This window comes from Bidens hawaiensis, unplaced genomic scaffold, assembly GCF_021521415.1.
Source record: "Bidens hawaiensis isolate Kalapana, Puna unplaced genomic scaffold, B.hawaiensis_p1.1 tig00015203_1, whole genome shotgun sequence".
In the NCBI taxonomy this organism is placed as follows: Eukaryota; Viridiplantae; Streptophyta; class Magnoliopsida; order Asterales; family Asteraceae; genus Bidens; species Bidens hawaiensis.
This window is the reverse complement of record NW_027492351.1, coordinates 10,979-83,067: the sequence shown is the minus strand read 5'-3', so window position 1 is coordinate 83,067 and position 72,089 is coordinate 10,979. Positions and strand designations below refer to the sequence as shown.

At 36.7% G+C, this 72,089-nt stretch overlaps 3 protein-coding genes and 4 pseudogenes across 4 annotated transcripts; 3 read left to right on the top strand and 4 right to left on the bottom strand.

Annotated features, from left to right (window-relative positions):
* Positions 1-109, bottom strand: part of LOC143548607 (seipin-2-like) — a 2,153-nt pseudogene extending 2,044 nt beyond the window's left edge.
* Positions 110-12,869: 12,760 nt separating this feature from the next.
* Positions 12,870-14,984, top strand: LOC143548612 (aquaporin NIP1-1-like). Its single transcript, XM_077039724.1, has 5 exons — positions 12,870-13,046; positions 13,138-13,362; positions 14,212-14,409; positions 14,506-14,567; positions 14,657-14,984. Exons 1-5 carry the CDS (start codon positions 12,870-12,872, stop codon positions 14,820-14,822), a joined length of 828 nt encoding a protein of 275 aa, XP_076895839.1. The 3' UTR covers positions 14,823-14,984.
* A 1,407-nt stretch (positions 14,985-16,391) lies between these two features.
* Positions 16,392-18,544, bottom strand: LOC143548601 (seipin-2-like; annotated as a pseudogene).
* A 12,861-nt stretch (positions 18,545-31,405) lies between these two features.
* LOC143548611 (aquaporin NIP1-1-like) lies at positions 31,406-33,521 on the top strand. Its single transcript, XM_077039723.1, has 5 exons — positions 31,406-31,582; positions 31,674-31,898; positions 32,749-32,946; positions 33,043-33,104; positions 33,194-33,521. Exons 1-5 carry the CDS (start codon positions 31,406-31,408, stop codon positions 33,357-33,359), a joined length of 828 nt encoding a protein of 275 aa, XP_076895838.1. The 3' UTR covers positions 33,360-33,521.
* A 1,416-nt stretch (positions 33,522-34,937) lies between these two features.
* LOC143548600 (seipin-2-like) lies at positions 34,938-37,083 on the bottom strand (annotated as a pseudogene). The gene is made up of 2 exons (XR_013137987.1): positions 35,869-37,083; positions 34,938-35,425 (listed from the first exon to the last, which is right to left on the bottom strand). The product of XR_013137987.1 is annotated as a seipin-2-like (transcript).
* A 12,844-nt stretch (positions 37,084-49,927) lies between these two features.
* LOC143548609 (aquaporin NIP1-1-like) lies at positions 49,928-50,462 on the top strand. Its single transcript, XM_077039722.1, has 2 exons — positions 49,928-50,104; positions 50,196-50,462. The coding sequence occupies exons 1-2, from the start codon at positions 49,928-49,930 to the stop codon at positions 50,460-50,462; spliced, it is 444 nt and encodes a 147-aa protein (XP_076895837.1).
* A 1,444-nt stretch (positions 50,463-51,906) lies between these two features.
* LOC143548598 (seipin-2-like) lies at positions 51,907-54,032 on the bottom strand (annotated as a pseudogene).
* Positions 54,033-72,089: the final 18,057 nt, after the last annotated feature.

Below are 72,089 nucleotides of genomic sequence, written 5' to 3'. Positions count from 1 at the left end.
GTTGATGTTATGGGAGGTTGATTGGAGTTCCATTGAAGTGGAGCTGGAATATAATAATAATAATCATCTAGGGTTTAGGGTTTGCTGATTGATTTGGTGAAGAAGAAGAAGAAGATTTGAAAAGAGGATTGATGAAATATCTCTAAGTTATATCGAGTAAGGTTCTGCTCAAGCAAGGTATGTACTCCCGAGTACGCCTTATCAATAAGTTATTCAACTGAAAATGAGCCGAACAGGATCATAGAAGAACAAGGTTGCTCGTAAGGATTTGTCGAACAAAGTTTGATAAGTCCAAGAAGATTGAAGTCTACTCGGTGAATATTTTACTTAGTAAAATATTCTCTAAGTAAAGTCTACCCGGAAACTGATTCCGAGTACACTTCTATGTTTACCAAGTCTGAAGGAAGGCCGAGTACACTGCATACTCGGAGACTGAAGTTTAATGAAAAGCCTACCCGGAAGACTTGTTTTACACTTAGTATAATTTTTGAATATGTAAATTGAATATGTACTATCGGATAGGGTTTCTAGAAGGAATGACAGCTGTCCTAGGTTGGCAGGCCTATAAATAGAATAATTAGGGCACGCCACCAGGGAGGAGACACGAGATACAGAGAGGATAAGACCGACACATTAATTAAGAGAATATTTTGTGTGTGACGGCTGTCCTAGGATTCCTCCTAAACCCTAATCGATTATCCTTTTGTATGATTAACGTTATATAAATGGAAATCTTTTGAGTGAATCCTTCGTGTGTCTTCGTATTTTGAATATTCACTGCAACCGTATGTTTATTATTGATTCCGCCTTTAACAAACGGTCATCTTTCTAAACATAGTAACCCGTCATTAACTCGCTTGTCAACACGATTAATTTTGTGTGAGTTATGACATGATTGATTAAGATCCGATCCGAAATGACCTGACAGACGATTTTTGGTAAATTAATTGATGTGTTATGATATGTTGAATTGAGTAATCTTTCCAAGTAGAATTCTGTCTTGATAAAACTAGCTGCTGAACTATGTGAAAATACATGAAACGTGTTGGTTGATCGATATTTGATATGTTTTTGACTAAATTGCCCTTGTGGGGAATAATTACTAGTAATGTACAATGTTAGTACTTGATACTTATGTAGTTGTTTACACATGTAACGTGTCACCAATGTGTTTGTCGAGTCACACACAATTCACAAACGAAACACGAAACGTATCTCATGCATATGTATTATGTACCGAGTCTAGAGACTCAATAATTGTTCCAACACTTAGAAAATCTCATTCTTATTTTAGAGCGCTAGTGAGGATTTCCTGTGACGCGCATCTCTCGGTTGACTTGTTTTTGAATTGTTCGCAAACAGTGAGTTTCACGTTTCCCTTTTACTTTTTTAAACGCTTTTTACTTGGGGGAGATAACATACTCCAAAACGCTTTAGATTTTGTTATTAGTTATATATCACTTGTAAGGCTAAGTGGCAAACGAACCAACTAAAGTCCTTCATAACATCGAACCGTTTAGTATTGTATAATAGCGAGTCACTGTTGAGTAGTACTACTGGGTTTGACAAACCCCACCCAACTCTAAACTCGACGGCAGGTCGAGTGGGTGTAATCTTGGCTAACACATTTTCCATGGTCGTGGTAGACATGGTGGCAAGGCAATTGTTAAACAGTCAGCTTCGGTGTCGAACACTTAGTAAATACTTGTCTTATAGGCTAGCTACCTATTGATATATAATTGATTTAACACTATCTGGTAACGCAAACGCAAACGCAAAACGCAAACACTTAAACGCAAACATTTTTTTCTTTATTTATATATGTGAACTCACCAATCCTGTGTTAACACTTTTAGTATGCTATTCTCAGGTAGCCGAGGCGGGCGCGTGGTATAGGAACATGCATTTCATTGAACACTATCGTTTTTGCAAACTTGTTTTTAAACTGTCATTAATTGGGTTTTAAGTCGTCCTGCGTGACGCAACACTTGGTTTATGAATTTACGCTTCCGCACTTATTTAAACTTAATGTTTCGTGGTTTGAAAACTTTATTTATGGGGTTTGATTATAACTAATGATTCCGATCCTGTTAGTTCACACCCTCTGACGGTAAAACTCTATTAGTGGATTTTGAGGGTGTGACACGAACTTATTTAAAAGAAAGCTTGAGAAAAACAGCTCAACGTAGGGCTTTCACTTTTACCCGAAACCCAACCCGAGAAAACATATACCCGAACCCAACTAACCCGACCCGAAAAACACGAACCCAAGAAAAGATTAACCCGAACCCGAACCGAAGTAATTCGGGTTGGTTCTCGGGTTTGATTTATAAGTTTCGGGTCAACCTGAATAACCCGAACAAACTTTTAGTTCTGAAATTAAATATATTTTTAGGTATACTAGGCTTAGTATTATCGTCCTAATCAATTGTTGTCATTACAACTATTATAGATCGATTGTTTATTGTTAATTTATGTTTTCCGTCTGTTACTAATAGCAACCGTAACGAACAAACAAATCACGGTTGAAGACGATTATTGTTCGAGTTAGTTTTACTCTTCTTTTATAGTGTTTTATCAAGTTATGTTGGTTTATTATTTGATTATTTGATTACGAGCAAAGTATAATATGTTGTTTTAATTTTAGCATTGTAGTTTCTTAAATTTTTTTGTTTTTTGTTTTGTTTTCTAGGATACTTGAAACCCGATTAACCCAAACCAAAAAAACCAAAACCCGAATTACTCGAACCCGAAAAACTCGTGAGAGATTCGGTTTGGGTTTCGGGTCAAGATTTAAAACTTTGAAACCCGAAGAACCCGACTCGAAAAACCCGAAAACGAACCCGAAGAACACCCCTAGCTCAACGAGTTAACGAGCGAATCTTAGATTGAAAAGTCCTTAAGTTAGTAGGATGTCTTGAGAAACTTGAAGTAAAATAAAAATGACAAATAAAATAAGTAAACAAAGTTTTGGGGTTTAAAGTGTAAGAAAACTTAAGTAATTAAAGTGACTGTTTGAAAAGTAAGTTATCCTGAAATCGAGTCTATGTTCTTTATCTATAAGTTTTACTTAACCTTTGTTAAGTAAGGTTAAGTAAATATGCGGGGATTGGTTTAATGCAATAGTTCACGACCCCTTGTTAGATAAATACCAAAACGGGATTTTAACGAGTGTTCGGCTTAGTTGGTTCGGGTCTCGATAAGTTGTCAAGTACGAAACCGATATTCCAACGTGACAAATATTATGAGATAACTCATTAAAAACATCAACTGAACTAAGTTAGAAGTTCTATTAGGAAGAAACTCTAAACGTTAATGTTAAGCGGGTGTTCGGTCTTATCGGTCCAAGCTTATTAAAAGATCAAGTTGGATCCGACATACCAGGTATTTTCAGAAAATATTTATAAATCAGTTTATAATAAGATCTTAAAAGAAAATATGAGATTTTGTGACCCAAAACACAACTAGTGTGTTTTAAGAGAGTGAACTCGGTTTAGTTCGGTTTGTTCAAGACTTGATATACGACCAAGTTTGGATCCAACAAATTCATATCATGAAAACAAATACAAAAAGTAAATAAAAGAACCTAAAAACTTAAATCTTACATGCAACTTGTATTAAATCAATTAAATAAAGAGTTTAAATGGGAGTTCAGTTTCGGTTCGGTCCGTGACTCGGTATGAGACCGAGGTTGGTTACCACATACCCAATACCATAGAAATGATATAAAAAAAATAGAAACTCATAACTTAAACGAAAAAGTAAGCTTAAACGAATAAAAATGCTAAAATGGATTAAAATAGCCCTTTCATGTAAACAACTAAGTTGAAAGTGGCATCATAGAAATGAAAAGACTTACCAAGTTGTTATGGTAAACTTGCGTCAAGGGTCGAGATTAAAGACATTGAATCAAGTTCATACTCATTCAAAACATAGAATCTGATCAAAGTTAGTTTACACAAAACCTAGCCTACAGTGAATCCAATGGTTTTAGCCTGACATTGGCATCACGAAGAATTCGCTTATCTGATGAAAGGATGGAATCATGCGATTAACTGAGGAACCGGAGGCTTCGGGATGGTGGAAAATCGTCCTAGGGCTTCTCTTTGATTGCTGGAATGAAGGATAGGTCGAAATAGGGGCTCAAAACTGATTACATCAAGTTAGGGTTCTTTTGTAACATCCCGAAATTTGTAAAGTAATATTTAATATATTATTTTGTCGGGTGAAATAAACGAGTTAGTGGAACGATAATAATAATAATAGTAAAATACGAAAGATTAAGTAGGATAATTAGATGGGATTAGTTATGGACCAAAATGGAAATATGGGCCTTAGGTCCATGGGCTTAAGGGAGTATAAATACCCCCTTAAACCCTAATCCTTTCCATTCCACCCATCTTATCCATCCTAATCTCTACACACTCAAAAACACACACATACTTCCTACACCATATACGACCGCGAGCTAAGGAGCAATCCGAGACCAAACCGAGCCTATAACTTAATAGATCTTGAGCGTGCAAGCAAGATACAAGATTGTAGTTCATCACCAAGCTAACCGTAACCTTAAAAACACGTAAAGGTATGTCCTTTATCCTTAAAGTTTCCGTTTTTATGAATGGTTATCCGTGAAACTCGAACCTAGCAAAGATAGGGTATAAACGAGTATTAAAGTAGCAAACTTGATCTTAGAACGAACCTAATGAGTCCATAAACGCGTACGGTTCGTTCAACGAAAACCTTAGATCTAGTATTGAACGTTTTTGAGTTTAAAGGTCCAAACTTTGTGCGTTTTCGGGCCGAATCTTATCAAAAAAATGATCATGGGAATGTTCACGGGATTGATTAACATCATATAGAAGGGTTACGGGTGGGACAGATATGTTTATGGGGATAAAATCAGAACCCGTCGCTGCTGTAGATAAGTTCGCTAACCTATATGTTCGCGTGCATGATAAGTTCGCTTAATGTTAAGTTCGCTTAGTTCGCCCTATACAAGTTCGCCTGGTGATAAGTTCGCTTAATGTTAAGTTCGCTTAATGATTAAGTTCGCTTAATGATTAAGTTCGCTTAATGTTAAGTCTGCTTAATGTTAAGTTCGCTTAATTTTAAGTTCGCTTAAAACGCTAAGTAAAAGTAATCCAGTACTAGACCACGAATCGGGCTAACGAGTGTGTAGGTGAATAGAATAATAACTTAAAATCTTAATGGAAAATGTGTTAAGACAGTTAATGAATAATAACTTTAACCCCAGCCAGGGGCTCTGCCCCTTGGACCCCGCTAGGGGCTGCCGCCCCTAGAACCCTCTGGCAGGGGCGCTGCCCCCGGACCCCCGTTCTTTGTGGGTTATATTAAGATAGAAATACGATACAAGTAGTAATAGTTAATTGATACGTGTAATTGTTATACAGTTAGTCGTGCACAGCTCAAGAAAGAAATAACTATAAACGGTGAACGTAATCGCATTCAGGTGAGTTTTTAGCCCCATTTTCCTTGTTGTGTTTTTCGGGGCTGTGTCCATATTCGATGTGAAGTGTGAATACACTTACCTTAAGTGGTAAGTGTATGTTATAGATGATATACGAGGAAGCTAATATATAATTCTTTTTGGTGCGTGAACGATCTTCGGATATTGCACGTATCGCCAAGGATAGTGATTGCCAAGTGGTTATTAGTGTGTTTGAATGCTATTATATGACTTGCTTATTATGTAAATAATGTACTGATAGGAAGTGGGTTATAGACAAGTAGAAGTAGAGTGTGATAGAAGTGGATAGGGGTCTAGTAAGGGTGTTAGTGGCATGACGATAGTACGTGGTAGGGTAAGCCTATGCGTGACTTCGTTATTAAAGTGGAAAAGTGGCATAACGTTATTCGTTATTAAAGTGGCAAAGTGGCATAACGTCATTCGTTATTAAAGTGGCAAAGCGGTAGGGGTAAATAAGAGGTTAAGTTGTAAGGTGAGTAGGTCAGATAGTGTGCTACGTGTCTTCGGATACGTATACGATGCATGTAGTGGTTGTATGATAAGTTGCTTGATTAACTAGAACTCACTCAGCGTAGCTGACTTTTAGTATGCACGCAGGTGATCAGACTGAAGAGTTATCATAAGGATGGCACATGGCATGGATTGAACGGCTGGCATGTGAATATAGAAGAAAAGATGTTTTAAATATAATGTTTTGGGTTTTGGTATCAAAGAAAAGATTTAATGTTTTGTAAAAAATGATTGATGTTTTATATTCCGCGAAAAGTTTTAATAAACTCTGATTTGTAGAACTGTGTTTATGAGTAAATCCGACGCTAAATTAGGGCTACCGGGAACGGGCCTTACATCTTTTCCCCATTTTTAAGCCCCTTCGTGTAGCGCGAAGGGTTTTTGACCCTCGCTTCGCGTCGCGCGAAGTACGTTGGCCTCATATTCAGATTTGCCTCGTTGAGAAACCTGAAATTCATGTATATGAGTTTCGTAAATCATTTTCTAGCTAGGCCGAGATATGCCCGTTTTACTAAAAGACACTTTTCCGGTAATCCGTCTTGTTCAGTTTTCGCTTCGGGTTTCTCATCTAAACCATACCCGAATCCTTCTTAACCATCCATATATGTTTCCCTATGCTTCCGTCTTCTAGAAGCTTGCTTAATCTTCAGCTGGATGGCTCTGATTTAGCTCGTTTAAGCTCCAAACACCTACAATCATACAAGAACTCAAAGTAATCGTGTTCGCTATATATAAACAATTAAAATACATGAAATAACACATATATACACATAATTTATACCCGACCATCATATATTCAGGGGCGGACCTATGCTTAGGCTATGGGGGTCGGCCGACCCCTGTGAAATAAAAGGTTTAGTGTTATATATACAATAAAATTCTAACTGGCCTATGTAAAATTTCGACCCCGACCCTGTTAAATAATGAAAATAGAAGGAAGAAAGATGATGAAAAGATTGTTCACAACCCACATTTAAAATTTTCCAATCAAAGAGTTTGTTTTAGAAAAGATGATAAGCTTTGCAATTTTTAGTTTTTTTTAGACTAGGGATACTTTTGTAATAAAAACAACTATTAAAAAGTCTTGTTCCAAAGCATTAAAATTTGGAAAAATCCTCATATTATCCTTTTTACTCTTGCATATCGAGGTTTTGTCCGTGAGTTTAAAAAATTCCCAAAATATCTACAGTAAATAATGTCGGTCCCAACCTTTTTTATATGACAACCTAACTTTTATTAAACCAGTGAGCATGCCCCATTTGTCCTTGTTAGACACTCAAACCTCCATTTTATTCCTCCCTTTTTGTTATTATTATTATTATTATTATTATTCAAGTATGCAACACATCTGAACACCGTTAACTTTCCGACCACCCAGCCATGGAAGGAGCACACCCCACCTTAAACCCAACGACAAAGAATTCCGACCAACAGATTTCTTCTTTACCCCCACCACACATCTACTATTCAAGTATCCTCACAACTTCAACACTCCTCGACCACCATCACCGTGGCGGTTCAATGTGTAGGTACCAATAAATAAGGCCGCCAGTATACATGGTAGATCTGACTTTATTGCCGGATTTAGAATACATGCGGGTAATTGGGAATAAGAGTGGCCGTCGGAAAAAATGGTAGATTCAATTTTATTCAAAAACCGCCGGAATACATACAGTTCCGGTGGCAGACCGTCGGAATACATGCAGTCACCATTGCCGCACAAGCTTTGTTGAAAAACAAGAAAAAAAATAGAAAAAAGTCGGTTCCGACGGTGACTTGGTGGCAGACCGACGAGAACACCCTGAAGACCATAGCGTCGCCGACGTACTTTTATTCAAATATGTCGTCGGATCCGCTTTTAAATTGGCCAGATGGTGGTTGATCATTGATTGATAAAAAGGTTCGCCTGATCTGAAATAAGTGAGGAATCTAACTTATTGAGATAGACATTTTGGGAACTTTGTTGAGCCATAGACATTTCTTTGACATTTTGTTTTTCACTGATTTTTTGTTAGGTTAGGTTATCGAATGGATAATGAGAAGTGAAACAATTGTTTTATTTGTTTGGTTGAGAAAAACTTGCTTAGAAATAGAAATTAGATGTTATGGTTAATATTTACAAAATAAAAACCCGTATTAAACAACTTTATATATAAATATATTCGGTTTTACTTATGTCTTTTTAAATGAAGTTACACGTACCTTTTATTATATGATATTTTGTTTGATTATATTTTTTGTATGGCCCGACTAGAACGAACGAATTGGATAAGAAAAATTTAGTATTGATTTGACCCGACCGACCCAAGCCGAAAAAAATTATATATTGATTGATAACTGAGCACCAACCCAAAAAAATAAAATTGACCCTTATAAGAAAGTTTCCTGGGTCCGTCACTATGTATGTTATGGTAAAGTGTTTATAAATTGATAACAATCATGTTGTAGATGTTACTAGTTGTTTACTATTATGACCCATGAATTTGATATGTACCGGGTCGGGAAACGGGTCAGCATGCATGGGTGTTGGGTCGTTAACTGCCAAGTTATTGTTTGTTTTGTTATTTGAATTAAGTGTGAGATAATAATGGGTGTAGTGGGGGATGCTCCCTACCCCACGTTTGTTAAATTTGCTTTCCATGTTATCGTAGAGTTAGTTTTATTTGTTGCATGTATTTGCCTATTTAATGGGCTTTCTTCCATTATTAATGCAAGCAGAAATATTAAGTTGTGTACTTGTTCTATTCGTTCCTCCTAAATTTCTTGGTCATTTGTAATCCAATCGACCCACATCAGAAATGCCAAAGAGTTGCCTAGCTATATAACATATGATCATATTTGTTGATTTTTGACCCGTTTGTTTATAATAAAAATTGTTTGAATAAGTGTGTAGGATCATATGTTAGTAGTTGAGTATGTAGTTTCTATCATGTTGGTACATGTTTTATATGTACGTATTAGAGAGGGTGGTTATTGTAGAAAACATAATTTATGTGAAATACGTGAGAATAAATCATGACCTTTCATTTTCAAGATTTAAGGTTAAGATTTAGTTTCTAATTAATTTGGGAAGAGATTATGTTTTTTGATATAAGGAAGGGCATTAGAGTCTTCATTTATTTGTCTTCTTCTGGAATTCTCATTTTGTTTGAATATCTTAACAAGGCACACTAATAGCACACTCGAAAACAACACATTTGGTAACAATACATTCGTTAACAGCACACTCCTTAAACAACTAAAAGATTAAAATGGGTTTTAACAAGCCAACACATTCGTTAACAACACATTTGGTAATAGTACGCTTGTTAACATCACACTCGCTCATCAATTAAAAGAATAGTCACTCAGACAAGATGGTGAAAATAGAGAATTAAAGCAACACAAGATGGATTTTATCAAACCAACACACTCATTAACAACACTATTAATAAGAGCAACACCTTAAATATTGAACGATAATAAAGATATTCATGCTTTTAGTTTGATTTTTTATATTGATTGTTTAATTCATGCATGAAAATAGGAAACAAGAACCAGGAATTCAATTGAATAGAAACTGCGCGCCGAATAAAGTTTTCATGTAAATAGGATCTTGATTTATGATTACCATAATACCATTTTTAATTAATTTATTATCCGAATTTTAATTGGTTTCTTACCCTTCTCATAACAAACATGTTTTCTATTTGATCTTATGTCTCCGTATTAGAATACTGTTAGAAGTATTAATGGCATTTTGGCATCAAGATAACATGCTATCAAGAGAAAGTGGACCGATACTTGAATTGACATAAAAGCAAATGAGTTAGAAAATCTTCTAACTTAACTACAAAGCGCAAAGCTCTCGCCACGTTTAAAGTTACGGTCTTATCACTAATATTGTATGTAAATGTATTAATGAGCTCATAGACGGTTTGACCTATGTGCTAGACCTGAATTCCATTGTATGGAGCTCCAATTTCAAACTCTTGAAGGTTTTCCCCAATTTTATTAATTAAGTATACATTGCTTACTTTTTACTTTGATTTAAGTAATTTACATGTTTACGTAACCATTCACAGACGTGAACACATGCATGTAAAAGACCACTTTAAGTAGCATGGCCGGATGGCTAAATTTTTCATTAAAGGTTCAGCAATGAGGAGTTATAAAGAACTTACATGGAAGAAGGTACTAATATTTGGGGTGGTATGAAAAAAGTGAGTGATAGTGTCAGTACAAATTGGGTCTAGTAGTCTTGTGTTGGCGATGTGGCCATGCGGGTGCTACTCGAGAAGATGTTTGTTGGTCATGAAAATAGATAAGAGATTCTCTGTGCATACTCATCAAAGACATACAGATTCCTGATCACCAAGAGTCCAAGGTCCTGCTGCTGATGATTAACTGTGGTTTTGTCGTTGATCAAGGTAACAGTAATTTCAATTTAACTTGACAGTTTTAATACTAGTAAAGTGTTTACTAAGAGCTTATATTTTAGTTATAAAATCAAAATATTCCTAAAAAGTAAATGACCTTCGCGTTATTAGCACAACGCTCTAACCAACTGAGCTAATAGGCCTTGATGTTTACGAGCTATTTTAAAATATATTAATTCAAAGAATTAATGTTGATGTATGTATTTTTTTCAACATTATCGAGCAACATGAGGCCAAGAAAGTCAAAGATACAGGTCTAAACCCGTGGTCGGCCGGCAGGTCGGTTTTGGTAAACTAAAAGTCATGTGAGTTTAGCGACTTCTATATAACAAATAAAAAATATATATAAAATAAAAGATAATACAAGTTTTATTACTTTTAGTTTTTACCATATGTAAGTCTATTCTAACTAAAGATACAGCTCTATTAACAATATAAAAAACGTAATGATAATACATTATATATATGATAATAATGGACGTCTTTAAAGAATCCAATAATTCACTTGTAAGTGATGATAAGTTAAAATGTGAGAGAGAAAGAGAGTATGTATATTGTTACATAGCTATATAACCGATTTATGTATAATAATAGGTTCGTAACTTTATATGATTTTTAGCTTTATTAATCATGAAATAAACGGTAGTGTAAATAATAAACATTAATGTCTACTAATTTGAAACCGATACAAGTTTATTTGGCCCTGTGAGGTTTTTTGGGACTATTATGCTCTATCATCATGTTTTACGTTATAGTACTGTTTGCAGTAAACCCTTTCAAGTTTCAGCACAGTTTTCTTTTAACTTTGACTTTATTTTCAAAAATTTTGAAGTTTATTCTTGCATGTGAAAATACTAATATAAATTACATTTTTAGTAATTCTAGTAAATATTGGTGGACTTATAAAGACCATTATGGTGTATATCAACACCAATAAGAAAAAAAAATATTTATATACAATACTAGTTAATTCAGCTTACTCATAAATTGGATGTGGCTCAATGGTAGAGCACTCATTTTACATGTAAGAGGTAGGGGGTTCAAACCTCACTATCACCAATTTATATGGGAGATATGAGGGATGACCCTGGCAAACCAGGGTTCGAGTCCTGATCTCACCCGGTTTTACCTGTTCCTCGCTGTCGTGCCATTTGGCGGGCTTGGGGGTCGGCTTTTATCCGGTGAATCCCTCAATAGGTGGACCGCTAGGGGCTTCGTCCGTCCGGACTAGTGGCCGACTCGGGCTACCTTTAGCCAATGGGGGCCGCGTACGTAGTATCTGGCGTTACTTAGTTGGTCGTTCAAAAAGAAAATCCAGCTTACTCAAGTTATATTCAAATCTCCTATTTAGAGATTTATGAACTTATTTAAACTCACTTTTTTTTTTTGTAAAAAAGATGGAATTAGTTTATTTTTTTGTTACATACTCAATATTTTTTTTATTATTTAATTTATTGAGTTTATAACTGATAATTGTTTTTAATATTATTTATCTATGATTTTGTAAATTCAATTTTTTATAATGTAAAAAAAACTATATTTTTCATATTTATTAAAAGAAACTTCATATAAATACGAAGGTAAACAAAGAATTGGTCCACACAAAATTATGATACTACAAATTAAACTCACTTCCAGAGTTGAAATCATGGAACCATTTGTTAGAAGTTTTAATTTGAATAATACTGCTAGGTTTCAAGTTTCTAAAATAACCTTTCCCAGACCTAATCGAAAGTTATATAATCAATACAATATATATCCGAACAGCGAAGGCCAGATATTAGTTATGCCTATTGACAAAACTTCTAAATCCCTCATATACATTTTGTAAATAAATTTATAAACTAATTACATATCAAATTCTTACATTTCTCATTTCTCTGTATTATTACTAGAAATAAAAATACAAAAATACCGTCCCCGTTTATTATTGATTGGTTAGCATCTCCTATCCCAACACGGTGTGAAATAATACATGTTTGTTGTTAGAAAAAATACATGGATAAAATTATATTTAGTAGAATATGATTTGCGATTCAAAATGGGAGAGCGGCACAGCTTGTTGTTCGCTTACCCGTTATCCAGACGTAGCTCGTTTATAATAAATAAATTGATTATACCATATAATATTAATAGAATATAGTAATGGCTCAACCATGTTCAATATGTTTCAAAACTTACTCGGATCCACCTGTCAGTCGGCACCTCCTCTCATTTTACCTCTAACTTTCATCCTCATATTTTTTTTATTTCTATTTTTAGTAGCACAACTAATTCATACATCATTCAGGTAGAACCACTATTACATACATATATATAATTTTTTCTTTACTGTTCATTGACACTCCTATAAACTCCTATAAATACACTGTTTTTTTCTTGCCCAAAATCCATCTCTATTTTCAGCTCCTCTCTCTCTCTCTCACACACAGAATAACTTCTGAGGTGCAATGGCCATGGTGGAGAGTGATGGAGCTGCCATTAATATTATTAATGAGCATCATGTAGTAGGCATACCAAAAGATGACACTAAAGATATCACACCACCTTCTTTTTATTTGATTAGGCTTCACAATACGCTGACATTATATTCTATAATATTCTCTAATATTCACTTCTCCCAGAAGGTAACCTTCTTTCTTTTATCCGTAATACAATCTTTAAATCATTGTAAAAATTGTACTGACACGGCCATTTCATGATTGATTTTTTGGGCAGTTGCTAGCAGAGTTGTTCGCTACATTCTTCTTGGTATTTGCAGGATGTGGGGCGATCATGGTGAACATTGACACCAACAATGTGGTGGGTCACCCTGGAATCGCGGTAGTATGGGGGGCGGCAGTGATGGTGATGGTGTATGCCGTTGGGCATGTCTCGGGTGCACATATGAACCCTGCTGTCACCATTGCTTTGGCCACTTTCGGAAGGTTCCCTTGGAATGAGGTGATTACTTATGATCATCAATTTGATGTTCATTTATTTTAGATATATGTATTTAACTATGACATAATAATAGTATAATACATTAATTAATTACAACACGGCAGAAAACCCTAATCGGCTATAAAATAAGAGCATCCATAATGCCAAACCTATATACCGCTACATAAGATTCAAATCTTTTCTTAAAAAACCAATCACTTTCTTCCACAACACTAGACCTCTACAAACCCTAACAAAATATATTAAATTTGTATATATATAACAAATATGTATGTGTATGTGAGGGTTATGAGACACCACGCCTCACCACTCCAGTCGTCTGCTTGTTTAAAGTCACAAACCCACCATCACAAACGAAAGGCCACAATGCAGGCTCGTTTACCCCCCTCTGTTTGTTGCATACCACATCACAAACGAGCATCCACAAATGCAGCGTTGTGGATGCTCTAATGACAAAACTAAAACCCTTGGTGACGACTGATGAGTCACCCTTTTACGAACAAGTTGTGTTAGAAATACCACCAAAAGTTAGTACAAAGCGATTACAATAAAGTGGCAGGTAAACGGGCAACAAGCTGCGCCGCAACCCTCTTTTGGTCTTTAAGTCCAAAGAAAATGGGATGTGTTGGAAATGAGTCGGTACTTTCGACGGTTCTTATTTGTCAGAGCCTTTTTCGAAAAGAGTTTCATGGGGTACGGTTCTTCCAAGTTCCCACAAAAAGTACATATGTTTTTAAAAAGTCGCTAACGACTCTTTCCTATGCATTTCTGGCAAATTCAGCTGTCGAAAACGACTTGGTTATCTAATAGCGTATCTTGATCTTTAATGCTTTATTACTGTTTGTTTAGGTACCCGGATACATGATAGCTCAAATCCTTGCATCAATAGTAGCGAGTGGAACCCTACGCTTAATATTTGACGATACCAACAACCTTTTTATTGGAAATATCCCTCCCGGGTCGAGTTTTCAATCATTGGTGATGGAAATTATTATCACATTCTACCTCATGTTTGTCATTAGCGCAGTCGCCACGGATGATCGAGCCGTGAGTACAATTTTTTCAAAATTTCTTACTATTTATGATAATTTAGTTACAAGCATTACTAATGAATGTAATGATACATCATGGTCTTTGATCTAGACGGGACAATTAGCAGGGGTCGCCATTGGATCAACTATTCTACTTAACTCCATATTTGCAGGGTACAATATTCTACATGTTGATATACATTATTATGTACATAACTAGTAACCATTACAGTTATGTATTGAGACACATATTTTAATGACAGGCCAGTATCAGGTGCGTCAATGAACCCGGCAAGAAGCATAGGACCAGCGCTCGTGTGGAATGAGTACAAGGGGCTATGGGTCTATATTTTGGGACCAACTGTTGGCGCTATAGGTGGTGCATGGGCGTATAATACTATAAGGTTCACGGATAAACCTTCTAGCTAGTGGGATGTAAGATATGTATACATAACGTCTATAGTTACACCACTTTTTTTGTTTTTATAAAAAGTGGATTTGCATATTTTAAGATTGCCATTCTTTTGGATGTTCTTATTATTATTGATATGTGATTTATTATTGTTTTGTTTATGTGAAGTATATGTTGTCTATTCATAAATAACTTTCATTCAAGCTGATTTTAACAAGTACTCCAACATGCAAGCTCTATTCTTAGCTCTTAACTACATGTGAACTAACACATTCGATACGTACCACTATGTCACATGCCCTTTGGTGTTTTGTTACCGAATAAAGTGATAAACTAGGCCGGTCTGACTTTATTATGTATTGATCATATATCCCATTCCAAACAGTTTAATATGGCTTTGTCCCTCAAACATCTGATCACATCTACTGAACATTAAGGAATATATACATAGGTTTCGCGATGATGGTCGAGATTGATGTTGGGGAAGAGACACCTGACATCAAATTAAAGATGCAGCATCAGTTTCTTCACAACATATCACTCTTCCTTTTTCCCAGAAGGTACTGTTTAATTATTTCATCTTAAAATCATATGCGTACATATATAGTTTTCACCGGCCATGAGTGGTGTTTCTATATATTTATGAACATGCATGTAGGTTTATATTCAAGATAGATTAGACACCATGCATAAACCCTGTCAAATGATATATATAAACGAACAAAAGATTAATATACTGTTTATATATATATTAATATGTATATAACTCTATTCGTGTTGTCATTTTCGTTTTGCCATTGGATCAACCATTTTACTTATTGTCATGTCATGTTTGCAGGGTATAAGATATCATTGAACTGTAGTTACATTTCTCCTTTTTATTACACATTTAAATGATCTTGGTGAAGCCCAATCTTAGGAGCATCAATGAACCCAGCCCGGAACCCTAGGCCCGGCTATCGTGTCTAACCAATACCCAGGCTTATAGGTCTACATACTCGTACTCGTACCGATACTAGGAGCCATAGCAGGGCTTGGGAGTATGGTACCATAAGATACACCAACAAGCCCGTACGTGAGATCGTCAAGAGTTCGTCTTTCCTCCATAAATTGGATGCCCAGATTTGCCCTTCTCCATTCGGATTTAGCACAAATGCACAAAGCTAACATGAAGCGTTGTCTCCTTTAACACGATTATAGTTTAATTTTTTTTTGAAATTACAATATCATATAAAAAGTTAGGAGATTTGTTCTAAAATACTTGGCGCTTTTTACTTTCTTACACTTTGATGATCTCAACCATTGATTTCTTTAATCGATGATCCACAGTCGGTTTTAAGGAATACCACTTTGTAGTGGAACCTACCTCGGCCTACTATATATACATGTACAAAAATTATATACATATACTGGAAACCATTATATTACAAGATGAATCTGTTACATTGATATATACATAAACTAATTGAGTAATTTACAAATCAATTTACATAAACCAAAATTAAAACTTTGCCTATATATGCATAACAAATATGGAAACAAATACAAAAACCACATGAAATGTTTAACCTTGACAATGTTTACTAGCTTCAACCATTTTTATTCAGGAGGCTTGTTATGACTGTGAGATGCGATATTAACTGAACCACCCGCACGCCGTACCCATGGACATATAACAGGCGTACAACATAACACTGTGAATAACAACTCCACTGTAAACATCATCATACTAATCCACATATATATCAACCACTTCCAATACCACAACATCCTCTTCAAGAACGAAAACCGGGACTCCAGTTTTATAACTGCCGAGTATATTTCAGGAACACCGCCCCCTTTTGCAAATTCGGCTCGTTGTTCAACGACAACACGTAAGCATGACAAAGGAGTATCTTTTTCAGTATACCCGTTGATATTTATGTCCAAAGTTTGCGTTTCTGATGGATAGCCGGTGAGAAGAGAAGGTAATTTGAGAAAAGTTGAAAGAAGCCGAATCGGGCCGCTTTTGAATTGCAACATGGATGGCTTTCTTGTAGTTGTAAGGAGTGTATTATCACTTGAAAGAAAGTCAACCCTTACCTTCAATAACAAGTTGATTAACAATGAGTTCAAGACTTCAAAGTAAATGAATTATGCGTAACCGAACTGAACAAAAACCAACGCTTTGTTTTCCGTTTTCTTTTTAAATGATTTCTCGGTTCAGTTTCGGTTTTGCCATAACCAGAAAAACCAAACCAAACCGAGCTGAATTAACCGAACCATAACCGAAAAACTCAATCTATATTTTGTGCCATTTTTTTCAGCTCAAAACTTTCAAGCCCAAATGGTAACAACAAAAAAAATCAAAACCAAACCGATTATAAAAACCTAACTGTTCAAAAACTTATTTTGGTTCGCTCTAAGGAAAAACCGACCAATGCATAAGACAACCACATCACGCATAAGATCGCATCATGTGATGCGCGCATTATGCATTCCTAATACGTGCATTTTAAAGCCAGGCTCGTAACATTATTACATACCTGAAAAATCCCAAGCTTTCTATTATAATCGGATCCGGCAACACCAAAGAGACAGTCGCCTTCAATTCATGACCAACCGGTACAACTCTCGTTCCAATCTTACTATTTTCCTTACGCACCAACAAAGCCGACTCTGCACAAGAAACCACAGGCGCAAAAGCCACGGGAGCATCTTCCGTATAATCAAAAACCAACTGCTCAGTTATCTGCACCGGTTCCTCAACGACCCGTTTAACAATCACGCCACTAATAACCAAAGCCGAAACTAACAAAAATACTAAAATAAACCCACAGTAAGCTACCCACAACAACCCATATCCGATTCGAACACATAACTTAAATGCAGACTCATTGTTTTGAAACCCGAGATAGTTAATTAACTTAACACCTGTGTTATTACAAATTCCCCAAATTCCAGATCTTCCAAGTCTTATAATATTATACGGGTTGTTGAATAACATATATGAAGAATAAATTACCCGAACCGAGAAGTTAACGATGCTTAATAATAGCTTTGTTTGAAAACTGATAACATTAATTACCAGATGGGTTATGATAAAAACAAGATTTGGAGTAGGATTTGGCGAGTCAACGGTAACAGACTCGTCGTCACTAATACTCGTAATTGAACTCCGATTAACCGTCGTGGAGTTCAAATTCTCATCCAATTCGTGATTATTCTTCAAACCCACATCGAGTTTCTCATTATTCTTCAAACCCACCTCCAAATTCTCAATATTCTGCAAACCCACATCCAAATTCTCAATATTCTGCAAACCCACATCCAATTTCTCATTATTCTTAAAACCCACATCCAGTTTCTCATTATTCTGCAAACCCATATCCAATTTCTCAATATTCTGCAAACCCACATCTAATTTCTCATGATTCTTCAAACTCTCTATCAAGGGCTTGCTGGGATTTGGCGGGAAAACTTGCGGAGGGCGGAGGAAGAAGATGATGAGGTGGAGTCCGGCGAGTGATTAGGTATGATGGTAACTGTGGATTTATCTTCGTTGGAAGTAGAAATGGATTCATCGAAGGAATTTGAGGCGTCGACGAACGGGAAGTGGTCGAGTGCGTCGTGGAATTCGATTTCGTTGGTGTTGATGTTATGGGAGGTTGATTGGAGTTCCATTGAAGTGGAGCTGGAATATAATAATAATAATCATCTAGGGTTTAGGGTTTGCTGATTGATTTGGTGAAGAAGAAGAAGAAGATTTGAAAAGAGGATTGATGAAATATCTCTAAGTTATATCGAGTAAGGTTCTGCTCAAGCAAGGTATGTACTCCCGAGTACGCCTTATCAATAAGTTATTCAACTGAAAATGAGCCGAACAGGATCATAGAAGAACAAGGTTGCTCGTAAGGATTTGTCGAGCAAAGTTTGATAAGTCCAAGAAGATTGAAGTCTACTCGGTGAATATTTTACTTAGTAAAATATTCTCTAAGTAAAGTCTACCCGGAAACTGATTCCGAGTACACTTCTATGTTTACCAAGTCTGAAGGAAGGCCGAGTACACTGCATACTCGGAGACTGAAGTTTAATGAAAAGCCTACCCGGAAGACTTGTTTTACACTTAGTATAATTTTTGAATATGTAAATTGAATATGTACTATCGGATAGGGTTTCTAGAAGGAATGACAGCTGTCCTAGGTTGGCAGGCCTATAAATAGAATAATTAGGGCACGCCACCAGGGAGGAGACACGAGATACAGAGAGGATAAGACCGACACATTAATTAAGAGAATATTTTGTGTGTGACGGCTGTCCTAGGATTCCTCCTAAACCCTAATCGATTATCCTTTTGTATGATTAACGTTATATAAATGAAAATCTTTTGAGTGAATCCTTCGTGTGTCTTCGTATTTTGAATATTCACTGCAACCGTATGTTTATTATTGATTCCGCCTTTAACAAACGGTCATCTTTCTAAACATAGTAACCCGTCATTAACTCGCTTGTCAACACGATTAATTTTGTGTGAGTTATGACATGATTGATTAAGATCCGATCCGAAATGACCTGACAGACGATTTTTGGTAAATTAATTGATGTGTTATGATATGTTGAATTGAGTAATCTTTCCAAGTAGAATTCTGTCTTGATAAAACTAGCTGCTGAACTATGTGAAAATACATGAAACGTGTTGGTTGATCGATATTTGATATGTTTTTGACTAAATTGCCCTTGTGGGGAATAATTACTAGTAATGTACAATGTTAGTACTTGATACTTATGTAGTTGTTTACACATGTAACGTGTCACCAATGTGTTTGTCGAGTCACACACAATTCACAAACGAAACACGAAACGTATCTCATGCATATGTATTATGTACCGAGTCTAGAGACTCAATAATTGTTCCAACACTTAGAAAATCTCATTCTTATTTTAGAGCGCTAGTGAGGATTTCCTGTGACGCGCATCTCTCGGTTGACTTGTTTTTGAATTGTTCGCAAACAGTGAGTTTCACGTTTCCCTTTTACTTTTTTAAACGCTTTTTACTTGGGGGAGATAACATACTCCAAAACGCTTTAGATTTTGTTATTAGTTATATATCACTTGTAAGGCTAAGTGGCAAACGAACCAACTAAAGTCCTTCATAACATCGAACCGTTTAGTATTGTATAATAGCGAGTCACTGTTGAGTAGTACTACTGGGTTTGACAAACCCCACCCAACTCTAAACTCGACGGCAGGTCGAGTGGGTGTAATCTTGGCTAACACATTTTCCATGGTCGTGGTAGACATGGTGGCAAGGCAATTGTTAAACAGTCAGCTTCGGTGTCGAACACTTAGTAAATACTTGTCTTATAGGCTAGCTACCTATTGATATATAATTGATTTAACACTATCTGGTAACGCAAACGCAAACGCAAAACGCAAACACTTAAACGCAAACATTTTTTTCTTTATTTATATATGTGAACTCACCAATCCTGTGTTAACACTTTTAGTATGCTATTCTCAGGTAGCCGAGGCGGGCGCGTGGTATAGGAACATGCATTTCATTGAACACTATCGTTTTTGCAAACTTGTTTTTAAACTGTCATTAATTGGGTTTTAAGTCGTCCTGCGTGACGCAACACTTGGTTTATGAATTTACGCTTCCGCACTTATTTAAACTTAATGTTTCGTGGTTTGAAAACTTTATTTATGGGGTTTGATTATAACTAATGATTCCGATCCTGTTAGTTCACACCCTCTGACGGTAAAACTCTATTAGTGGATTTTGAGGGTGTGACACGAACTTATTTAAAAGAAAGCTTGAGAAAAACAGCTCAACGTAGGGCTTTCACTTTTACCCGAAACCCAACCCGAGAAAACATATACCCGAACCCAACTAACCCGACCCGAAAAACACGAACCCAAGAAAAGATTAACCCGAACCCGAACCGAAGTAATTCGGGTTGGTTCTCGGGTTTGATTTATAAGTTTCGGGTCAACCTGAATAACCCGAACAAACTTTTAGTTCTGAAATTAAATATATTTTTAGGTATACTAGGCTTAGTATTATCGTCCTAATCAATTGTTGTCATTACAACTATTATAGATCGATTGTTTATTGTTAATTTATGTTTTCCGTCTGTTACTAATAGCAACCGTAACGAACAAACAAATCACGGTTGAAGACGATTATTGTTCGAGTTAGTTTTACTCTTCTTTTATAGTGTTTTATCAAGTTATGTTGGTTTATTATTTGATTATTTGATTACGAGCAAAGTATAATATGTTGTTTTAATTTTAGCATTGTAGTTTCTTAAATTTTTTTGTTTTTTGTTTTGTTTTCTAGGATACTTGAAACCCGATTAACCCAAACCAAAAAAACCAAAACCCGAATTACTCGAACCCGAAAAACTCGTGAGAGATTCGGTTTGGGTTTCGGGTCAAGATTTAAAACTTTGAAACCCGAAGAACCCGACTCGAAAAACCCGAAAACGAACCCGAAGAACACCCCTAGCTCAACGAGTTAACGAGCGAATCTTAGATTGAAAAGTCCTTAAGTTAGTAGGATGTCTTGAGAAACTTGAAGTAAAATAAAAATGACAAATAAAATAAGTAAACAAAGTTTTGGGGTTTAAAGTGTAAGAAAACTTAAGTAATTAAAGTGACTGTTTGAAAAGTAAGTTATCCTGAAATCGAGTCTATGTTCTTTATCTATAAGTTTTACTTAACCTTTGTTAAGTAAGGTTAAGTAAATATGCGGGGATTGGTTTAATGCAATAGTTCACGACCCCTTGTTAGATAAATACCAAAACGGGATTTTAACGAGTGTTCGGCTTAGTTGGTTCGGGTCTCGATAAGTTGTCAAGTACGAAACCGATATTCCAACGTGACAAATATTATGAGATAACTCATTAAAAACATCAACTGAACTAAGTTAGAAGTTCTATTAGGAAGAAACTCTAAACGTTAATGTTAAGCGGGTGTTCGGTCTTATCGGTCCAAGCTTATTAAAAGATCAAGTTGGATCCGACATACCAGGTATTTTCAGAAAATATTTATAAATCAGTTTATAATAAGATCTTAAAAGAAAATATGAGATTTTGTGACCCAAAACACAACTAGTGTGTTTTAAGAGAGTGAACTCGGTTTAGTTCGGTTTGTTCAAGACTTGATATACGACCAAGTTTGGATCCAACAAATTCATATCATGAAAACAAATACAAAAAGTAAATAAAAGAACCTAAAAACTTAAATCTTACATGCAACTTGTATTAAATCAATTAAATAAAGAGTTTAAATGGGAGTTCCGTTTCGGTTCGGTCCGTGACTCGGTATGAGACCGAGGTTGGTTACCACATACCCAATACCATAGAAATGATATAAAAAAAATAGAAACTCATAACTTAAACGAAAAAGTAAGCTTAAACGAATAAAAATGCTAAAATGGATTAAAATAGCCCTTTCATGTAAACAACTAAGTTGAAAGTGGCATCATAGAAATGAAAAGACTTACCAAGTTGTTATGGTAAACTTGCGTCAAGGGTCGAGATTAAAGACATTGAATCAAGTTCATACTCATTCAAAACATAGAATCTGATCAAAGTTAGTTTACACAAAACCTAGCCTACAGTGAATCCAATGGTTTTAGCCTGACATTGGCATCACGAAGAATTCGCTTATCTGATGAAAGGATGGAATCATGCGATTAACTGAGGAACCGGAGGCTTCGGGATGGTGGAAAATCGTCCTAGGGCTTCTCTTTGATTGCTGGAATGAAGGATAGGTCGAAATAGGGGCTCAAAACTGATTACATCAAGTTAGGGTTCTTTTGTAACATCCCGAAATTTGTAAAGTAATATTTAATATATTATTTTGTCGGGTGAAATAAACGAGTTAGTGGAACGATAATAATAATAATAGTAAAATACGAAAGATTAAGTAGGATAATTAGATGGGATTAGTTATGGACCAAAATGGAAATATGGGCCTTAGGTCCATGGGCTTAAGGGAGTATAAATACCCCCTTAAACCCTAATCCTTTCCATTCCATCCATCTTATCCATCCTAATCTCTACACACTCAAAAACACACACATACTTCCTACACCATATACGGCCGCGAGCTAAGGAGCAATCCGAGACCAAACCGAGCCTATAACTTAATAGATCTTGAGCGTGCAAGCAAGATACAAGATTGTAGTTCATCACCAAGCTAACCGTAACCTTAAAAACACGTAAAGGTATGTCCTTTATCCTTAAAGTTTCCGTTTTTATGAATGGTTATCCGTGAAACTCGAACCTAGCAAAGATAGGGTATAAACGAGTATTAAAGTAGCAAACTTGATCTTAGAACGAACCTAATGAGTCCATAAACGCGTACGGTTCGTTCAACGAAAACCTTAGATCTAGTATTGAACGTTTTTGAGTTTAAAGGTCCAAACTTTGTGCGTTTTCGGGCCGAATCTTATCAAAAAAATGATCATGGGAATGTTCACGGGATTGATTAACATCATATAGAAGGGTTACGGGTGGGACAGATATGTTTATGGGGATAAAATCAGAACCCGTCGCTGCTGTAGATAAGTTCGCTAACCTATATGTTCGCGTGCATGATAAGTTCGCTTAATGTTAAGTTCGCTTAGTTCGCCCTATACAAGTTCGCCTGGTGATAAGTTCGCTTAATGTTAAGTTCGCTTAATGATTAAGTTCGCTTAATGATTAAGTTCGCTTAATGTTAAGTCTGCTTAATGTTAAGTTCGCTTAATTTTAAGTTCGCTTAAAACGCTAAGTAAAAGTAATCCAGTACTAGACCACGAATCGGGCTAACGAGTGTGTAGGTGAATAGAATAATAACTTAAAATCTTAATGGAAAATGTGTTAAGACAGTTAATGAATAATAACTTTAACCCCAGCCAGGGGCTCTGCCCCTTGGACCCCGCTAGGGGCTGCCGCCCCTAGAACCCTCTGGCAGGGGCGCTGCCCCCGGACCCCCGTTCTTTGTGGGTTATATTAAGATAGAAATACGATACAAGTAGTAATAGTTAATTGATACGTGTAATTGTTATACAGTTAGTCGTGCACAGCTCAAGAAAGAAATAACTATAAACGGTGAACGTAATCGCATTCAGGTGAGTTTTTAGCCCCATTTTCCTTGTTGTGTTTTTCGGGGCTGTGTCCATATTCGATGTGAAGTGTGAATACACTTACCTTAAGTGGTAAGTGTATGTTATAGATGATATACGAGGAAGCTAATATATAATTCTTTTTGGTGCGTGAACGATCTTCGGATATTGCACGTATCGCCAAGGATAGTGATTGCCAAGTGGTTATTAGTGTGTTTGAATGCTATTATATGACTTGCTTATTATGTAAATAATGTACTGATAGGAAGTGGGTTATAGACAAGTAGAAGTAGAGTGTGATAGAAGTGGATAGGGGTCTAGTAAGGGTGTTAGTGGCATGACGATAGTACGTGGTAGGGTAAGCCTATGCGTGACTTCGTTATTAAAGTGGAAAAGTGGCATAACGTTATTCGTTATTAAAGTGGCAAAGTGGCATAACGTCATTCGTTATTAAAGTGGCAAAGCGGTAGGGGTAAATAAGAGGTTAAGTTGTAAGGTGAGTAGGTCAGATAGTGTGCTACGTGTCTTCGGATACGTATACGATGCATGTAGTGGTTGTATGATAAGTTGCTTGATTAACTAGAACTCACTCAGCGTAGCTGACTTTTAGTATGCACGCAGGTGATCAGACTGAAGAGTTATCATAAGGATGGCACATGGCATGGATTGAACGGCTGGCATGTGAATATAGAAGAAAAGATGTTTTAAATATAATGTTTTGGGTTTTGGTATCAAAGAAAAGATTTAATGTTTTGTAAAAAATGATTGATGTTTTATATTCCGCGAAAAGTTTTAATAAACTCTGATTTGTAGAACTGTGTTTATGAGTAAATCCGACGCTAAATTAGGGCTACCGGGAACGGGCCTTACATCTTTTCCCCATTTTTAAGCCCCTTCGTGTAGCGCGAAGGGTTTTTGACCCTCGCTTCGCGTCGCGCGAAGTACGTTGGCCTCATATTCAGATTTGCCTCGTTGAGAAACCTGAAATTCATGTATATGAGTTTCGTAAATCATTTTCTAGCTAGGCCGAGATATGCCCGTTTTACTAAAAGACACTTTTCCGGTAATCCGTCTTGTTCAGTTTTCGCTTCGGGTTTCTCATCTAAACCATACCCGAATCCTTCTTAACCATCCATATATGTTTCCCTATGCTTCCGTCTTCTAGAAGCTTGCTTAATCTTCAGCTGGATGGCTCTGATTTAGCTCGTTTAAGCTCCAAACACCTACAATCATACAAGAACTCAAAGTAATCGTGTTCGCTATATATAAACAATTAAAATACATGAAATAACACATATATACACATAATTTATACCCGACCATCATATATTCAGGGGCGGACCTATGCTTAGGCTATGGGGGTCGGCCGACCCCTGTGAAATAAAAGGTTTAGTGTTATATATACAATAAAATTCTAACTGGCCTATGTAAAATTTCGACCCCGACCCTGTTAAATAATGAAAATAGAAGGAAGAAAGATGATGAAAAGATTGTTCACAACCCACATTTAAAATTTTCCAATCAAAGAGTTTGTTTTAGAAAAGATGATAAGCTTTGCAATTTTTAGTTTTTTTTAGACTAGGGATACTTTTGTAATAAAAACAACTATTAAAAAGTCTTGTTCCAAAGCATTAAAATTTGGAAAAATCCTCATATTATCCTTTTTACTCTTGCATATCGAGGTTTTGTCCGTGAGTTTAAAAAATTCCCAAAATATCTACAGTAAATAATGTCGGTCCCAACCTTTTTTATATGACAACCTAACTTTTATTAAACCAGTGAGCATGCCCCATTTGTCCTTGTTAGACACTCAAACCTCCATTTTATTCCTCCCTTTTTGTTATTATTATTATTATTATTATTATTATTCAAGTATGCAACACATCTGAACACCGTTAACTTTCCGACCACCCAGCCATGGAAGGAGCACACCCCACCTTAAACCCAACGACAAAGAATTCCGACCAACAGATTTCTTCTTTACCCCCACCACACATCTACTATTCAAGTATCCTCACAACTTCAACACTCCTCGACCACCATCACCGTGGCGGTTCAATGTGTAGGTACCAATAAATAAGGCCGCCAGTATACATGGTAGATCTGACTTTATTGCCGGATTTAGAATACATGTGGGTAATTGGGAATAAGAGTGGCCGTCGGAAAAAATGGTAGATTCAATTTTATTCAAAAACCGCCGAAATACATACAGTTCCGGTGGCAGACCGTCGGAATACATGCAGTCACCATTGCCGCACAAGCTTTGTTGAAAAACAAGAAAAAAAATAGAAAAAAGTCGGTTCCGACGGTGACTTGGTGGCAGACCGACGAGAACACCCTGAAGACCATAGCGTCGCCGACGTACTTTTATTCAAATATGTCGTCGGATCCGCTTTTAAATTGGCCAGATGGTGGTTGATCATTGATTGATAAAAAGGTTCGCCTGATCTGAAATAAGTGAGGAATCTAACTTATTGAGATAGACATTTTGGGAACTTTGTTGAGCCATAGACATTTCTTTGACATTTTGTTTTTCACTGATTTTTTGTTAGGTTAGGTTATCGAATGGATAATGAGAAGTGAAACAATTGTTTTATTTGTTTGGTTGAGAAAAACTTGCTTAGAAATAGAAATTAGATGTTATGGTTAATATTTACAAAATAAAAACCCGTATTAAACAACTTTATATATAAATATATTCGGTTTTACTTATGTCTTTTTAAATGAAGTTACACGTACCTTTTATTATATGATATTTTGTTTGATTATATTTTTTGTATGGCCCGACTAGAACGAACGAATTGGATAAGAAAAATTTAGTATTGATTTGACCCGACCGACCCAAGCCGAAAAAAATTATATATTGATTGATAACTGAGCACCAACCCAAAAAAATAAAATTGACCCTTATAAGAAAGTTTCCTGGGTCCGTCACTATGTATGTTATGGTAAAGTGTTTATAAATTGATAACAATCATGTTGTAGATGTTACTAGTTGTTTACTATTATGACCCATGAATTTGATATGTACCGGGTCGGGAAACGGGTCAGCATGCATGGGTGTTGGGTCGTTAACTGCCAAGTTATTGTTTGTTTTGTTATTTGAATTAAGTGTGAGATAATAATGGGTGTAGTGGGGGATGCTCCCTACCCCACGTTTGTTAAATTTGCTTTCCATGTTATCGTAGAGTTAGTTTTATTTGTTGCATGTATTTGCCTATTTAATGGGCTTTCTTCCATTATTAATGCAAGCAGAAATATTAAGTTGTGTACTTGTTCTATTCGTTCCTCCTAAATTTCTTGGTCATTTGTAATCCAATCGACCCACATCAGAAATGCCAAAGAGTTGCCTAGCTATATAACATATGATCATATTTGTTGATTTTTGACCCGTTTGTTTATAATAAAAATTGTTTGAATAAGTGTGTAGGATCATATGTTAGTAGTTGAGTATGTAGTTTCTATCATGTTGGTACATGTTTTATATGTACGTATTAGAGAGGGTGGTTATTGTAGAAAACATAATTTATCTGAAATACGTGAGAATAAATCATGACCTTTCATTTTCAAGATTTAAGGTTAAGATTTAGTTTCTAATTAATTTGGGAAGAGATTATGTTTTTTGATATAAGGAAGGGCATTAGAGTCTTCATTTATTTGTCTTCTTCTGGAATTCTCATTTTGTTTGAATATCTTAACAAGGCACACTAATAGCACACTCGAAAACAACACATTTGGTAACAATACATTCGTTAACAGCACACTCCTTAAACAACTAAAAGATTAAAATGGGTTTTAACAAGCCAACACATTCGTTAACAACACATTTGGTAATAGTACGCTTGTTAACATCACACTCGCTCATCAATTAAAAGAATAGTCACTCAGACAAGATGGTGAAAATAGAGAATTAAAGCAACACAAGATGGATTTTATCAAACCAACACACTCATTAACAACACTATTAATAAGAGCAACACCTTAAATATTGAACGATAATAAAGATATTCATGCTTTTAGTTTGATTTTTTATATTGATTGTTTAATTCATGCATGAAAATAGGAAACAAGAACCAGGAATTCAATTGAATAGAAACTGCACGCCGAATAAAGTTTTCATGTAAATAGGATCTTGATTTATGATTACCATAATACCATTTTTAATTAATTTATTATCTGAATTTTAATTGGTTTCTTACCCTTCTCATAACAAACATGTTTTCTATTTGATCTTATGTCTCCGTATTAGAATACTGTTAGAAGTATTAATGGCATTTTGGCATCAAGATAACATGCTATCAAGAGAAAGTGGACCGATACTTGAATTGACATAAAAGCAAATGAGTTAGAAAATCTTCTAACTTAACTACAAAGCGCAAAGCTCTCGCCACGTTTAAAGTTACGGTCTTATCACTAATATTGTATGTAAATGTATTAATGAGCTCATAGACGGTTTGACCTATGTGCTAGACCTGAATTCCATTGTATGGAGCTCCAATTTCAAACTCTTGAAGGTTTTCCCCAATTTTATTAATTAAGTATACATTGCTTACTTTTTACTTTGATTTAAGTAATTTACATGTTTACGTAACCATTCACAGACGTGAACACATGCATGTAAAAGACCACTTTAAGTAGCATGGCCGGATGGCTAAATTTTTCATTAAAGGTTCAGCAATGAGGAGTTATAAAGAACTTACATGGAAGAAGGTACTAATATTTGGGGTGGTATGAAAAAAGTGAGTGATAGTGTCAGTACAAATTGGGTCTAGTAGTCTTGTGTTGGCGATGTGGCCATGCGGGTGCTACTCGAGAAGATGTTTGTTGGTCATGAAAATAGATAAGAGATTCTCTGTGCATACTCATCAAAGACATACAGATTCCTGATCACCAAGAGTCCAAGGTCCTGCTGCTGATGATTAACTGTGGTTTTGTCGTTGATCAAGGTAACAGTAATTTCAATTTAACTTGACAGTTTTAATACTAGTAAAGTGTTTACTAAGAGCTTATATTTTAGTTATAAAATCAAAATATTCCTAAAAAGTAAATGACCTTCGCGTTATTAGCACAACGCTCTAACCAACTGAGCTAATAGGCCTTGATGTTTACGAGCTATTTTAAAATATATTAATTCAAAGAATTAATGTTGATGTATGTATTTTTTTCAACATTATCGAGCAACATGAGGCCAAGAAAGTCAAAGATACAGGTCTAAACCCGTGGTCGGCCGGCAGGTCGGTTTTGGTAAACTAAAAGTCATGTGAGTTTAGCGACTTCTATATAACAAATAAAAAATATATATAAAATAAAAGATAATACAAGTTTTATTACTTTTAGTTTTTACCATATGTAAGTCTATTCTAACTAAAGATACAGCTCTATTAACAATATAAAAAACGTAATGATAATACATTATATATATGATAATAATGGACGTCTTTAAAGAATCCAATAATTCACTTGTAAGTGATGATAAGTTAAAATGTGAGAGAGAAAGAGAGTATGTATATTGTTACAGAGCTATATAACCGATTTATGTATAATAATAGGTTCGTAACTTTATATGATTTTTAGCTTTATTAATCATGAAATAAACGTTAGTGTAAATAATAAACATTAATGTCTACTAATTTGAAACCGATACAAGTTTATTTGGACCTGTGAGGTTTTTTGGGACTATTATGCTCTATCATCATGTTTTACGTTATAGTACTGTTTGCAGTAAACCCTTTCAAGTTTCAGCACAGTTTTCTTTTAACTTTGACTTCATTTTCAAAAATTTTGAAGTTTATTCTTGCATGTGAAAATACTAATATAAATTACATTTTTAGTAATTCTAGTAAATATTGGTGGACTTATAAAGACCATTATGGTGTATATCAACACCAATAAGAAAAAAAAATATTTATATACAATAATACATAGTACCAAAATTAACACCCTAGATTTCTTTAGCGGCATCCATAAAAAGAATTAGAATATAAAAAAATATACTTGAAGTGATATTGATATAGTCCACTAGTTAATTCAGCTTACTCATAAATTGGATGTGGCTCAATGGTAGAGCACTCATTTTACAACTAAGAGGTAGGGGGTTCAAACCTCACTATCACCAATTTATATGGGAGATATGAGGGATGACCCTGGCAAACCAGGGTTCGAGTCCTGATCTCACCCGGTTTTACCGGTTCCTCGCTGTCGTGCCATTTGGCGGGCGTGGGGGTCGGCTTTTGTCCGGTGAATCCCTCAATAGGTGGACCGCTAGGGGCTTCGTCCGTCCGGACTAATGGCCGGCTCGGGCTACCTTTAGCCAATGGGGGCCGTGTACGTAGTACCTGGCGTTACTTAGTTGGTCGTTCAGAAAGAAAATCCAGCTTACTCAAGTTATATTCAAATCTCCTATTTAGAGACTTATGAACTTATTTAAACTCACTTTTTTTTTGTAAAAAAGATGGAATTAGTTTATTTTTTTGTTACATACTCAATATTTTTTTTATTATTTAATTTATTGAGTTTATAACTGATAATTGTTTTTAATATTATTTATCTATGATTTTGTAAATTCAATTTTTTATAATGTAAAAAAAACTATATTTTTCATATTTATTAAAAGAAACTTCATATAAATACGAAGGTAAACAAAGAATTGGTCCACACAAAATTATGATACTACAAATTAAACTCACTTCCAGAGTTGAAATCATGGAACCATTTGTTAGAAGTTTTAATTTGAATAATACTGCTAGGTTTCAAGTTTCTAAAATAACCTTTCCCAGACCTAATCGAAAGTTATATAATCAATACAATATATATCCGAACAGCGAAGGCCAGATATTAGTTATGCCTATTGACAAAACTTCTAAATCCCTCATATACATTTTGTAAATAAATTTATAAACTAATTACATATCAAATTCTTACATTTCTCATTTCTCTGTATTATTACTAGAATAAAAATACAAAAATACCGTCCCCGTTTATTATTGATTGGTTAGCATCTCCTATCCCAACACGGTGTGAAATAATACATGTTTGTTGTTAGAAAAAATACATGGATAAAATTATATTTAGTAGAATATGATTTGCGATTCAAAATGGGAGAGCGGCACAGCTTGTTGTTCGCTTACCCGTTATCCAGACGTAGCTCGTTTATAATAAATAAATTGATTATAACATATAATATTAATAGAATATAGTAATGGCTCAACCATGTTCAATATGTTTCAAAACTTACTCGGATCCACCTGTCAGTCGGCACCTCCTCTCATTTTACCTCTAACTTTCATCCTCATATTTTTTTTATTTCTATTTTTAGTAGCACAACTAATTCATACATCATTCAGGTAGAACCACTATTACATACATATATATAATTTTGTCTTTACTGTTCATTGACACTCCTATAAACTCATATAAATACACTGTTTTTTTCTTGCCCAAAATCCATCTCTATTTTCAGCTCCTCTCTCTCTCTCTCACACACAGAATAACTTCTGAGGTGCAATGGCCATGGTGGAGAGTGATGGAGCTGCCATTAATATTATTAATGAGCATCATGTAGTAGGCATACCAAAAGATGACACTAAAGATATCACACCACCTTCTTTTTATTTGATTAGGCTTCACAATACGCTGACATTATATTCTATAATATTCTCTAATATTCACTTCTCCCAGAAGGTAACCTTCTTTCTTTTATCCGTAATCCAATCTTTAAATCATTGTAAAAATTGTACTGACACGGCCATTTCATGATTGATTTTTTGGGCAGTTGCTAGCAGAGTTGTTCGCTACATTCTTCTTGGTATTTGCAGGATGTGGGGCGATCATGGTGAACATTGACACCAACAATGTGGTGGGTCACCCTGGAATCGCGGTAGTATGGGGGGCGGCAGTGATGGTGATGGTGTATGCCGTTGGGCATGTCTCGGGTGCACATATGAACCCTGCTGTCACCATTGCTTTGGCCACTTTCAGAAGGTTCCCTTGGAATGAGGTGATTACTTATGATCATCAATTTGATGTTCATTTATTTTAGATATATGTATTTCAACTATGACATAATAATAGTATAATACATTAATTAATTACAACACGGCAGAAAACCCTAATCGGCTATAAAATAAGAGCATCCATAATGCCAAACCTATATACCGCTACATAAGATTCAAATCTTTTCTTAAAAAACCAATCACTTTCTTCCACAACACTAGACCTCTACAAACCCTAACAAAATATATTAAATTTGTATATATATAACAAATATGTATGTGTATGTGAGGGTTATGAGACACCACGCCTCACCACTCCAGTCGTCTACTTGTTTAAAGTCACAAACCCACCATCACAAACGAAAGGCCACAATGCAGGCTCGTTTACCCCCCTCTGTTTGTTGCATACCACATCACAAACGAGCATCCACAAATGCAGCGTTGTGGATGCTCTAATGACAAAACTAAAACCCTTGGTGACGACTGATGAGTCACCCTTTTACGAACAAGTTGTGTTAGAAATACCACCAAAAGTTAGTACAAAGCGATTACAATAAAGTGGCAGGTAAACGGGCAACAAGCTGCGCCGCAACCCTCTTTTGGTCTTTAAGTCCAAAGAAAATTGGATGTGTTGGAAATGAGTCGGTACTTTCGACGGTTCTTATTTGTCAGAGCCTTTTTCGAAAAGAGTTTCATGGGGTACGGTTCTTCCAAGTTCCCACAAAAAGTACATATGTTTTTAAAAAGTCGCTAACGACTCTTTCCTATGCATTTCTGACAAATTCAGCTGTCGAAAACGACTTGGTTATCTAATAGCGTATCTTGATCTTTAATGCTTTATTACTGTTTGTTTAGGTACCCGGATACATGATAGCTCAAATCCTTGCATCAATAGTAGCGAGTGGAACCCTACGCTTAATATTTGACGATACCAACAACCTTTTTATTGGAAATATCCCTCCCGGGTCGAGTTTTCAATCATTGGTGATGGAAATTATTATCACATTCTACCTCATGTTTGTCATTAGCGCAGTCGCCACGGATGATCGAGCCGTGAGTACAATTTTTTCAAAATTTCTTACTATTTATGATAATTTAGTTACAAGCATTACTAATGAATGTAATGATACATCATGGTCTTTGATCTAGACGGGACAATTAGCAGGGGTCGCCATTGGATCAACTATTCTACTTAACTCCATATTTGCAGGGTACAATATTCTACATGTTGATATACATTATTATGTACATAACTAGTAACCATTACAGTTATGTATTGAGACACATATTTTAATGACAGGCCAGTATCAGGTGCGTCAATGAACCCGGCAAGAAGCATAGGACCAGCGCTCGTGTGGAATGAGTACAAGGGGCTATGGGTCTATATTTTGGGACCAACTGTTGGCGCTATAGGTGGTGCATGGGCGTATAATACTATAAGGTTCACGGATAAACCTTCTAGCTAGTGGGATGTAAGATATGTATACATAACGTCTATAGTTACACCACTTTTTTTGTTTTTATAAAAAGTGGATTTGCATATTTTAAGATTGCCATTCTTTTGGATGTTCTTATTATTATTGATATGTGATTTATTATTGTTTTGTTTATGTGAAGTATATGTTGTCTATTCATAAATAACTTTCATTCAAGCTGATTTTAACAAGTACTCCAACATGCAAGCTCTATTCTTAGCTCTTAACTACATGTGAACTAACACATTCGATACGTACCACTATGTCACATGCCCTTTGGTGTTTTGTTACCGAATAAAGTGATAAACTAGGCCGGTCTGACTTTATTATGTATTGATCATATATCCCATTCCAAACAGTTTAATATGGCTTTGTCCCTCAAACATCTGATCACATCTACTGAACATTAAGGAATATATACATAGGTTTCGCGATGATGGTCGAGATTGATGTTGGGGAAGAGACACCTGACATCAAATTAAAGATGCAGCATCAGTTTCTTCACAACATATCACTCTTCCTTTTTCCCAGAAGGTACTGTTTAGTTATTTCATCTTAAAATCATATGCGTACATATATAGTTTTCACCGGCCATGAGTGGTGTTTCTATATATTTATGAACATGCATGTAGGTTTATATTCAAGATAGATTAGACACCATGCATAAACCCTGTCAAATGATATATATAAACGAACAAAAGATTAATATACTGTTTATATATATATTAATATGTATATAACTCTATTCGTGTTGTCATTTTCGTTTTGCCATTGGATCAACCATTTTACTTATTGTCATGTCATGTTTGCAGGGTATAAGATATCATTGAACTGTAGTTACATTTCTCCTTTTTATTACACATTTAAATGATCTTGGTGAAGCCCAATCTTAGGAGCATCAATGAACCCAGCCCGGAACCCTAGGCCCGGCTATCGTGTCTAACCAATACCCAGGCTTATAGGTCTACATACTCGTACTCGTACCGATACTAGGAGCCATAGCAGGGCTTGGGAGTATGGTACCATAAGATACACCAACAAGCCCGTACGTGAGATCGTCAAGAGTTCGTCTTTCCTCCATAAATTGGATGCCCAGATTTGCCCTTCTCCATTCGGATTTAGCACAAATGCACAAAAGCTAACATGAAGCGTTGTCTCCTTTAACACGAGTATAGTTTAATTTTTTTTTGAAATTACAATATCATATAAAAAGTTAGGAGATTTGTTCTAAAATACTTGGCGCTTTTTACTTTCTTACACTTTGATGATCTCAACCATTGATTTCTTTAATCGATGATCCACAGTCGGTTTTAAGGAATACCACTTTGTAGTGGAACCTACCTCGGCCTACTATATATACATGTACAAAAATTATATACATATACTGGAAACCATTATATTACAAGATGAATCTGTTACATTGATATATACATAAACTAATTGAGTAATTTACAAATCAATTTACATAAACCAAAATTAAAACTTTGCCTATATATGCATAACAAATATGGAAATAAATACAAAAACCACATGAAATGTTTAACCTTGACAATGTTTACTAGCTTCAACCATTTTTATTCAGGAGGCTTGTTATGACTGTGAGATGCGATATTAACTGAACCACCCGCACGCCGTACCCATGGACATATAACAGGCGTACAACATAACACTGTGAATAACAACTCCACTGTAAACATCATCATACTAATCCACATATATATCAACCACTTCCAATACCACAACATCCTCTTCAAGAACGAAAACCGGGACTCCAGTTTTATAACTGCCGAGTATATTTCAGGAACACCGCCCCCTTTTGCAAATTCGGCTCGTTGTTCAACGACAACACGTAAGCATGACAAAGGAGTATCTTTTTCAGTATACCCGTTGATATTTATGTCCAAAGTTTGCGTTTCTGATGGATAGCCGGTGAGAAGAGAAGGTAATTTGAGAAAAGTTGAAAGAAGCCGAATCGGGCCGCTTTTGAATTGCAACATGGATGGCTTTCTTGTAGTTGTAAGGAGTGTATTATCACTTGAAAGAAAGTCAACCCTTACCTTCAATAACAAGTTGATTAACAATGAGTTCAAGACTTCAAAGTAAATGAATTATGCGTAACCGAACTGAACAAAAACCAACGCTTTGTTTTCCGTTTTCTTTTTAAATGATTTCTCGGTTCAGTTTCGGTTTTGCCATAACCAGAAAAACCAAACCAAACCGAGCTGAATTAACCGAACCATAACCGAAAAACTCAATCTATATTTTGTGCCATTTTTTTCAGCTCAAAACTTTCAAGCCCAAATGGTAACAACAAAAAAAATCAAAACCAAACCGATTATAAAAACCTAACTGTTCAAAAACTTATTTTGGTTCGCTCTAAGGAAAAACCGACCAATGCATAAGACAACCACATCACGCATAAGATCGCATCATGTGATGCGCGCATTATGCATTCCTAATACGTGCATTTTAAAGCCAGGCTCGTAACATTATTACATACCTGAAAAATCCCAAGCTTTCTATTATAATCGGATCCGGCAACACCAAAGAGACAGTCGCCTTCAATTCATGACCAACCGGTACAACTCTCGTTCCAATCTTACTATTTTCCTTACGCACCAACAAAGCCGACTCTGCACAAGAAACCACAGGCGCAAAAGCCACGGGAGCATCTTCCGTATAATCAAAAACCAACTGCTCAGTTATCTGCACCGGTTCCTCAACGACCCGTTTAACAATCACGCCACTAATAACCAAAGCCGAAACTAACAAAAATACTAAAATAAACCCACAGTAAGCTACCCACAACAACCCATATCCGATTCGAACACATAACTTAAATGCAGACTCATTGTTTTGAAACCCGAGATAGTTAATTAACTTAACACCTGTGTTATTACAAATTCCCCAAATTCCAGATCTTCCAAGTCTTATAATATTATACGGGTTGTTGAATAACATATATGAAGAATAAATTACCCGAACCGAGAAGTTAACGATGCTTAATAATAGCTTTGTTTGAAAACTGATAACATTAATTACCAGATGGGTTATGATAAAAACAAGATTTGGAGTAGGATTTGGCGAGTCAACGGTAACAGACTCGTCGTCACTAATACTCGTAATTGAACTCCGATTAACCGTCGTGGAGTTCAAATTCTCATCCAATTCGTGATTATTCTTCAAACCCACATCGAGTTTCTCATTATTCTTCAAACCCACCTCCAAATTCTCAATATTCTGCAAACCCACATCCAAATTCTCAATATTCTGCAAACCCACATCCAGTTTCTCATTATTCTTCAAACCCACATCCAGTTTCTCATTATTCTGCAAACCCATATCCAATTTCTCAATATTCTGCAAACCCACATCTAATTTCTCATGATTCTTCAAACTCTCTATCAAGGGCTTGCTGGGATTTGGCGGGAAAACTTGGCGGAGGGCGGAGGAAGAAGATGATGAGGTGGAGTCCGGCGAGTGATTAGGTATGATGGTAACTGTGGATTTATCTTCGTTGGAAGTAGAAATGGATTCATCGAAGGAATTTGAGGCGTCGACGAACGGGAAGTGGTCGAGTGCGTCGTGGAATTCGATTTCGTTGGTGTTGATGTTATGGGAGGTTGATTGGAGTTCCATTGAAGTGGAGCTGGAATATAATAATAATAATCATCTAGGGTTTAGGGTTTGCTGATTGATTTGGTGAAGAAGAAGAAGAAGATTTGAAAAGAGGATTGATGGAATATCTCTAAGTTATATCGAGTAAGGTTCTGCTCAAGCAAGGTATGTACTCCCGAGTACGCCTTATCAATAAGTTATTCAACTGAAAATGAGCCGAACAGGATCATAGAAGAACAATGTTGCTCGTAAGGATTTGTCGAGCAAAGTTTGATAAGTCCAAGAAGATTGAAGTCTACTCGGTGAATATTTTACTTAGTAAAATATTCTCTAAGTAAAGTCTACCCGGAAACTGATTCCGAGTACACTTCTATGTTTACCAAGTCTGAAGGAAGGCCGAGTACACTGCATACTCGGAGACTGAAGTTTAATGAAAAGCCTACCCGGAAGACTTGTTTTACACTTAGTATAATTTTTGAATATGTAAATTGAATATGTACTATCGGATAGGGTTTCTAGAAGGAATGACAGCTGTCCTAGGTTGGCAGGCATATAAATAGAATAATTAGGGCACGCCGCCAGGGAGGAGACACGAGATACAGAGAGGATAAGACCGACACATTAATTAAGAGAATATTTTGTGTGTGACGGCTGTCCTAGGATTCCTCCTAAACCCTAATCGATTATCCTTTTGTATGATTAACGTTATATAAATGGAAATCTTTTGAGTGAATCCTTCGTGTGTCTTCGTATTTTGAATATTCACTGCAACCGTATGTTTGTTATTGATTCCGCCTTTAACAAACGGTCATCTTTATAAACATAGTAACCCGTCATTAACTCGCTTGTCAACACGATTAATTTTGTGTGAGTTATGACATGATTGATTAAGATCCGATCCGAAATGACCTGACAGACGATTTTTGGTAAATTAATTGATGTGTTATGATATGTTGAATTGAGTAATCTTTCCAAGTAGAATTCTGTCTTGATAAAACTAGCTGCTGAACTATGTGAAAATACATGAAACGTGTTGGTTGATCGATATTTGATATGTTTTTGACTAAATTGCCCTTGTGGGGAATAATTACTAGTAATGTACAATGTTAGTACTTGATACTTATGTAGTTGTTTACACATGTAACGTGTCACCAATGTGTTTGTCGAGTCACACACAATTCACAAACGAAACACGAAACGTATCTCATGCATATGTATTATGTACCGAGTCTAGAGACTCAATAATTGTTCCAACACTTAGAAAATCTCATTCTTATTTTAGAGCGCTAGTGAGGATTTCCTGTGACGCGCATCTCTCGGTTGACTTGTTTTTGAATTGTTCGCAAACAGTGAGTTTCACGTTTCCCTTTTACTTTTTTAAACGCTTTTTACTTGGGGGAGATAACATACTCCAAAACGCTTTAGATTTTGTTATTAGTTATATATCACTTGTAAGGCTAAGTGGCAAACGAACCAACTAAAGTCCTTCATAACATCGAACCGTTTAGTATTGTATAATAGCGAGTCACTGTTGAGTAGTACTACTGGGTTTGACAAACCCCACCCAACTCTAAACTCGACGGCAGGTCGAGTGGGTGTAATCTTGGCTAACACATTTTCCATGGTCGTGGTAGACATGGTGGCAAGGCAATTGATAAACAGTCAGCTTCGGTGTCGAACACTTAGTAAATACTTGTCTTATAGGCTAGCTACCTATTGATATATAATTGATTTAACACTATCTGGTAACGCAAACGCAAACGCAAAACGCAAACATTTTTTTTCTTTATTTATATATGTGAACTCACCAATCCTGTGTTAACACTTTTAGTATGCTATTCTCAGGTAGCCGAGGCGGGCGCGTGGTATAGGAACATGCATTTCATTGAACACTATCGTTTTTTCAAACTTGTTTTTAAACTGTCATTAATTGGGTTTTAAGTCGTCCTGCGTGACGCAACACTTGGTTTATGAATTTACGCTTCCGCACTTATTTAAACTTAATGTTTCGTGGTTTGAAAACTTTATTTATGGGGTTTGATTATAACTAATGATTCCGATCCTGTTAGTTCACACCCTCTGACGGTAAAACTCTGTTAGTGGATTTTGAGGGTGTGACACGAACTTATTTAAAAGAAAGCTTGAGAAAAACAGCTCAACGTAGGGCTTTCACTTTTACCCGAAACCCAACCCGAGAAAACATATACCCGAACCCAACTAACCCGACCCGAAAAACACGAACCCAAGAAAAGATTAACCCGAACCCGAACCGAAGTAATTCGGGTTGGTTCTCGGGTTTGATTTATAAGTTTCGGGTCAACCTGAATAACCCGAACAAACTTTTAGTTGTGAAATTAAATATATTTTTAGGTATACTAGGCTTAGTATTATCGTCCTAATCGATTGTTGTCATTACAACTATTATAGATCGATTGTTTATTGTTAATTTATGTTTTCCGTCTGTTACTAATAGCAACCTTAATCGAACAAACAAATCACGGTTGAAGACGATTATTGTTCGAGTTAGTTTTACTCTTCTTTTATAGTGTTTTATCAAGTTATGTTGGTTTATTATTTGATTATTTGATTACGAGCAAAGTATAATATGTTGTTTTAATTTTAGCATTGTAGTTTCTTAAATTTTTTTGTTTTTTGTTTTGTTTTCTAGGATACTTGAAACCCGATTAACCCAAACCAAAAAAACCAAAACCCGAATTACTCGAACCCGAAAAACTCGTGAGAGATTCGGTTTGGGTTTCGGGTCAAGATTTAAAACTTTGAAACCCGAAGAACCCGACTCGAAAAACCCGAAAACGAACCCGAAGAACACCCCTAGCTCAACGAGTTAACGAGCGAATCTTAGATTGAAAAGTCCTTAAGTTAGTAGGATGTCTTGAGAAACTTAAAGTAAAATAAAAATGACAAATAAAATAAGTAAACAAAGTTTTGGGGTTTAAAGTGTAAGAAAACTTAAGTAATTAAAGTGACTGTTTGAAAAGTAAGTTATCCTGAAATCGAGTCTATGTTCTTTATCTATAAGTTTTACTTAACCTTTGTTAAGTAAGGTTAAGTAAATATGCGGGGATTGGTTTAATGCAATAGTTCACGACCCCTTGTTAGATAAATACCAAAACGGGATTTTAACGAGTGTTCGGCTTAGTTGGTTCGGGTCTCGATAAGTTGTCAAGTACGACACCGATATTCCAACGTGAAAAATATTATGAGATAACTCATTAAAAACATCAACTGAACTAAGTTAGAAGTTCTATTAGGAAGAAACTCTAAACGTTAATGTTAAGCGGGTGTTCGGTCTTATCGGTCCAAGCTTGTTAAAAGATCAAGTTGGATCCGACATACCAGGTATTTTCAGAAAATATTTATAAATCAGTTTATAATAAGATCTTAAAAGAAAATATGAGATTTTGTGACCCAAAACACAACTAGTGTGTTTTAAGAGAGTGAACTCGGTTTAGTTCGGTTTGTTCAAGACTTGATATACGACCAAGTTTGGATCCAACAAATTCATATCATTAAAACAAATACAAAAAGTAAATAAAAGAACCTAAAAACTTAAATCTTACATGCAACTTGTATTAAATCAATTAAATAAAGAGTTTAAATGGGAGTTCAGTTTCGGTTCGGTCCGTGACTCGGTATGAGACCGAGGTTGGTTACCACATACCCAATACCATAGAAATGATATAAAAAAAATAGAAACTCATAACTTAAACGAAAAAGTAAGCTTAAACGAATAAAAATGCTAAAATGGATTAAAATAGCCCTTTCATGTAAACAACTAAGTTGAAAGTGGCATCATAGAAATGAAAAGACTTACCAAGTTGTTATGGTAAACTTGCGTCAAGGGTCGAGATTAAAGACATTGAATCAAATTCATACTCATTCAAAACATAGAATCTGATCAAAGTTAGTTTACACAAAACCTAGCCTACAGTGAATCCAATGGTTTTAGCCTGACATTGGCATCACGAAGAATTCGCTTATCTGATGAAAGGATGGAATCATGCGATTAACTGAGGAACCGGAGGCTTCGGGATGGTGGAAAATCGTCCTAGGGCTTCTCTTTGATTGCTGGAATGAAGGATAGGTCGAAATAGGGGCTCAAAACTGATTACATCAAGTTAGGGTTCTTTTGTAACATCCCGAAATTTCTAAAGTAATATTTAATATATTATTTTGTCGGGTGAAATAAACGAGTTAGTGGAACGATAATAATAATAATAGTAAAATACGAAAGATTAAGTAGGATAATTAGATGGGATTAGTTATGGACCAAAATGGAAATATGGGCCTTAGGTCCATGGGCTTAAGGGAGTATAAATACCCCCTTAAACCCTAATCATTTCCATTCCATCCATCTTATCCATCCTAATCTCTACACACTCAAAAACACACACATACTTCCTACACCATATACGGCCGCGAGCTAAGGAGCAATCCGAGACCAAACCGAGCCTATAACTTAATAGATCTTGAGCGTGCAAGCAAGATACAAGATTGTAGTTCATCACCAAGCTAACCGTAACCTTAAAAACACGTAAAGGTATGTCCTTTATCCTTAAAGTTTCCGTTTTTATGAATGGTTAACCGTGAAACTCGAACCTAGCAAAGATAGGGTATAAACGAGTATTAAAGTAGCAAACTTGATGTTAGAACGAACCTAATGAGTCCATAAACGCGTACGGTTCGTTCAACGAAAACCTTAGATCTAGTATTGAACGTTTTTGAGTTTAAAGGTCCAAACTTTGTGCGTTTTCGGGCCGAATCTTATCAAAAAAATGATCATGGGAATGTTCCCGGGATTGATTAACATCATATAGAAGGGTTACGGGTGGGACAGATATGTTTATGGGGATAAAATCAGAACCCGTCGCTGCTGTAGATAAGTTCGCTAACCTATATGTTCGCGTGCATGATAAGTTCGCTTAATGTTAAGTTCGCTTAGTTCGCCCTATACAAGTTCGCCTGGTGATAAGTTCGCTTAATGTTAAGTTCGCTTAATGATTAAGTTCACTTAATGATTAAGTTCGCTTAATGTTAAGTCTGCTTAATGTTAAGTTCGCTTAATGTTAAGTTCGCTTAAAACGCTAAGTAAAAGTAATCCAGTACTAGACCACGAATCGGGCTAACGAGTGAGTAGGTGAATAGAATAATAACTTAAAATCCTAATGGAAAATGTGTTAAGACAGTTAATGAATAATAACTTTAACCCCAGCCAGGGGCTCTGCCCCTTGGACCCCGCTAGGGGCTGCCGCCCCTAGAACCCCGCTGGCAGGGGCGCTGCCCCCGGACCCCCGTTCTTTGTGGGTTATATTAAGATAGAAATACGATACAAGTAGTAATAGTTAATTGATACGTGTAATTGTTATACAGTTAGTCGTGCACAGCTCAAGAAAGAAATAACTATAAACGGTGAACGTAATCGCATTCAGGTGAGTTTCTAGCCCCATTTTCCTTGTTGTGTTTTTCGGGGCTGTGTCCATATTCGATGTGAAGTGTGAATACACTTACCTTAAGTGGTAAGTGTATGTTATAGATGATATACGAGGAAGCTAATATATAATTCTTTTTGGTGCGTGAACGATCTTCGGATATTGCACGTATCGCCAAGGATAGTGATTGCCAAGTGGTTATTAGTGTGTTTGAATGCTATTATATGACTTGCTTATTATGTAAATAATGTACTGATAGGAAGTGGGTTATAGACAAGTAGAAGTAGAGTGTGATAGAAGTGGATAGGGGTCTAGTAAGGGTGTTAGTGGCATGACGATAGTACGTGGTAGGGTAAGCCTATGCGTGACTTCGTTATTAAAGTGGAAAAGTGGCATAACGTTATTCGTTATTAAAGTGGCAAAGTGGCATAACGTCATTCGTTATTAAAGTGGCAAAGCGGTAGGGGTAAATAAGAGGTTAAGTGGTAAGGTGAGTAGGTCAGATAGTGTGCTACGTGTCTTCGGATACGTATACGATGCATGTAGTGGTTGTATGATAAGTTGCTTGATTAACTAGAACTCACTCAGCGTAGCTGACTTTTAGTATGCACGCAGGTGATCAGACTGAAGAGTTATCATGAGGATGGCACATGGCATGGATTGAATTGCTGGCATGTGAATATAGAAGAAAAGATGTTTTAAATATAATGTTTTGGGTTTTGGTATCAAAGAAAAGATTTAATGTTTTGTAAAAAATGATTGATGTTTTATATTCCGCGAAAAGTTTTAATAAACTCTGATTTGTAGAACTGTGTTTATGAGTAAATCCGACGCTAAATTAGGGCTACCGGGAACGGGCCTTACATCTTTTCCCCATTTTTAAGCCCCTTCGTGTAGCGCGAAGGGTTTTTGACCCTCGCTTCGCGTCGCGCGAAGTACGTTGGCCTCATATTCAGATTTGCCTCGTTGAGAAACCTGAAATTCATGTATATGAGTTTCGTAAATCATTTTCTAGCTAGGCCGAGATATGCCCGTTTTACTAAAAGACACTTTTCCGGTAATCCGTCTTGTTCAGTTTTCGCTTCGGGTTTCTCATCTAAACCATACCCGAATCCTTCTTAACCATCCATATATGTTTCCCTATGCTTCCGTCTTCTAGAAGCTTGCTTAATCTTCAGCTGGATGGCTCTGATTTAGCTCGTTTAAGCTCCAAACACCTACAATCATACAAGAACTCAAAGTAATCGTGTTCGCTATATATAAACAATTAAAATACATGAAATAACACATATATACACATAATTTATACCCGACCATCATATATTCAGGGGCGGACCTATGCTTAGGCTATGGGGGTCGGCCGACCCCTGTGAAATAAAAGGTTTAGTGTTATATATACAATAAAATTCTAACTGGCCTATGTAAAATTTCGACCCCGACCCTGTTAAATAATGAAAATAGAAGGAAGAAAGATGATGAAAAGATTGTTCACAACCCACATTTAAAATTTTCCAATCAAAGAGTTTGTTTTAGAAAAGATGATAAGCTTTGCAATTTTTAGTTTTTTTTAGACTAGGGATACTTTTGTAATAAAAACAACTATTAAAAAGTCTTGTTCCAAAGCATTAAAATTTGGAAAAATCCTCATATTATCCTTTTTACTCTTGCATATCGAGGTTTTGTCCGTGAGTTTAAAAAATTCCCAAAATATCTACAGTAAATAATGTCGGTCCCAACCTTTTTTATATGACAACCTAACTTTTATTAAACCAGTGAGCATGCCCCATTTGTCCTTGTTAGACACTCAAACCTCCATTTTATTCCTCCCTTTTTGTTATTATTATTATTATTATTCAAGTATGCAACACATCTGAACACCGTTAACTTTCCGACCACCCAGCCATGGAAGGAGCACACCCCACCTTAAACCCAACGACAAAGAATTCCGACCAACAGATTTCTTCTTTACCCCCACCACACATCTACTATTCAAGTATCCTCACAACTTCAACACTCCTCGACCACCATCACCGTGGCGGTTCAATGTGTAGGTACCAATAAATAAGGCCGCCAGTATACATGGTAGATCTGACTTTATTGCCGGATTTAGAATACATGCGGGTAATTGGGAATAAGAGTGGCCGTCGGAAAAAATGGTAGATTCAATTTTATTCAAAAACCGCCGGAATACATACAGTTCCGGTGGCAGACCGTCGGAATACATGCAGTCACCATTGCCGCACAAGCTTTGTTGAAAAACAAGAAAAAAAAATAGAAAAAAGTCGGTTCCGACGGTGACATGGTGGCAGACCGACGAGAACACCCTGAAGACCATAGCGTCGCCGACGTACTTTTATTCAAATATGTCGTCGGATCCGCTTTTAAATTGGCCAGATGGTGGTTGATCATTGATTGATAAAAAGGTTCGCCTGATCTGAAATAAGTGAGGAATCTAGCTTATTGAGATAGACATTTTGGGAACTTTGTTGAGCCATAGACATTTCTTTGACATTTTGTTTTTCACTGATTTTTTGTTAGGTTAGGTTATCGAATGGATAATGAGAAGTGAAACAATTGTTTTATTTGTTTGGTTGAGAAAAACTTGCTTAGAAATAGAAATTAGATGTTATGGTTAATATTTACAAAATAAAAACCCGTATTAAACAACTTTATATATAAATATATTCGGTTTTACTTATGTCTTTTTAAATGAAGTTACACGTACCTTTTATTATATGATATTTTGTTTGATTATATTTTTTGTATGGCCCGACTAGAACGAACGAATTGGATAAAAAAAATTTATTATTGATTTGACCCGACCGACCCAAGCCGAAAAAAATTATATATTGATTGATAACTGAGCACCAACCCAAAAAAAAAAATTGACCCTTATAAGAAAGTTTCCTGGGTCCGTCACTGTGTATGTTATGGTAAAGTGTTTATAAATTGATAACAATCATGTTGTAGATGTTACTAGTTGTTTACTATTATGACCCATGAATTTGATATGTACCGGGTCGGGCAAACGGGTCAGCATGCATGGGTGTTGGGTCGTTAACTGCCAAGTTATTGTTTGTTTTGTTATTTGAATTAAGTGTGAGATAATAATGGGTGTAGTGGGGGATGCTCCCTACCCCACGTTTGTTAAATTTGCTTTCCATGTTATCGTAGAGTTAGTTTTATTTGTTGCATGTATTTGCCTATTTAATGGGCTTTCTTCCATTATTAATGCAAGCAGAAATATTAAGTTGTGTACTTGTTCTATTCGTTCCTCCTAAATTTCTTGGTCATTTGTAATCCAATCGACCCACATCAGAAATGCCAAAGAGTTGCCTAGCTATATAACATATGATCATATTTGTTGATTTTTGACCCGTTTGTTTATAATAAAAATTGTTTGAATAAGTGTGTAGGATCATATGTTAGTAGTTGAGTATGTAGTTTCTATCATGTTGGTACATGTTTTATATGTACGTATTAGAGAGGGTGGTTATTGTAGAAAACATAATTTATGTGAAATACGTGAGAATAAATCATGACCTTTCATTTTCAAGATTTAAGGTTAAGATTTAGTTTCTAATTAATTTGGGAAGAGATTATGTTTTTTGATATAAGGAAGGGCATTAGAGTCTTCATTTATTTGTCTTCTTCTGGAATTCTCATTTTGTTTGAATATCTTAACAAGGCACACTAATAGCACACTCGAAAACAACACATTTGGTAACAATACATTCGTTAACAACACACTCGTTAAACAACTAAAAGATTAAAATGGGTTTTAACAAGCCAACACATTCGTTAACAACACATTTGGTAATAGTACGCTTGTTAACATCACACTCGCTCATCAATTAAAAGAATAGTCACTCAGACAAGATGGTGAAAATAGAGAATTAAAGCAACACAAGATGGATTTTATCAAACCAACACACTCATTAACAACACTATTAATAAGAGCAACACCTTAAATATTGAACGATAATAAAGATATTCATGCTTTTAGTTTGATTTTTTATATTGATTGTTTAATTCATGCATGAAAATAGGAAACAAGAACCAGGAATTCAATTGAATAGAAACTGCGCGTCGAATAAAGTTTTCATGTAAATAGGATCTTGATTTATGATTACCATAATACCATTTTTAATTAATTTATTATCCGAATTTTAATTGGTTTCTTACCCTTCTCATAACAAACATGTTTTCTATTTGATCTTATGTCTCCGTATTAGAATACTGTTAGAAGTATTAATGGCATTTTGGCATCAAGATAACATGCTATCAAGAGAAAGTGGACCGATACTTGAATTGACATAAAAGCAAATGAGTTAGAAAATCTTCTAACTTAACTACAAAGCGCAAAGCTCTCGCCACGTTTAAAGTTACGGTCTTATCACTAATATTGTATGTAAATGTATTAATGAGCTCATAGACGGTTTGACCTATGTGCTAGACCTGAATTCCATTGTATGGAGCTCCAATTTCAAACTCTTGAAGGTTTTCCCCAATTTTATTAATTAAGTATACATTGCTTACTTTTTACTTTGATTTAAGTAATTTACATGTTTACGTAACCATTCACAGACGTGAACACATGCATGTAAAAGACCACTTTAAGTAGCATGGCCGGATGGCTAAATTTTTCATTAAAGGTTCAGCAATGAGGAGTTATAAAGAACTTACATTGAAGAAGGTACTAATATTTGGGGTGGTATGAAAAAAGTGAGTGATAGTGTCAGTACAAATTGGGTCTAGTAGTCTTGTGTTGGCGATGTGGCCATGCGGGTGCTACTCGAGAAGATGTTTGTTGGTCATGAAAATAGATAAGAGATTCTCTGTGCATACTCATCAAAGACATACAGATTCCTGATCACCAAGAGTCCAAGGTCCTGCTGCTGATGATTAACTGTGGTTTTGTCGTTGATCAAGGTAACAGTAATTTCAATTTAACTTGACAGTTTTAATACTAGTAAAGTGTTTACTAAGAGCTTATATTTTAGTTATAAAATCAAAATATTCCTAAAAAGTAAATGACCTTCGCGTTATTAGCACAACGCTCTAACCAACTGAGCTAATAGGCCTTGATGTTTACGAGCTATTTTAAAATATATTAATTCAAAGAATTAATGTTGATGTATGTATTTTTTTCAACATTATCGACCAACATGAGGCCAAGAAAGTCAAAGATACAGGTCTAAACCCGTGGTCGGCCGGCAGGTCGGTTTTGGTAAACTAAAAGTCATGTGAGTTTAGCGACTTCTATATAACAAATAAAAAATATATATAAAATAAAAGATAATACAAGTTTTATTACTTTTAGTTTTTACCATATGTAAGTCTATTCTAACTAAAGATACAGCTCTATTAACAATATAAAAAACGTAATGATAATACATTATATATATGATAATAATGGACGTCTTTAAAGAATCCAATAATTCACTTGTAAGTGATGATAAGTTAAAATGTGAGAGAGAAAGAGAGTATGTATATTGTTACATAGCTATATAACCGATTTATGTATAATAATAGGTTCGTAACTTTATATGATTTTTAGCTTTATTAATCATGAAATAAACGTTAGTGTAAATAATAAACATTAATGTCTACTAATTTGAAACCGATACAAGTTTATTTGGCCCTGTGAGGTTTTTTGGGACTATTATGCTCTATCATCATGTTTTACGTTATAGTACTGTTTGCAGTAAACCCTTTCAAGTTTCAGCACAGTTTTCTTTTAACTTTGACTTCATTTTCAAAAATTTTGAAGTTTATTCTTGCATGTGAAAATACTAATATAAATTACATTTTTAGTAATTCTAGTAAATATTGGTGGACTTATAAAGACCATTATGGTGTAAATCAACACCAATAAGAAAAAAAAATATTTATATACAATAATACATAGTACCAAAATTAACACCCTAGATTTCTTTAGCGGCATCCATAAAAAGAATTAGAATATAAAAAAATATACTTGAAGTGATATTGATATAGTCCACTAGTTAATTCAGCTTACTCATAAATTGGATGTGGCTCAATGGTAGAGCACCTCATTTTACAAGTAAGAGGTAGGGGGTTCAAACCTCACTATCACCAATTTATATGGGAGATATGAGGGATGACCCTGGCAAACCAGGGTTCGAGTCCTGATCTCACCCGGTTTTACCGGTTCCTCGCTGTCGTGCCATTTGGCGGGCGTGGGGGTCGGCTTTTGTCCGGTGAATCCCTCAATAGGTGGACCGCTAGGGGCTTCGTCCGTCCGGACTAATGGCCGGCTCGGGCTACCTTTAGCCAATGGGGGCCGTGTACGTAGTACCTGGCGTTACTTAGTTGGTCGTTCAAAAAGAAAATCCAGCTTACTCAAGTTATATTCAAATCTCCTATTTAGAGACTTATGAACTTATTTAAACTCACTTTTTTTTTGTAAAAAAGATGGAATTAGTTTATTTTTTTGTTACATACTCAATATTTTTTTTATTATTTAATTTATTGAGTTTATAACTGATAATTGTTTTTAATATTATTTATCTATGATTTTGTAAATTCAATTTTTTATAATGTAAAAAAAACTATATTTTTCATATTTATTAAAAGAAACTTCATATAAATACGAAGGTAAACAAAGAATTGGTCCACACAAAATTATGATACTACAAATTAAACTCACTTCCAGAGTTGAAATCATGGAACCATTTGTTAGAAGTTTTAATTTGAATAATACTGCTAGGTTTCAAGTTTCTAAAATAACCTTTCCCAGACCTAATCGAAAGTTATATAATCAATACAATATATATCCGAACAGCGAAGGCCAGATATTAGTTATGCCTATTGACAAAACTTCTAAATCCCTCATATACATTTTGTAAATAAATTTATAAACTAATTACATATCAAATTCTTACATTTCTCATTTCTCTGTATTATTACTAGAAATAAAAATACAAAAATACCGTCCCCGTTTATTATTGATTGGTTAGCATCTCCTATCCCAACACGGTGTGAAATAATACATGTTTGTTGTTAGAAAAAATACATGGATAAAATTATATTTAGTAGAATATGATTTGCGATTCAAAATGGGAGAGCGGCACAGCTTGTTGTTCGCTTACCCGTTATCCAGACGTAGCTCGTTTATAATAAATAAATTGATTATACCATATAATATTAATAGAATATAGTAATGGCTCAACCATGTTCAATATGTTTCAAAACTTACTCGGATCCACCTGTCAGTCGGCACCTCCTCTCATTTTACCTCTAACTTTCATCCTCATATTTTTTTTATTTCTATTTTTAGTAGCACAACTAATTCATACATCATTCAGGTAGAACCACTATTACATACATATATATAATTTTGTCTTTACTGTTCATTGACACTCCTATAAACTCATATAAATACACTGTTTTTTTCTTGCCCAAAATCCATCTCTATTTTCAGCTCCTCTCTCTCTCTCTCACACACAGAATAACTTCTGAGGTGCAATGGCCATGGTGGAGAGTGATGGAGCTGCCATTAATATTATTAATGAGCATCATGTAGTAGGCATACCAAAAGATGACACTAAAGATATCACACCACCTTCTTTTTATTTGATTAGGCTTCACAATACGCTGACATTATATTCTATAATATTCTCTAATATTCACTTCTCCCAGAAGGTAACCTTCTTTCTTTTATCCGTAATCCAATCTTTAAATCATTGTAAAAATTGTACTGACACGGCCATTTCATGATTGATTTTTTGGGCAGTTGCTAGCAGAGTTGTTCGCTACATTCTTCTTGGTATTTGCAGGATGTGGGGCGATCATGGTGAACATTGACACCAACAATGTGGTGGGTCACCCTGGAATCGCGGTAGTATGGGGGGCGGCAGTGATGGTGATGGTGTATGCCGTTGGGCATGTCTCGGGTGCACATATGAACCCTGCTGTCACCATTGCTTTGGCCACTTTCAGAAGGTTCCCTTGGAATGAGGTGATTACTTATGATCATCAATTTGATGTTCATTTATTTTAGATATATGTATTTCAACTATGACATAATAATAGTATAATACATTAATTAATTACAACACGGCAGAAAACCCTAATCGGCTATAAAATAAGAGCATCCATAATGCCAAACCTATATACCGCTACATAAGATTCAAATCTTTTCTTAAAAAACCAATCACTTTCTTCCACAACACTAGACCTCTACAAACCCTAACAAAATATATTAAATTTGTATATATATAACAAATATGTATGTGTATGTGAGGGTTATGAGGCTTTGTCCCTCAAACATCCGATCACATCTACTGAACATTAAGGAATATATACATAGGTTTCGCGATGATGGTCGAGATTGATGTTGGGGAAGAGACACCTGACATCAAATTAAAGATGCAGCATCAGTTTCTTCACAACATATCACTCTTCCTTTTTCCCAGAAGGTACTGTTTAATTATTTCATCTTAAAATCATATGCGTACATATATAGTTTTCACCGGCCATGAGTGGTGTTTCTATATATTTATGAACATGCATGTAGGTTTATATTCAAGATAGATTAGACACCATGCATAAACCCTGTCAAATGATATATATAAACGAACAAAAGATTAATATACTGTTTATATATATATTAATATGTATATAACTCTATTCGTGTTGTCATTTTCGTTTTGCCATTGGATCAACCATTTTACTTATTGTCATGTCATGTTTGCAGGGTATAAGATATCATTGAACTGTAGTTACATTTCTCCTTTTTATTACACATTTAAATGATCTTGGTGAAGCCCAATCTTAGGAGCATCAATGAACCCAGCCCGGAACCCTAGGCCCGGCTATCGTGTCTAACCAATACCCAGGCTTATAGGTCTACATACTCGTACTCGTACCGATACTAGGAGCCATAGCAGGGCTTGGGAGTATGGTACCATAAGATACACCAACAAGCCCGTACGTGAGATCGTCAAGAGTTCGTCTTTCCTCCATAAATTGGATGCCCAGATTTGCCCTTCTCCATTCGGATTTAGCACAAATGCACAAAGCTAACATGAAGCGTTGTCTCCTTTAACACGATTATAGTTTAATTTTTTTTTGAAATTACAATATCATATAAAAAGTTAGGAGATTTGTTCTAAAATACTTGGCGCTTTTTACTTTCTTACACTTTGATGATCTCAACCATTGATTTCTTTAATCGATGATCCACAGTCGGTTTTAAGGAATACCACTTTGTAGTGGAACCTACCTCGGCCTACTATATATACATGTACAAAAATTATATACATATACTGGAAACCATTATATTACAAGATGAATCTGTTACATTGATATATACATAAACTAATTGAGTAATTTACAAATCAATTTACATAAACCAAAATTAAAACTTTGCCTATATATGCATAACAAATATGGAAACAAATACAAAAACCACATGAAATGTTTAACCTTGACAATGTTTACTAGCTTCAACCATTTTTATTCAGGAGGCTTGTTATGACTGTGAGATGCGATATTAACTGAACCACCCGCACGCCGTACCCATGGACATATAACAGGCGTACAACATAACACTGTGAATAACAACTCCACTGTAAACATCATCATACTAATCCACATATATATCAACCACTTCCAATACCACAACATCCTCTTCAAGAACGAAAACCGGGACTCCAGTTTTATAACTGCCGAGTATATTTCAGGAACACCGCCCCCTTTTGCAAATTCGGCTCGTTGTTCAACGACAACACGTAAGCATGACAAAGGAGTATCTTTTTCAGTATACCCGTTGATATTTATGTCCAAAGTTTGCGTTTCTGATGGATAGCCGGTGAGAAGAGAAGGTAATTTGAGAAAAGTTGAAAGAAGCCGAATCGGGCCGCTTTTGAATTGCAACATGGATGGCTTTCTTGTAGTTGTAAGGAGTGTATTATCACTTGAAAGAAAGTCAACCCTTACCTTCAATAACAAGTTGATTAACAATGAGTTCAAGACTTCAAAGTAAATGAATTATGCGTAACCGAACTGAACAAAAACCAACGCTTTGTTTTCCGTTTTCTTTTTAAATGATTTCTCGGTTCAGTTTCGGTTTTGCCATAACCAGAAAAACCAAACCAAACCGAGCTGAATTAACCGAACCATAACCGAAAAACTCAATCTATATTTTGTGCCATTTTTTTCAGCTCAAAACTTTCAAGCCCAAATGGTAACAACAAAAAAAATCAAAACCAAACCGATTATAAAAACCTAACTGTTCAAAAACTTATTTTGGTTCGCTCTAAGGAAAAACCGACCAATGCATAAGACAACCACATCACGCATAAGATCGCATCATGTGATGCGCGCATTATGCATTCCTAATGCGTGCATTTTAAAGCCAGGCTCGTAACATTATTACATACCTGAAAATCCCAAGCTTTCTATTATAATCGGATCCGGCAACACCAAAGAGACAGTCGCCTTCAATTCATGACCAACCGGTACAACTCTCGTTCCAATCTTACTCTTTTCCTTACGCACCAACAAAGCTGACTTTGCACAAGAAACCACAGGCGCAAAAGCCACGGGAGCATCTTTCGTATAATCAAAAACCAACTGCTCAGTTATGTGCACCGGTTCCTCAACGACCCGTTTAACAATCACGCCACTAATAACCAAAGCCGAAACTAACAAAAATACTAAAATAAACCCACAATAAGCTACCCACAACAACCCATATCCGATTCGAACACATAACATAAATGCAGACTCATTGTTTTGAAACCCGAGATAGTTAATTAACTTAACACCTGTGTTATTACAAATTCCCCAAATTCCAGATCTTCCAAGTCTTATAATATTATACGGGTTGTTGAATAACATATATGAAGAATAAATTACCCGAACCGAGAAGTTAACGATGCTTAATAATAGCTTTGTTTGAAAACTGATAACATTAATTACCAGATGGGTTATGATAAAAACAAGATTTGGAGTAGGATTTGGCGAGTCAACGGTAACAGACTCGTCGTCACTAATACTCGTAATTGAACTCCGATTAACCGTCGTGGAGTTCAAATTCTCATCCAATTCGTGATTATTCTTCAAACCCACATCGAGTTTCTCATTATTCTTCAAACCCACCTCCAAATTCTCAATATTCTGCAAACCCACATCCAAATTCTCAATATTCTGCAAACCCACATCCAATTTCTCATTATTCTTCAAACCCACATCCAGTTTCTCATTATTCTGCAAACCCATATCCAATTTCTCAATATTCTGCAAACCCACATCTAATTTCTCATGATTCTTCAAACTCTCTATCAAGGGCTTGCTGGGATTTGGCGGGAAAACTTGGCGGAGGGCGGAGGAAGAAGATGATGAGGTGGAGTCCGGCGAGTGATTAGGTATGATGGTAACTGTGGATTTATCTTCGTTGGAAGTAGAAATGGATTCATCGAAGGAATTTGAGGCGTCGACGAACGGGAAGTGGTCGAGTGCGTCGTGGAATTCGATTTCGTTGGTGTTGATGTTATGGGAGGTTGATTGGAGTTCCATTGAAGTGGAGCTGGAATATAATAATAATAATTATCTAGGGTTTAGGGTTTGCTGATTGATTTGGTGAAGAAGAAGAAGAAGATTTGAAAAGAGGATTGATTGTACTGTACGTTACGTAAAGACAGTCAGATATTTTGTCGGGTTTTACTTTTTTTTTTTTTTTTGAAAAATAAAATTCATTAACCAAAAAAAAACAAAACAACCACGAATAGAAAACCAGTGCCTATTCACCGAGCCCGGAGGAGCCACTACCAACACAACCAATTACATTAAGACAAACTTACACCAATTAATCCAATTATCAGAAAACAAATTAGATCTCTTTTTAACCCACAAAAAAATCCAAAGATCTAATTTCATCAAAACCTCCTCCATTTTAGTGTCTTTTCCTTCGTGAATCTTCTTGTTTCTAGCATTCCACAAACTCCAACAAGCAATAACTATAATTCCTTGAATGGTCTTCTTCTCAGTCTCACCTTTGTTAACCTTGTTATGCAAATTGAAGATATCTTCTACCGAAAAAACAAATATAGGGGGTAACTTGCACCAAACACAAATATGTTGCCAAACCACCGAAGCAAAAAGCAACTGTTTTGGTCAAAAATCAGCTAAGGATATTGTAACCAAATTATTTTTGTGAGGTTTAGTGCTAAGATGACAATAGTGGATATATGAACAAAATGGAGATGAACGCCGTGATTTGTTGCGAGGAAAAAACCTTGATTTTGTTTGAGATCAAAGGAAAAAACTCCTGGTGATGACAACTCGTCTATCACCAATTTATTAATATCAAAATCGGGTTACAATGGGTGGAGTTTATGATCAATGATTACAAGAATATCTAAGTGTGTGAACAAGCTGTTAGAGAGAGTTCCCGTCAAAGTGTTGGCGAGTATCAGCTGTATGTGAATGAATGTGTAAGTGTTACCTAACTTTGATCATAATCTCGGTATATAACAAACGAAAATAACAACTAACTACTAGGTCCTATTAATCTGCCATCAATCCACTAACTTCCTTCGTGCCATTTGACTACGTGCTTTAGAAGTTCAGTAGCGAAATAGGTGGTGGATTAAGTCTTGGAGCCGTTGCATTTGATAAATATCAACCTACATACAAGAAACACCGTTAAGAACACCAAGTACCGAGGATCCTTGATCCTGATATAATCCTGGAGCTCTTCAGAAGGATAACTGATCCAGACTGGTCACCAAGAATAACATATTCTCAATACTTAATTATTTGTGGCTCAACAATTGCCCCCAATTTGGCGGTTGATGATAATTTCACAGCTGTCAAATTGAGTTCAAAATTCAAAAAAGGCTGTCAAATTGATAAGATGAAAGGACATAAATAGGGGTTAGATAAAAAAATAATTAACCAACATAGGGACTAATGATAAATGATCAACTCCCTTTTAATTCGCCTAATTCCGGAAGCTTCTCATCTTCTATCCATCTTAGTCCAGGTAATCCTTTATCCCCCCTGTAACGCCCTAAATAGAAAACGATAAGAAGATTCAAAACAACTCGATATCATTTTTAAATCATGCGGAAGTTTGGTTCCAAAAATTTTCTTTCGTTTGAACAATCGTAACTTGGTTAAATCCATAATACTATAATACACTTTTAATAAAACATAAGTATTAACTGTAAAAGCAAATTGTAGCTTATCAAAATTTATTTTTCGCCATTTGCAAATCGTTTAAATAATCTTTGTGATGTGTGCCCGTATATCATCCCGAGCGCTTGATCATCATCAACATTCTTGTCCATGAACATTACCTATGGGAAAACAACCCCACAAGTTAGTATTACATCATATAAGAATCCTAGTATGAATGAATGCATAAAAATTAAATCAATATATGACAAGACAAACTAACCGGAAAATCTGAACAGGCGCATGCCGTTACAACATTGTTGTTAACAACTATTTTTACTAATAAAACACGATTGTAAACACATCAAACAAATCAACAAAAAATCTATAAATTTTACTAAAAATCCATTATGATGTTACCTAACTTATGACCAAAAATCATGTAAAACTAAAATGGTTAAGGCCGCTAAACAGCCTTCGCAAATGGTTGACGTGGTTGCTGTTAGCAACTATTTCATAGACAAATTAATCGCAACAACACACAAATACATTTCAGAAAAATCTATAGAAAGCACCAAAAATATATTATGATGTTAGAAAGGTTCTCACCAAAAATCATGTAATAATAAAATGGTTAAGACCTTCAAACAGCCTCTGCGAGTGGCTGAGCTGATTGCTGTTAATAATTATTTTATGGGCGAATTAATCGGAACAACACATAAAATCATTTCAGAAAAGTTTATAAAAATTAACAGCAATCCATTATGATGTTAACTAACTTCTGACCAAAAAACATGTACAAATAAACTGGTTAAGACCCCGAAACAGCCTCGACGATTGGGTTGACCTGTTTATGGCATCATGTGTAAATCAATTTTGGAAGCAAGATACGACCCCTTAAGAAACCCATTTTGACTTGGAATCTTTTGTGAACCTAAACAAATGTGTCGGGAATTATGACACTAAATTTCACATAAAAACATAATCGTTTACTACCCGAAAAACCCCTCGACCCATAACTGCGCAATTTGGACAACATCATACGTTATTTGTTATTCAATATATATTTTACATATGTAGAGTGTAAGAGTCACTTACTAAACCAGAGTACATCACGTACTCACCTTCGCCCGTAGGATGAACTAAATTATAAATTTTCTCTCCGATCCGTTGGCATCCATGCTTCAACTACAAGGCATGTTACTGAAAACCGACACGCACCATTTAGTTCTACAAAGCTCATGATCGTGTTATTTAAATTTACCATATAAATCTTAATAGATCATACAAGAATCTCAATTATCATGTCAATATAGATATACAAATCCCAACTCAAGTTACCCATCAAAATTTCACCAATTTCTTCATTGTGGTATTTCATCAAACACTTGGTATGCATTCACATAATTACTTTATATGATAACTTCATTTAATATTCCAATAACCCATTTCACTACTCATGAACATAAATCGTTCAAGAAGTAATTTACAATTTACAATCATCAACATTTCTAATAAATTTTATATGTTCAAAGCTAACATAACTCAAAACCAATTTATACCAAGTTAGGCTAAAACTCAAATTTAACAAATCTTACAATTGGCTATACCTATATACCCAATCATTTCCAATGTCATATATGTATATAGCAAGATGAATTGAACTTATAAACATCAACATTTAACTACTCATTTCAATTTATTACTCAAACCCACATGAACAACTAAGAACATCCACATGCATCACCACTAAAGCATCATCAATAAAATTAAAGGAGCTCGTTAACAATAATCATGTAAACTAGATAATCAATATCAATATAAACCCAATTCTCCATGTATGTTTCTATGAATTCATATCAAATCAAGAATCCTCAAAATCTAGGGTTTATAAAGTTGAAGAATTGCATACCATGTTATTCAATATAACTAGAGAATGATGAACACAACTCGAATCCTTATTCTTCACCTTCAATTTGATAAGATAAATCAATCTCTTTCTTGGCCGCCTTCTTTCCCGTTCGTTTTTCTCACACACACACACTACATACACTTTAATTTTGACTAAAATGAAAGGGTGAAACAAGTTTGACCATTTTCTATCTAATCTATCAATGTATGACAATCTAGCCCCTGAACTTTATTGATAAACCCATTTTCCACAAATTGTAAAATAGTCCCTATAGTTCAAATCCTTACTTTCGAAAAAAAGTACACTTAGCCATAATTCTTTCATAAGATCACAACCTAATTGTTTATACATTTTATAAAAATCGGGATGTTACACCCCCTCTCTCTTTTATATTCCATTGTATTTGATGTCTATCGATAGTTGTTTTTCAAACTCGTCCAAACAAATGGCCGTAGATATGAAAAGTCAAGGGTTAATTTAAAACCCTTCGTTGGAAATTTGCAAATTCACAGACCCCGAGATTGACCAAATAGCATCGTCTTTCCCTTCCAATACCGTATTCAGACCCTATGATTCATCAACCCCAAGCGACATATCCTCAAAGGTATGGGTCTGTTTTCTGGCCTGTCTTTTCCTGCTCGGTTACTCGTACCCATTCCCGGAGTTTACCCAAAGGTTCTTCACCCTTACCGGCATTAGCTACATTCAGGCTATGCCGAGGATATAACAAGCATTGTTGACCCTTGAAGAAATCATAGCCGATCATGACCTCGAGTTTGGACTCTCCGAATTATCATACATATACTCCCTGTACACCCATGGTTCCACTCGTTTCCTGCTCAAATCCAAGCCTCACCAACCTATTCCGCTCGACAAAGTTACACAAAACGATTCTTATTGGAAGAATAAGTTTTTCTTTGTCAAGCGAGATTGCACTCCAAACGAAAATACCCTTCCTACCAAGTGGATTAGGCGGGGTAGGGTTTCTATCTTTCCTGTTGCTTACTGCTCAAGGTTGAAGTACTGATTTGTTTTTTTTCCTTTGTACAGTTGACAACTTCGCACATCTGGCAAAGCTTCCAGGAACCAAAGAGAGAGTAGCTGCCTTCCTCGCATTGAGCCCAACAATCCGGACTTTCAAGATCAGGATCCCTGATACTGATTCAGAAGCTATACAGTCATACATCTCACCTCAAAGAAATATGTCAAGTAAGTATAATTACAAAGATATGTATGTTGGTTTGTATGGTAAATAATGAAAAACTTATCTGTTTTGTTATGTTTTGAAGACATGACCAAGTCTGCCAGCAAGCTTGCTGCCCAATTCTCTCTGGATGACATAGACCACTTGATTTCTCCAAAGATGGTTAAGAAAGAATCCTCCAAATCCATCCCTGCTCCTAGCCCTCACACAGTGACTACCAGAGCTAAAGCTCAGTCAAGGAAGAAGAGGAAACTACCCGATCCGCAAACCGAATTCCAGGATGTTGAGAAGCATCTTCAAGAAGGGGTTTGTAAGTCCCCCTTGGGCGTCGCTGATCGATACGAGATCCGCACGAGGTCTAGGAGTGCGGAATCCTCCTAGACTCGTTTAATGGTGTAGAAGACGAAGAACACGATTACACATAAACAAACACACGAACAAACACACGAACGGGATAAACAAATCTGCAGATCTTTTATATAAAACCAAACCATGTTACAAACCGAACACAAACAAAGACACGATCGACCCGAGGTGAGCTCTACCTCGGGCCGTCCCACACGACTCTCCCTTTCTGTTTCTCTCTAGACAATTTAACTGATCACAAAACACTCTGACTTTCTGGATACTAAACCCTAAACAAGACACACACATATATAGTAAACCAACTTCGCGGGCTTGGGCTTGGGCCAGTAGGCGAAGTTGTTATAACTTCGCCTATGGTGAAGTTGTTCTAACTTCGCCACTTCGTCTCCGCTGGTCAGAATTGCATAACGACGGTCACAAAATGCACCAACAGACTCCCCTTTGACCGTTGCTCTCAATTCTAACAAACACAAAAGATCATCTGTTACAAAACATGCACCAACAGACTCCCTCTTAACTGATGATCTTCTGTTTGCTCCTTCTTGTAGGACTCGATTGCACTGTGATCTTCAGACTGCAACATCCATCATGTCTTCAACCAGCCGTGTCTGAAACTGTCTTGTAGCTCCACAAATCTACCAATCACCCAGTGTCTTCCATATTAGATCTCCCCTTCAGTGTAAGCTTCTCCGACAATATCGATCGAGGTCTTTGACATGCATGCATCTCTGTGCCTAATTGATCATCTCAACCAATCATGTGAAGTTCTTCTAACTTCACCAACACGTGAAGTTCTTCTAACTTCACCAACACGTGAAGTTGGGCTCCCTCCACAACTTCACCAACACGTCGGAATTGTATAGTAAGATAAGGTTCAATCTTCAACTACTCAACATCAAGTGATCAATTTCATCACAAAACCACCTTGACAGAATCTAACACTCATGACCATTAATTAATCCGAAGCATCTTCAATCACCATGGATAACGATCAAGAACAAAAACAAATTAATTCCCGATTAAATCCAACTTGTTCCAAAATCGAAACAGGGTCCAATTCTCGAACGCCTTGAAAATAACATAAATAATATGCTCTGACCGCAATCCAGTAATGACGAAAACCTTCAGTTTGATTTGACTTTCTTCAGTTGGTCAACCTCGAAAAATAACAATTTCTTTGCCCACAAACACCCAAATATGTGTCAATATCCAGTTTCAATCAATATCCCATCCACAACTTCAACTCCATATCCAGAGTTGACCCGCATTTGTTCACACGTAAGACCAAGAGATACCAAGTTTCACTCGTTGTCGGAACAACACTTTCGGTCTCACAATAATCGTGTACACCTGGCCATACAGACGAAAACTCCAAACAACAAATTTTTTTTTTTTTTTTTTTAACTTCGCCTAAAGTCAACTTCGCCCAAAAGTTAACTTCGCCTAAAAGTCAACTTCGCCCCTCATTAACTTCGCCCCTCATTAACTTCGCCTAGCTATAACTTCGCCTAAAAAGTCAACTTCGCAAAAACCCCTAAAATTTTAGCGACAACTTTTCTTGAACCCAATAACTTCGCCTACGGCGGCTGTTCGGCCAAAAACTCATCAGAAACGTGCCAGAAACACCAAAACGCAGATCTCGAACCATAGCATAAGAGCCTAAGGCTCTGATACCACTTGTAAGTCCCCCCTGGGCGTCGCTGATCGATACGAGATCCGCACGAGGTCTATGAGTGCGGAATCCTCCTAGACTCATTTAATGGTGTAGAAGACGAAGAACACGATTACACATAAACAAACACACGAACGGGATAAACAAATCTGCAGATCTTTTATATAAAACCAAACCACGTTACAAATCGAACACAAACAAAGACACGACCGACCCGAGGTGAGCTCTACCTCAGGCCGTCCCACACGACTCTCCCTCTCTGTTTCTCTCTAGACAATTTAACTGATCACAAAACACTCTGACTTTCTGGATACTAAACCCTAAACAAGACACACATATATATAGTAAACCAACTTCGCGGGCTTGGGCTTGGGCCAGTAGGCGAAGTTGTTCTAACTTCGCCTATGGCGAAGTTGTTATAACTTCGCCTATGGAGAAGTTGTTCTAACTTCGCCACTTTGTCTCCGCTGGTCAAAATTGCATAGCGACGGTCACAAAATGCACCAACAGGGTTACCCAGGCAGTTACTCAGGTAAGGATCCTGTATTCCTCTTGTCAGTCTTGTTAGATACTTTTTGTTGATCCCAAGCTTGTAACTTATAGGGCATCCAAGGTTTCCATTCCCACTACGGTTCAGTCATCAAGGACCTCGAGGATACCTTGACGGGGATGAGGACTCTCGCTGCTGCCAAGGATAAGCAGGTTGCTAAGCTCACAAAGGAGAAGAAACAGGCTGACTCCCAAGTCCATGCTATGGAAATGAAGATGAAGGACGAGATCTAGGCGGGAACTGACGAAGCCAAGATGTTTGCAGCAAAGCTTATCTTGCAGGCAAGGATCCAGGTCGTGTCTGAGGCGAATGATCCTTCATTTGACAGGGCCAACTGGGAGGTGGACGAATGGAAGAAGTCTTTGGCTATATTGGGAGCAGCAGAGGACGAGGAGGATGCTATTGAAGGAAGCAAGGCTTCATATGAGGGTGAAGCCTGAACATGTGGTGTGAAGGATGCTTGTGACAAGGATAAGGGAAAGGAGACAACCGCTGAATGGGATGCTGTGGAAACGGGCAATGAAGGATGATAAAGACAAGGCCTGAGCCCGCTCTGTTTTTCTTTTATTGATGTTTTTATGGATAATTTGGTTGTGTACTTTAAGACAATAGTAATTTAGGGTAAAGGATCTATGATCCTTAAGACAATTATTAGGGGTAGCAAAGGTTGAGGGATCCTCTGTTTATGGGTGTTTCGGTCAAAAACTAACAAATTAACTTTTGATCAAATTAGTGCGTGAGGTGGAGTGCTTGATGGTAAAATGAATGAACACAGAGATATGATCACGAGGGAAAAAACCCTTGATTATGATAATCTTGTCTCGGTCAAAAATTATCAACGTAATCTTTGGTCGAATTGCTCCGGTCAAAGATTGATAATGTAATCTTTGGTCGAATTGGTACTTGATTATAATAATCTCCGGCACAAAAAACCCCCGGACGGTGAAAACTATCACTGTCAATATTATTAATAGTAAAAAATGGTAATTACAAGTGGTTGAGCTGATAAGTGATCGTAAGCTATGTGTTACAGTGTTTGCTAGTAAGCTAAGTCGTGAGAGTGTGTGTTCTAGTGATATTATCAGCTCGTTTATATAAGATAAGGTTACAACTGTTATCTCGAACAATCCGGAAACCCTAGACTATTTCTTCAATAATCCGTTGCTTGCCCACGTTCCATTTAACGAAGTTCAAGCACTAGCCGTTGTAAGTCCACGTTCATATCAGCATATTTAACACGTGATCTTATCTGCAAAACAAAGGAAAATAATATATGACAATTGAATTAGTCAAACCTCATCCTCGGAATATTAGCGTTGACGGGATAGCTCAAAATCTTTCTTCCGATCTGAGCGAGAATGAGGAAGAGAACCACTCGAGCGCCCAATCCTTTCTCTTTCACAACCTCGGACGATTTTGTCGATCAAGCTCACATTCCGGCCACCGATGAAGACCAATGTCTTTTTAGAGATCTATATATTAGATTTCTAAAAGACTCGGGTTTACTACCTGCTGAAGCTATTATTAAGCCCTATGATCCCAAAGTCAAGGCTGACTTTTCCTCCAAAACCTGGATTTGTTTTTTTCATTACCCTTTTTCGATTGGTTTTTCATATCCGTTTTCCCCGCTTATCAAGGAGTTCTTTGACGTTACTGGATTCTCTTACTCCTAAGTCATACCGATGGTGTGGAGAGTCTTGGCCACCGTAGATCGATTGAATAAAACCCATGGGTTGTCGATTGGTATACCTAAGATAGCTGCCACATATAACCTCCGTACACACGGGTCTTTCCGCTACTGCCTTCAATCCAAATCCAGCCGTCTTTACATGGTTCCCAAGGTGTCCATTAGTGACCCTGACTGGAAGAAAAAAATTCTTTTTCGTCCGTCGTGACTCTATTCCCGATTGAATGAACTTGCCTATTAAATGGGTTCACAAGGGTAGGAAACCCTATAATCCGTTGCTTGCCCACGTTCCATTTGACGAAGTTCAAGCACTAGCCGTTGTAAGTCCACGTTCATATCAACATATTTAACACGTGATCTTATCTGCAAAACAAAGGAAAATAATATATGACAATTGAATTAGTCAAACCTTATCCTCGGAATATTAGCGTTGACAGGATAGCTCAAAATCCTTGAATCGTAGTTCATCCTGAAGATAGAAAATCTACACCCAACAATTGTCCCCAATTTTTATAATAACGCGTGACAACTGTAAAAATTTCAAATTTTGAAAAGCAAAATATCTTCTGCCAATTGAAAGGACACGCACGTGGATTGAGGAAACCCTGTAACCGACTTTCCAAGTTATAATCAAACCATTTCCCAATCTCAAAATAATACTTCCTCTACTGGTTATAGTCAGGTCAGTTCCTCTCTCTCGTCTTCTTTAATTTCTTGAAATTTTTCTTCCGATCCGAGCGAGAATGAGGAAGAGAACCACTCGAGCGCCCAATCCTTTCTCTTTCACAACCTCGGACGATTTTGTCGATCAAGCTCACATTCCGGCCACCGATGAAGACCAATGTCTTTTTAGAGATCTAGATATTAGATTTCTAAAAGACTCGGGTTTACTACCTGCTGAAGCTATTATTAGGCCCTATGATCCCAAAGTCAAGGCTGACTTTTCCTCCAAAACCTGGATTTGTTTTTTTCATTACCCTTTTTCGATTGGTTTTTCATATCCGTTTTCCCCACTTATCAAGGAGTTCTTTGACGTTACTGGATTCTCTTACTCCTAAGTCATACCGATGGTGTGGAGAGTCTTGGCCACCGTAGATCGATTGAATAAAACCCATGGGTTGTCGATTGGTATACCTTAGATAGCTGCCACCTATAACCTCCTTACACACGGGTCTTTCCGCTACTGCCTTTAATCCAAATCCAGCCGTCTTTACATGGTTCCCAAGGTGTCCATTAGTGACCCTGACTGGAATAAAAAATTCTTTTTCGTCCGTCGTGACTCTATTCCCGATTGAATGAACTTGCCTATTAAATGGGTTCACAAGGGTAGGAAATCTTTAGGATAGAATTTCTTTTGCAAATGTTTTGTGTTAATATGGTTTCTTTGTTGGCAGTTGTGTTTGAGGATTTGGTAAAGTATAGGAAGGATACAAATAGAAGGCTTAAGGCGTTGTTTAAGATTTCACCAGAGGAGGGAGTTCATGTTAGAAGAAGAAACGGGAGAAACAAGTGTAACTGCTGCAAAGTTTGTTGAGAGCATGTCTTCTGGTAAGTTTTTTGGGTTTTTCATGAAATCCTTAGGATTTTACTTTCTTGGGAATAACTTGATAAATTGTTGTATAGGGATGCCGAAGCCAAAGTCTTCTTTCAGCTTAGTTGATCTGGACGATCTCATTGAGGATATGACCGTGGTAAAGCAAGAACACTCTAAGACCGCTTCTCCGATAGTGAGAGTTTCGACGACCCGTCAGAAAAGCGTTGCACAGAAGAAGAGGAAAGCAACTACTTCAGCCGAGACAGAGCTCTTTGCCGATATGAGCACTACTGACGCTGTGGAGAAGCTGCTAGCTCTTGCTAATTTTCTTGGAATAGAAAGTACTTTCGTTTATCCTGAAAATAGTAAACTGCAGAAAAACTTATGTTAATTTGGGGATAACAGAAAACTGAAGGTTACCGTCGGAGATCCCAGGATGCTGAGTTGGCTAAAAAAGATGCTGAGGCTAAGGTTGCCGATCTTCTGCATGCTACTGACATCAAGGATAAGCTGCTCAAAAAGAAGGATAAAGAGATTTTGGATCTCAGAGCCTCATTTGAGTTGGAGAAGTCTGAGTTCCTTGAAGAGGCCTAGAAGTGTGCAGCCACTAGTATCCTGGAGTCGATGCTCAAGATGTCAGAGGAAGTTCAAGCGAAAGGCTACACGATGGATTCCTGGAACTCTGTGGCTTGGAGGAAGAAGCTGAAGATGCTGAGGGGGTGAGAATATTGAGGAAGATGATGTGGCGGGCACTTCTGAGGTGGTCAAGGAGGCTGGTGCTAGTGAAGAGGTGAAGGAAACCAAGGCTGGTGAGGTGACGGAGTCGGAGAAGAAGGAGGGCGATCAAGGTGAAGGTGACAAGGTCTGAACTGGGTGTTCCGGTTGTGTTAATGTGTTTGTGATGGTGGTTTTAAACAATTTTTAATTTGGTTATATAAGGATAATGTAGCACTCTTAGGATAATGGTTTGGGTGGAGGGATCCTGGTTCAGGTGGAGGCCTAAACCTTTTATTTCCTGCTTTAAGACAATATGATGGTTCAGGTGGATGGGCTCTTTTTTGAGTGAAACCTGAATCATCCTTTTCCTGCACTTTTAATATTAGTAGAATAACCTTTTATGACTTATGTTGGTGTTTTATCTTCGTTCATGTTATCGAATTTTCACAATAAAGTTGATTTCATTAGAATTTAGAAATCGAAGTGAGATAAGAAACAAAATTTAGGTTTAAGTTAATGAACCATCATAAAGTCATAAAATTCATTAAATAGAAGGAAATAAAGAACATTGCAAAATAGGAAGTCATACCAGAATTATTTAGTAATCAACTTTGATAAGGTATAGACCACTTCGTCCTTGTTAACAAGATTACCTCTCAGGTTGTTCTTCTAATCATGAGGATATCATGCAATATTATCCTGAGAATAATTTCAGAAATTCTGGCGACAAGGCCCAAATATACTGGCGACAAGGCCCTTGAGAAGAGGTGAAAACCCCTTAAACCTTAGGATTAAACTGGCGACATGGCCCTTGAGAAGAGGTGAAAACCCCTTAAACATTGGGATTAAACTGGCGACATGGCCCTTGAGAAGAGGTGAAAACCCCTTAAACCTTGGGAAATGGTACGTCTACCATAAACTTAAGATTCAAACCAATAGCTGAGGATAACGAGGTAACAAGTCACTATATTTCATGTGCTGGCCCCGTCTCTCAAACTACGGCCGAATAAACGTGCGCTACAGGCGATATTAAGAAGAGGTGAAAACCCCTTAAACCTTAGAAAGTATTGAATAATACCTTAACTGGCGACAAAGGCCAACTGGCGACAAGGCCCTTGAGAAGAGGTGAAAACCCCTTAAACCTTAGGATTAAACTGGCGACGAGGCCTATATATACTGGCGACAAAGCCCAAATTGACTCCATTCCATGTGGGGATACCACATATCTTCAAGCTATAAAACAGTCAACTCTAAGTGAGGGGTGGGCGTTAGCCTTGCTAACACCCCTCCGATACTTAAGTCAGTACCAGGATAGAAGAATAATAATGTTGAAAAATAAAAAGATAAATTAGAATACGTACCTTAGTTGTTTAACATTACTTTTAAATTATCCTAGGGATAGAAATCTTACATAAAATATTTTTTGAGGTGGATAGCGTTCCAAGCCCTTGGTAGTAAGTCACCATCCAAAGTGGACAATCTGTATGCCCCCTTTCCTGCTTCCGAATCTATCAAGTAAGGACCTTCCCACTTTGGTGCAAGCTTTCCATCTGCAGGATTTGTAGTATTCTGAAAGGATTTTCGGAGAACCAAATCCCCTTCTTGAAATCTACGAACCCTGATATTTTTGTTGTAGGACTTTGCTATCTTCTGTTGATAAGAGGCCATTATGATCTTTTCTAAATCACTGAGTTCTTCTACTGCATCTAAATCTTCAAGTGGACTTTGAGTGTTATCTTCGGAATTTTGATGACTGACTCTAGCTGTAGGGATAACCATCTCTGTCGGGATAATTGCTTCAGCTCCAAACACCAATGAGAAAGGGGTCTGGCCAGTAGCATTCTTTGAAGTGGTCCTGTCTACCCAAAGAACAAAGGGTATTTCTTCGGCCCACTTTCCTTTCTTAGACCCCAACTTTTTCTTAAGGTTATTGATAATGATTTTGTTGCTTGACTCAGCCTGTCCGTTAGCCTGAGGATGGACATGTGTTGAAGTGATCATTTTGATTCCCCAACTGGCATAGAAGTTGGTGGTTCACTTGCCGATGAACTGCGAGCCATTGTCACACACTATCTCTGCCGGGATTCCAAATCTTGTCAGAATATTGCGCTTGATGAATGATATAACTTCTTTCTCCCTGACTTGAACAAAAGACTCAGCCTCAATCCACTTTGAGAAATAATCTGTAATTGCCAGCATGAAGACTTTTCCTCCCGGAGCTCTTGGTAGCTTTCCCACTATATCCATACGCCACTTCATGAAAGGCCAAGGGGATGTAATAGGATACAAGGGTTCTGCTGGCTGGTGGAGAATGTTGCTATGTCTCTGGCATGCATCACATTTCTGGGAATAACTCATAGCATCTCTCTTCATCGTTTGCAAAAAATATCCGGTCCTCAGGATTTTGGAGAATAGTGCTCTGCCCCCAGTGTGATTCCAACAATCTCCTTCATGGATATCCTGAAGAACTTCTTGAGCTTCTGTCTTCTCCAAGCACCTAAGATATGGTACTGCAAGAGATTTTCTGTATAATATATCATTCATTATAGTATATGGGATTACCTTTGTGCGAAAAGCTCTTGGGTTTTCATCCTTGGTGATAACCCCATCCTGAATATATCTCCTGATTGGGATAATCCAAGAATTTTCATTATCCTCAGGATCCTTGGCTCTCATATCTTCATCATCTTCTGATATTTCATTGACACATTGCTCTTATATTGCTGGGCTCAGGATGTGTATGATGGGGATCTTGACACCTTCTGGTATTCTGAAGGATGAAGCTAAGTATGCTAGGGCATCTGCTTCAACATTCTCTTCTCTAGGTACCTGTGAAATATCAAACATTTCGAAACACTTTGCTAGTTTTTTGACTAGCTCTAAATTTCATTAGTTTTTCTCCTCTAATGGTATATGAACCATTAAAGTGATTGGTTAATAATAATGAATCAACATGTACTTGAATAAACCTGATTTTCATGTCGACTGCTAGTTGTAATCCTGCTATCAAAGCTTCATATTCTGCCTCATTGTTTTTTCGTTTGGAATCCGCAGGATATGGATTGAGGTATAATGTCCCCCTGTGGCGATTTCAGCAGGATCCCGGGACCTGTTCCTCTAACATTTGAAGCACCATCAGTGTATAGAGTCCACTTATCTTTGGTTTCTTCCAGTTGTTGGACTTCCAAGTCTGCTTCTTCTTTAAGTTCACTGGTGAAATCAGCCACAAAGTCTGTTAATGCCTGGGATTTGATGGCAGTCTTGGGTTCATATTCTATATCATATGCACTCAGCTTTACAGCCCATTTTGCCATCCTACATTACATTTCTGGTTTCCTCAAAACAGACTTAATAGGGTAATTAGTTTTAACAAGAATAGGATGAGTTTCAAAATAATGTCTAAGTTTAGTAAATGCCATAATAAGTGCTAAAATTAATTTCTCAAGATAAGAATACATGGTTTCAGCATCTAATAAACTCTTACTTACATAATAGATGGGATGCTGTTGACCTTCGAGGTCCTTAGCTAAAACTGTACTCACGGCATTATTTGATACAGCTAGATATAGAGATAGAGGTTCACCTTCTTCGGGTTTTACCAGTAGAGGAGCAGAGGAGAGATAAGCTTTTAAGGACATTAAAGCCTCCTCATGCTTACTGGTCCATTCAAACATTTTGTTTTTCCTCAGGATATCATAAAATTCCTTGCACTTTTATGAGGATTTGGATATGAATCTGTTGAGTGCTGCTATACTGCAGGTCAGTCTTTGAACATCTTTGACTGATGCTGGGGATTTCAGGTTCAGGATAACTTGTATCTGCTCTAGACTCGCCTCTATCCCCCTTTTGGTGACCATGTATCCCAAGAATTTGCCAGCCTTCACTCTGAAATGGCACTTTGCAGGGTTCAGCTTCATGTTATATTTGTCGAGGATATCAAATGCAGTCTTGAGATCCTGGAGGTGATCATCAGCTTTCTTGGACTTCACCACTATATCGTCAATATAGACTTCCATCGTGTCCCCCAGTTGCTCTTTAAACATCATGTTGACTAACCTCTGATAGGTTGCACCTGCATTTCTAAGTCCGAAGGGCATATCAATATAACAATAAATACCTGTGGGAGTCATGAAGGCTGTTTCTTCTTGATCTGAGGGCTCCATTTGGATTTGCTGAAATCCTGAGGATGCGTCCATAAATGTCAGCATCTCGTGGCCGGCTGTAGCATCTACCATCGAATCGATGTGTGGCAGAGGGAATGGATATTTAGGAAAGGCTTTATTCAAGTCTGTAAAATCTACACAAACTCTCCATTTTCCATTCTTTTTCTGCATAACCACCACATTTGCCAACCATCGGGGATATTGAACTTCCCCAATCACATTTGCCTTCAAAAGTCTTTCAACTTCTTCTTGGATAATTATGTTTCTCTCAGGTGCAAACTTTCTTCTCTTTTGATTGATTGGCCTGAAAGAATTATCAATTCCAAGTTTATGTGTTATAATATCTTTGAAAATACCTGTCATATCTTCATGTTATAATTTTGACTCAATATCCTCAGGAATGCTAGTTCCCATCAGCACTTTGACTTCAGGATCCTTGGGATAAGGAAGTACTTCATTGATTTCTTGTTCCCTGGCCTCCATTACGCCTCGTGCTGGTTTCTGTAATTGCTACGCTTGCTGGGGTTTGGCAGTACACTTCATAGAGGATGTGTAGCAATTCTTTGCATCTTGTTGATCGCTGATGATTTTGATAACTCCCCACGTACTTGGGAGTTTCACACATTGGTGATAGGTGGAGGGGAATGCTTTCATGTCGTGTATCCAGGGCCTGCCTAATATGATATTGCAACAAGACAAGTAGTCAATAACACAAAATTTTTGTATTTTATTTACCCCTTCGACGTATACTGGGAGTTTTATTTCCCCAATAGTGCTCTTAGTCTTTTCGCTGAATCCAACCAATACTGAGGAACTGGGAACAATCTCATCCTCAGGAATATTCATCTATCTCAGCACATCTAATTGAATAATTTTGACAGAGATTCCACCATCTACGAGGATCCTGTGCACATAATGGTTAGCCACATATAATGTTATTACCAAACTATCATGGTGAGGATCCTGAATGTTGTCTCTATCACTTTCATCGAAGGTCATGGTCTTTGTTTGAGTGAGAATGGATGTCTTTGTTGGTCTGTCAGCCACTTATAACTTCCTCTGATCAGCATTTCCTTTTGCAGCAGGATAAGAGGTTCCACAGATGTCGGATCCTCTGGATATGAACATGATTGTTTTTGCATCCGTTGGTGGAGGAGTTGGCTTTTCAGGAATATTCTCAGGATTTTGTTCCTTTCCCTTTTTCTGGCCAAGTAGCTTCTTCAGGTGGCCTTTACTGAGAAGATAACTAATCTCCCTTCTGAGAGCAGTTCAATCATCAGTCAAGTGCCCAAAGTTTTCATAGAAGGCACACCACTTTGATTTGTCTTTGTAGACTCCTTGTTTTTCCACCTTCTTTGGCCACCTGGCTTTTTCACCTAAATCCTGCATGGCACACATTAATCCACCAATATCAACAGAAAAACAATACTTAGAAACTTTAGGATATTTTCATTATCCTCATCATCTACTGCATTGATCCTGGGTTTATCAGGCTTGTAGTAAGGTTTTGACCGATATGATTTTCCTGGGGATTCGGCCTTCCTGTTCGTCTGGTCATACTTTGGGATACCGATCTTATAGTTTTTCTTATCATCTTTTAGCCTGATAAACCTTAGAGCTCTGCTTCTTGCTTCATCTAATGACCTGCATGGAGTCATAACAAGACCATCATAGAAAGATGAGCCTTTTTCTAACCCCAACTTAAGAGCTTCCACTGCTGAAGCCGGGTTTAGATTTGGAATTTTCAACGACTCCTTGCTAAACCTAGTAATAAAATCTCTCAAGAATTCCCCAGGATTTTGGGTAACCCTGTAAAGATCACCTGCCATTTTCTCAAATGTTCTACTGCAAGAAAACTGGTTATTGAACAAGTTAATTAAATGAGAAAAAGAAGTGATAGTATTAGGAGGAATACTCAGTAGCCATTTCATGGCTGTTTCATAGGGATTGGGTTGATCTCCATACGCTCTCTATACTGTGCGACGTGTTCTTCGGGATCCGTTGAACCGTCGTACAGCTTCATATTTAGGGTTTGAAACCATTTTGGGATCCGTACGTCACCAATTGATGGCACAAATCGGGATATTCTGTGACTATCAGTGGGAACTTCAGCTATGGGACGAGTAACGCCAGGAACATTTGATATCATGTCATTAAGCTTTTGTAATTCTCGGGCTAAACTTGAACTTATGCTTGCATCTTTCAAAAATCCTTGATTAGCATTAAAAGGAATTGTATTGAAAGTGTTACCCTGATTGATATTCTGAGGAGCGGTTTGGGTGTTGTAGCTGGTATTCCCAAACATAGTATTTCCTGGAGTGACAAATGGAGTGGCCGAAGTGTTAGCCTACATCGGGATGAAGTCTCCCTGGTGCATCTCAGAGGACCCTGAGGATCCTCCCTGCTGCGACAATCCTGAGGATCCTGCATGTTGAAATGGCCCAGCAAAGGATGCATGCAAGTATCCTTGGGATCCATATGAATACAATCCCGCAGACCCTGAGTGCCGGAAGAGCGAGGATCCAGGGTTGTACGCCGTGGTTGACTCCGGACGCACCAATCCTGAGGATCCTGGAGGAGTGAAATCCAGAGATCTCGGGATTAATGGCGTGAATTCTTCCGCCGCCTTCTTGGCTTTTCTGATATCTTCTATTTCCTTCACCAGCATCTGGTTGGTCTTGTTCTGGCGACCCATCTGC

Excerpts from the sequence above, each read along its gene's own strand:
- LOC143548612 (XM_077039724.1), top strand. The coding sequence starts at position 12,870 with ATGGCCATGGTGGAGAGTGATGGAGCTGCCATTAATATTATTAATGAG. Across the intron at positions 14,410-14,505 it reads TCGCCACGGATGATCGAGCC|ACGGGACAATTAGCAGGGGT; the intron begins GTGAGTACAATT and ends TCTTTGATCTAG. Across the intron at positions 14,568-14,656 it reads CTTAACTCCATATTTGCAGG|GCCAGTATCAGGTGCGTCAA; the intron begins GTACAATATTCT and ends TTTTAATGACAG.
- LOC143548611 (XM_077039723.1), top strand. The coding sequence starts at position 31,406 with ATGGCCATGGTGGAGAGTGATGGAGCTGCCATTAATATTATTAATGAG. Across the intron at positions 32,947-33,042 it reads TCGCCACGGATGATCGAGCC|ACGGGACAATTAGCAGGGGT; the intron begins GTGAGTACAATT and ends TCTTTGATCTAG. Across the intron at positions 33,105-33,193 it reads CTTAACTCCATATTTGCAGG|GCCAGTATCAGGTGCGTCAA; the intron begins GTACAATATTCT and ends TTTTAATGACAG.
- LOC143548609 (XM_077039722.1), top strand. The coding sequence starts at position 49,928 with ATGGCCATGGTGGAGAGTGATGGAGCTGCCATTAATATTATTAATGAG. Across the intron at positions 50,105-50,195 it reads ATATTCACTTCTCCCAGAAG|TTGCTAGCAGAGTTGTTCGC; the intron begins GTAACCTTCTTT and ends TTTTTTGGGCAG.